This window comes from Nannobrachium achirus (assembly GCF_963921795.1).
Source record: "Nannobrachium achirus genome assembly, chromosome: 10".
Lineage (NCBI taxonomy): Eukaryota > Metazoa > Chordata > Actinopteri > Myctophiformes > Myctophidae > Nannobrachium > Nannobrachium achirus.
Window position 1 is genome coordinate 21,671,416 of NC_137819.1, and position 72,089 is coordinate 21,743,504.

Below are 72,089 nucleotides of genomic sequence, written 5' to 3' on the forward strand. Positions count from 1 at the left end.
ATGATACAGTATATTGTTCAGACCTACTTATTGTAGAGGCTTGTAATGAATTAATAGAAATTAATCGCATGTTTAATTGCATATGCCTATAAATATTTGACCTGAGGAGATTTCTGTTTTCTTTTCTTTTCCTTTTTTCATCAAAACACATTTTGGTATACGAGTGAAACAATGATTGAGTTATTGTCTAAATTTCTAATTCACTGGACCAAGCAAAGCGGTCTGATCGTCTTCGTCTCCCCGTGCACTTGGGTTTGTTGTCTGTTGGTTGGTGCACCGTTATGATCGCTACGCCTGAAACTCCAGTGAGAAGGGTTCTGTGGTACAAAAAGCACGATTAAAATGTGTTAATTTTTTATCACATTCTTTTTCTGTAATTAATTCATAAAAATGTATCAGTTAAAGTCCCAGCCCTAATCTGTACATCTTTGAATCTGTGACTGACTGTATAAATATCTTTTGTATTAGTCCTATCTACATATCTCACCTTTGATAACATACAACCCCAGGCAGCTGTATGGTATTTGGTGTAGCCTATGTACCTTTATCATAGTGTTCTACATGTTTAAAGATACAATATGTACAGATCATATTAGAAAGGCATTAGAAAAGCAGCCAGGATCTTGGTTCAGACCAGTTTGAGTGAAGGAGTCCAACATGGAAGTTAAGCATGGTCTACCTGGTCTCAGTGGTCTGTGTTCTGATTCTCTCAATAAAACCTCCTGCTTGTTGTGAAGCCAGCAGGTCCTGTCACGTTGTGAAAGCATCAGTGAGAGATGTGTGATTTGTAAAACCACAGCAGGCCCAAATGGCTTAGGTGTGAAGGTTGTGACCATATGCAAATGTGTGCCTCAAGTAAGTCTCCTTTGTTTTTGACTATTTGCAACTCGGTAAAACTGTCAAAACCAATTTCGCTGACTCGTGGGGGAGGGTCAAGGTGGTCCGCGTGAGGGGGCCCGGACGCCTTTTGCCCCCCAGCCCCCCCCCCCCCCCCCCCCCCCCCCCCCCCCCCAAAGGTTGTTTTGTGACATAGTTTTGTGTGTCAGTCTTGTATGATGAAACATTGCTTTAGCCCCACAGTGACGATATCGTCTCTGTAGGTTGGACACCTCATACAGTGTGTCCAAGACTGTTACTTTTCAATTCAAAAAGTCAGAGCAGCTTGGCTGCATGGGTCAGTGCAAATGTGCATGTGTATGTGATGAGAGGATGAAGGGAGATCCCTGTTACTGAACAAACACAATAGCAATCATTACTATTAGAAGTGCTTTAACCTTTTTTTGTTTTAACCTTAAAAAAAACTAAATAGAGGACGGACGCTGACAGTAAACAAAAGGACAATCAGCATTCATTGTGAATCAAAGGATATGACACCTCCCGATGGAACAGCTGGCCACAGCTGCTGCATGTCTGCTGTAGGCCTACTTTAGCAGACTGATTAATGTCCAGAATAAAGTTTTACAGTTAGATCATACCGTGTGTAGCATATTAATATTAAAACAAAATACATACATTTGTTTAAACGAAAACCTATTTATCAAGGGGTGAAAGTGAAACAACACAGATTCCCTCCCCCGCGCATCAGCAAAACCGGTTTTACCGAGTTCTCAGGTTCTGGTTGAGCTGTTCAGTTCAGTTGAGTTCAGCTGAGTTTTATTTTCAGTTTCAGGGAGACTGGAGGGGAGACTGGAGGGGGACATGTTTTGTCTACTTCCAGACCTTTACTTGTAACAGAGTGTTTCTATTGTAATATTTATTATTTTACTTCATTTAAGAATGTGAGTACATTTTCCACCGCTGATCGTCTCTGTCAGGGGAAACCTCATATGTGCAAAACTGTGACTTTTCAGGGTACAAATAAAAAAAAATAGCAAGAGCAGCAAGAGCAGCAACTCTGGTTCTGAACCCCAACTGCTCTGCATCCATGCACTGTCTTGATTCAACAAGGTAAAATAAATGCTCATGCAAATGAATAAAGTGAATGGCAAATTGAGTGGCAACGTGAGATTAAAGGGATATAACACTTTCAAAAAACTTTTGGTCATTGTATCGTCTAATCAGGCTTTTATGAACACCCTGAACAGTTTTTAATTTGCTTGATTCAATATTTAGATATTTGATGTAAATGTTACCAGGCCCTCCAGGCCCAGGGCCTCTCCCCACACACACACATTGTAACTTCAAACTCCATTTTAACCATGATAGATTCATTAAAAACACCCATTATTTTTTCTGGTGACTCATACTACCCTCCTAATATGTGAGCAGGCCGTGTTTTTTCAATAACTTTTTTCATTTATTTTTAATAATTATTTTTGGTATTTAATTTATTCCATTTTCCCAAATAATTATTAAAAATACATGAAAACAGTTATTGATAAAACACGGCCTGCTCACATATTAGGAGGGTAATATGAGTCACCAGAAAAAATAATGGGTGTTTTTAATGAATCTATCATGGTTAAAATGGAGTTTGAAGTTACAATGGGTGTGTGTGTGGAGAGGAACCCTTCCACTGTTACAAGTGTTTCCCTGTTGAAAGTGGAATATCCCTTTAACGTTCAATTCAATCAGATAGGATTTTTCTGTTTGGATGTATGGGCTGTTAAAGGAGTAGTTCACCCCCAAAATGACTTTTTTTCTATTGATTACTCAGGCCATGGAGAGTAGAGTTCAATAATATTTTTTGGTTTTTGTCACATTCCTAAGACAACATTTTGATTTGAGTAAATTTACCCCCATTGATTCCGGATGGTGACCCGTTTCGAAACGGGTCACCATCCGGAATCAATGGGGGTAAATTTATTGTTATCACATTTTAGTCTTAGGAATGTGACAAAAAACAAAAAATATTATTGAACTCTACTCTCCATGGCCTGAGTAATAAATAGAAAAAAAGTCATTTTGGGGGTGAACTACTCCTTTAAGGCCAGAAAGTAGTTTTTGTAGGTATGACGATGATGTCACACGTATACCCTGCAGTGGTTCTCAACATGTGGGTCGGGGTCCCCACATTTTTTGTAGGGTCCCCAGATGATTAACTTAATGTGCAACATTCACGGTCAGAAAAGGTTGAGAACCACTGCCTTAGCACTGTTTCAGTGCTAAGGGCTTCTCGAAGTCAAGGACAACCAATGTATTTGGCCGGAGACGCCCATCTGAAAATGTTGGTTGCCAAAAGAGAAGATTTATGTAAAAACATTATGAAAATTATAAAATGATTATAGCAGATGTACAAGCACGCGGCGCAGCACGAAGTTACGTGCTGTGAGCTTGTAGATCCGCTGTTTTTTTAACGTATAAATGGATAAAATGGTTAAAATGATTGTGATTGCTGTATATTAACTCATTTTACTGGGTATGCCCTGTAACCTCCCCAAGGACCCCTGGGGGTCCCCAGACCCCACTTTGAGAACCAATAGCAAACCGGCCTCTGTTTCCTCCAGCTACTGTATAAGCGGAAACATTGTATCAAACATACGTCATCAGGGCATTGATGCCGTATACAGACGTATAGACTATACACGGTACAGTAGGCCTATTTATCCCATCTAAATTGGATAAGGGGTTAATTTGTGTGTGAGACACGCGGTAGGGCCTACGTCGTCGATTGTATAACTTGGATGATGGATAGGCCCCAGGCGGGCACCCTAACCATTCAGCTATGTACCCGTTTATGACATACTGTCCATTATACTTGCACTTTACATGTGGGGGTCCCTGCTTCATTTCTCTCTCAGCTAAGGGGTCCTTGGCCTGAAAGATGTTGAGGCCCCCTGGCCTACAGTGAGTTAGGTCCTACAGTGATGTAGCCTATAAGGTTCTATGAGTAAGATTCCAGTGAAGGTCGTAGGTAAGAATAAGTGAACTATGGGAGTAAATTTAATTACTGCCTAACATGTCCTCATGGTGGCACATTTATGTCCACATGTGCATATGATGCTAATGTTCTAATGTTCATACCTGCAACTATAAACCTCTTAAGCCTCGAGTGTAGTCTTTTTGAGTCATGAAACTACAACGTTACGTCATTCCTCGCGGTGAAGCGCTTTCCACCGCGAGTCCCGACACATCTCTCTGTTTTTACTATTGGACAGATAGGCTCTTCACCCCGTTCACTGATTGGTCGATCTATACCAGTCAGTCACGGTGAAAAGGACTTCACCGTGACTGACTATGATGGCCTTCACTTATTTTCTGACTGAATTTGCGGTGGATAGCTCTTCACCGCAGACTCTGATCGAGGCTTTACTGTATCTCCTAACTTTAAGTGTTTTTTTCATAAACCGCCCTATTTGATCACACTTCAGCGTCCACACAAATGCATCAAAAGTGTCTCAGATCTACAAGCTTGGAATACGGTGCAAGGCAACACATTTTGAGCTTGTGGATCTACTACTTTTTCTGCTTTTGAATTTGAATCCTGAAAAGTAACAGTTTCCACCTGTTTCCACGAGACTTTACTGTAGCATTATCTGTGAGACACTTCCGGTTAACAGCAGACATACAAGCTCACCTTGCATCGCTGATGCAACCGTTGTGAGCTTGTAGATCACACTCGGCTGCGGCCACTAGCGGAACAATTCAGAACCGGGCCGGTATGCGAGCCACAATGCTCGCATACCGGCCCGCCCATACCGTCACCCGTCCAAATGTCGACCGTCATGATTAATGCCTTGCTTGCTTGTGCTTCGCTGCCTGTCTCATTTGAAAGTGTCTGTGGTATATTTTAATTGATACAAATTACAAAAGGTTTTGAAAGTGCGCGGTTCCACTGCAGCCATCACTACACGTAAACAACATTGTCTGATTGTCTGTCTGAGAATACTCTTCCTGTTGTCCTTCAAAATAAAGTGTCCCCCTTTACTTGCGTGACATTTTACCCAGAAACATAACAGGAAATAGGTGTAACAGAGGCAGCGCGCCAGAGCATACGAGCGGAGTGGAGCGCGAGCGGTGCGGGTAGCGGAGCGAGCCGTTTTTTAGTTGAGTGTGAGCGAGCGACTTTTATAATGGGTCTGAGCGCCGCATGTTTCCAACAAAACAGTGGCGAGTGGACAGCTCTCCAAGTCTCCATCAAAGCCGAGGCTCACGTTAGCGCAGCCATTTGTGTTGGGAACACACTGGCAAAGGAGAAAGTGTTTCGGACACGATAATAAACTACTTTTTTGACTCTGATTGATGGCCCTGAGCGGAGCGTGGAGCGAGCGCGGAGCGAGAGATGCGAAAATCAAGTTGAGCGCCGGAGCGGCGGGGAGCGGAGCGGCCCGGTGGCCGACCATAGCGACTAGCGAGTGGGACAAGAGCCCTCTGGAACGCGGAACGGCTTTTGTAATCGCTCCACTCCGCGTGTGTGTTCTGCAGCGCGCTACAGAAAGGGGACCCAATTGCGAGGGAGGGGAACGAGGGGGACTCCGACAGATGGTCGGGCAGATTGACAGTCATTTGGACTGAGACTGACGGTAAGTCGGAGGCTGGCGGCCGGGCCTCCGTGGTCCGCGGGCCGGTAAGCGGCCGCGTACCCAGCTTAACCGGACGCTCCGCCCCTGGCTGTGGCGCCGGAAGCTGCCGCACACCACAACATATATATTTACCTGGGTCTGTTAGAGCGCCACCAGGAGGCGGATTTGTGCAAACACATTTTTGGACAGTACTCCTTCAGATTTTATCAAAAACTCTGGCAAATCTCTAAAGTCAATGAACGAAACAGGTCTTTCAGATTTTTCATAATTCTATCTTGATTGACTAAGATTGGCTTCCAAAGTTTGCAAGAGTTATTCCTTTTGAACAAAATGCCTCAAATCATGAACATGAGTGCGATTTCCGTGAAATTATGCACGCACATTCCCACTAGACAGAGGAATGCCACTTAAAAAGAAATCTGCCTCATGGTGACGCTATAACAGGGCGATATGTGTTTTTACCTATAACTTCACCGATCAGTGTAAAATGTTGTATGCACACTCCCTAGAGGCCAAGGAAAAACCTTTGCCCTGAATTTTTCACATCTGACTTGTATAGCGCCACCAGGAGGTCGACTTATGTAAAACACACTTTTGGATATTACTCCTTCAGATTGTATCCAAAAATCACGCAAATCGCTACACATGCAGTATCTATAGTCATGTGATCAAGACTGGTCTGTCCGATATTTCATATTCCTTCCTAATTTGCTAAGACCTTTTGTCAGCCTTCTGATTGGTCCCTGAGACTCCCTGACTGGCCAACCAGAAAAAAAACCATTCACTTTTTGCTATCGGGGTGGAGTTTGTGCAGTGGAGAATGTTGCTTCAGGCTTTCAACAACGGTCCGCTCTGCGGAGCACGGCGTTCGTGCAGTACGGCCGCGCGAGGTGATAGCGATTTCGCTCATTATAATGAATAAGCTTCAACAAACTAGTTCACATGGACCTTATCAATGTAACTAAGAGTTTCGATTGGGTACATATATTTTAAATGGGCAGAATTACGAAAGCCAGCCTATTATGTGAGGAGAACTATAGGCTGGCTTTCATTTTCCTACCCAAAATGCACTGCGCTTTCTCTTTCTATTTATGTCCTCTATCTGATCCAGAGGATTAAACTAATTAAAACATATATTTTCGGGGGAAAACTACTGTTTTGCTATGTAATTACTGTACTTTTTTCTTCCCTTTTTATTAATATCACGTAGATGTGTTTTTTTTGGTACTTTATATAGCTGTAATGAGGCTATGAAAAAAAAATCCCATCCACTTCCACTATAAAAGAATCTGCAATGGTGATTCTGTCCCACTGGGATTAAACAAATTAAAACATATATTTTCGGGGGAAACCCCCTGTTTTGCAATGTAACTACTGTACCTTTGTCTTCCCTTTTTATTAATATCACCTATAGATGTTTTTCCTTTGGTACTTTAAATTGCAATAATGAGGCAATGAAAATACCCTCTCCCCCCATTCACTGCCACTAGAAAAACAATCTGCCCAGGGTCATCTGTACCACCATAGTAACAGGGCAGAATGGGGCGGGATTTGCAAATGAGAGAATTGGCTTCCAAAGTTTGCAGGATTGGTCCGTTTTGAACAAAATGCCTCAAATCATGAACGCAGGGTGCAATTTCTGAGAAAATGTGCACACATATTCCCACTAGGTTGAGGAATAAATGCCATCCTTTTCACATTGGCCTGTTATAGCGCCACCAGCAGGTCGACTTTTGCAACACACATTTCTGGAACAGAATGCCTCAAATCATGAATGCAGCGTCAGATTACAGTGAAAGGCCAAAGAAGACATGCCACCCTTTTCACATTGGAGTATTATAGCGCCACCAGGAGGCCACAATAACATACCTGACCTGGCGGAGACCTGTGCTTGGAAGAGCACTGCTTCTAGTTTGACCTATTTCTATCCTGTAAGTGTTCTCTCATACACTATCTTCTCCCTTCTCACAAAAAAAAAAAAAAAAAAAAAAAAAAAGAATCCACACAAAATAATGACTCTGATTCTGACTGTGTTTTGTACAAGTTGTATTGATAATTCAGAGCAGCTTGGCTGGATCAGTGCAAATGTGCATGTGTGTGTGTGTGTGTGTGTGTGTGTGTGTGTGTGTGTGTGTGTGTGTGTGTGTGTGTGTGTGTGTGTGTGTGTGTGTGTGTGTGTGAGTGCACGCGCGCGTGCGTGCGTGCGTGCGTGCGTGCGTGCGTGCGTGTGTGATGAGTGGATGAAAGGAGACCCCTGTCGCTGAACAAACACAATAGCAATGATTACTATCAGAATATAGTGCTTTAACCTTTTTGTTTTAACCAAAAAGATACCACGTACCCTACCTTTAATAACATGGCCGTAATAGAGACACCAGGGTGAAAGTGATTAAAAACAACACAGATTCTCAGAGCCAGTCAAGGTTCTGGTTGAGCTGTCAGTGTTTGTGTGATATTCTCAAAAAAAAGCGTATCAAATATTCTATTCATCCAGTCAGCCGATCTGTCCCTGTCAGGGAGACAGGCGGGGACATGTTTGTTTTCATACAGCCTACAGACGTATAGATGGTACAGTTTATCCCACAGGGGCAAATCAGTTGCCAATGGCATTTACAGTTAACCCAAGGAAGCCTTGCACACATACTGTAAGTGGCTATGTACGGAATAACTAAAGTGGATATGAGGCTAATTTGTGTGTGAGACACGCGGTAGGTCCTACGTCAATTGTATAACTTGATGGTATTTTACATCGGCAACACATGAACCCCTTAGAAATGTATATGACATACCATCCAATATACTTGCACTTTACATCTGTCTCTCAGCTAAGGGGTCCTTGACAAGAAAGATGTTGAGGCCCCCTGGCCTACAGTGAGTTAGTTCCTACAGTGATGTAGCCTATAAGGTTCTATGAGTAAGATTCCAGTGAAGGTCATAGGTAAGAATAACTATAACATAGCCTATCATAACATATGAACATGAATGATACATATCATACATGATATAATAGAATAACGCTATAACATCATGACTCACCAGAAGCCAGGTTCAGCAACAACACTCCTGTTACACACACAAACAGTAGCATTCTGAACACAGACATACACAAACACACACACAGCAGTACTGACTCTGAGTGGGAGAACAAGTCTTTGTGTGTGTACAGTATGTGTGTGTGTGTGTGTGTGTGTGTGTGTGTGTGTGTGTGTGTGTGTGTGTGTGTGTGTGTGTGTGTGTGTGTGTGTGTGTGTGTGTACAGTATGTATGTGTGTGTGTGTGGCTGTGGTGAGACGGGGGCGTGGCTTCCCTTCTGATAAAACTGAAACTAAATTCTTTCTAGACAAATCCCAACCTGCAGACAGATAGAGCGTAAACATAACTCCTACTGTATGAAGGACAAACACACCCAGGATGCATCCATGCATGTATGGATCACACACACACACGCATGCACGCGCGCACACGCACGCACGCGCGCACACGCACGCACCCATGCACGCACGCACGCACGCACGCACGCACGCACGCACGCACGCACGCACGCACGCACGCACGCACGCAATAAAGCCCCTTTTCGACTGCAGCTTTAACACCACACTACACAATACTACACGTGACATCACACCACACCGCACCACATAAAAATATCTTCATTTTCCATTACACAAGAGTACCCGGTAATCAGGAATAAATAGAGCTTTGTTTTTCTCTAGTAAATACCTGTCCATATATCTATTCATCAGTATATGAATTAAGTCCAAAACTATTAACTTATTGAAGTTAATATTTGGGTTTATTCCAGAGACCTTACAAGAGTCATTAATGCAATGCTCAGAGTGAGGTTCCATGTATATTCTTCTGATGTTCAAACAGCGATACAGAGTTTTATATACATAGCATGGAGTCATCACGTCCACCGCTAGCCTAGGATGGGATTATTGTGACCAAAGAAATTGCGATTTACGATATTATCGTGATAATCAAAATATCCCCAACATCCGTTATCCTGGGGTAAATAGGCCTAGCAGATCTACAAGATCTACAGATCTATTACACTTATTCCAGTACACTTATTTCCCTATGACACTATTACTCTATTACACTATTACACTATTACACTATTACACTGTAAGTTATTACGCTATTACACTTATTGCCCTATTACACTTATTGACCTATTATACTGTTGGCCACTAGAGGGTGCTGATAGCTTGACAGACAACTAGTGTGACAGACAAGTGTGAAAATTGATGCATGTTTTTATAGTAAATTGCTCCCTGACAGTCGCAACCACTTAAAACCCAGAACCGTTTGTTGTTTGTCGGCCAAGGAGTGTGTGTGCAAAGTTTGGCATGGATGGGGCAACGGTGGCGGAGATATCAGTATGGAAAAAGTGTGACGTGACGTGTGATGGACAGACGGACAGACAGACAGACAGATTGACTGACGGTGGAGGTTTTGATAGTAACTGCGACCTGACGGTCGCAAAAACGTAAGATAATTTCTTGTGTTGAGTAATAACAAATCAGGCCTTTTTGGATTACAGATTTTTACAGTTGCAAATATTTTGTTTATTAGAGACACATGAATAAACCTAATCTGAATATTTACATTCATCCACTAAACATACACTTGATTTTTCCCCTATATTTAGTTGACCATATTCACATGGCCTACACTAAATATTCACAGGAAATAGTATCTGCAAGCTCAATGCGAAAATGTAGATCTGCTATTTCCGACAAAATTTATGTTTTCCCAGAATAGGGAAGGGTTAGCCTCTATCAGAGTCCAGGGTGAAGAGCTATTCACTTCACCGTGTTGTAGTTTCCTAGCTATCACCTAGGCTTTGTTACAGTATGTATTTTTAAGTGATAGCTAGAAAACTACACCGCGGTGAAATGAATAGCTCTTCACCCTGGACTCTGATAGAGCCTTTAGTGGTTGAGGTTTGGTTCTAATTAAGGAGTCAGGTACACACTGTACAACTGTATAATTGACTTATGTGTATGTGTGTGTGTGTGTAATAGAACACCTTTAACCACTTTTGTTGTTCTGCACAAAAACATTATACCAATATGAAAGTATGAATTAGTTGCATGCTAATTTTATTATTTTATTCCATGTCGCTACGCTCTCCATATGCCTCTGATCTTTTGTGTTTGACTGTGGTGTCTGTGAATCCAGGAGGAGGGGACTTCATATCCCACAAAATAGTTACTATAGCCAATCTACAAGCTCACAACATGTTGCGATGTGATGCATTGTGAGCTATTCCTGCTGTAAGACACTGTGGTACAAGGAAGTATGATATTGGTGTTTAAACGGTAGTGGGTCAGCCCTCTCTCACTCTCTCTTCTCCTGTTTTAGTTAGAGACCAGAGGCAGATTGTTCTTTAGATTAGAACAAGGCTGTTAGTTCATCCACACACACGATCTACTACAACTTACATTTTTATAATTAAATAAATATACTGTACACATGTAGGCCTGTCTATAGTTATACGGTAGAGTTGTGACAACTATTGATCATTTTTGTCATCAATAATTAATGTAACTATAATATTACAATTATGTTGTTGTTATTTGTTTAGTTTCTTTAGAATGAACAAATAGTCCGGCTGCCAGCTTAGCATTTATGCTAAGTTGGTATCAAAGGTATGATATTTGGTATATAGTTTTTTTTATTGGCCTAAAATGTTGTCTATATATATACGTTCATGAAACCACCTGCTGACGGCCTGTCAGCATTGAGCAATTTTTTATATAGGGGGTAAAAGTCTGGGCCCATCACTTACTATACACTATACTATAAAGGAAAAAATAATACCCCCAAAAAGTCTGCTTTAAGTAGCATGTGAGGGGTCAAACTAGGGGTTTATAATGATTCTGAATCCATTGCAAGCATTTGTTTTTATGAAAAACCTTCCTTGGGCTTAAAAAGCCCCACACGAAATTGTGAAAAGTGATGATTCATCACTAAACCATATTTTTGTTTGTATGTTTTTAGGCAAAGGAATGTTTTTCATGCCAAACCGATGCTTGCAATGGATTCAGAATAATTATAAACCCCTTGTTTGACCCCTCAGGCCCTCACATGCTACTTAAAGCAGATTTTTGGGGGTATTTCTTTCCTTTTATAGTATAGTGTATAGTAAATGAATGGGCCCCACACTTTCACCCCCATAAAAGAAATTGCTCAATGCTGATAGGCGGTCAGCAGGTGGATTCATGACTGTATGTATATAGACAATATTTTAGGCCAATAAAAAAAACTATATACCACATTCCATACCCCTCCTCAGCCATGACAAAACTGTCAAAAGTGATGACTCATCACAAAATCATATTTTTGTGCGGCTGTTTTTAGGCCAAGGAATGTTTTTCATGCCAAATCAATACTTGCAATGGATTCAGAATCATTATAAACCCCTAGTTTGACCCCTCACATGCTACTTCAAGCAGATTTTTGGGGGGTATTTTTTTCCTTTATTGTATAGTGTATAGTAAGTGAATGGGACAAACTTTTACCCCCTATAAAAGAAATTGCTCAATGCTGACAGGCCGTCAGCAGGTGGTTTCATGAACGTATATATATAGACAACATTTTAGGCCAATAGAAAAAACTATATACCAAATATCATACCTTTGATACCAACTTAGCATAAATGCTAAGCTGGCAGCCAGACTAAAAATGTAATAATCCGGTTCACAGCAGCCCAGTTGGATTTCACGGTCCATCAGGAGATTGATCAAAGTCACTAGGGGAGCAATCTCTGTCCACACCAACATCGTGTTTTCTACGTCCATCTGCTACTCAGATAATGACTCATTTTTATAACAGGTAGCTTTAAAATAATATGAACACATCGGATTATTATAAACGGTGCAATGGGTGCATTTATATGGTGCCGTTATCCAAGGTGCTTTACATTCACCCATTCACACACCGATGGATATTTCATGGGAAGATGTGACTTGTGGCCTATATTTTTATTGTAAACAATGATAAAGAAATCGCTGGCTTATTGTCTCCAAACATATATAGTTAGCCACTTGCATGCAAATCAAATCCAGTAAAATGATAGTGAGTGTTAAAATGAAAACACTCATCTTTTATTTGTTCTAAACACTGTCCAAAATATGAACCCTTGTTGAAAAAGAGTTGTCCTTTAACAAAATCTTATTGTACTGTAAACTGTGTAAGATACAGTAATCACAATTCAGTTTGAATATACAGTAGGACTCCATTCGGTTTGTGTTCTGCTATTGTGAGAACATTGTGTAAATCTGAAAATACCTAGTCATGTTCCCATTCATAGTCATAATTCATGAAAAGACAAACAAATTCATGATTAGAAAACGTATAGGCCTACGTCAAATACAGAAATATAACTCATCATCATTTACAGACTGTTTATAGAGGAATAAATAACACAAATCTGCTAGGCGCTCGGTTGGTGCCGTGGTAAACTGCCTGCCCACCCACCACCTCAGAGGTTGTGGGTTTGACTCCACCTTGACGCATCCAACTTTGTAGAGCGTCTAGTGCACGAACCCAATAGGCTCATGTTTGGGGGAGGATGGACTGGGGTGGCATCAGGGAGTGACAGGTGACTCAACATCCTCCTGGTTGGTACAACCGGCTCAACCGGGGAAACTCCGCCCTGTCATGTGAAAAGAAGCAACTTGGATGCATAGAAGGAAGCAAGAGGTCAGTCCCTTGTCTCCCCATGCAGGTTGACAGAGGGAGTGTAGCGCCCAGGATTACAAGATAGTTGACACTGGGTTACAAATAAATTATGTCAAGAAAATGAAACAATAGTTTTGAACCTGATTTATGTCCCCTAAATACAAGCAAATTAGGCATTATTTGTGCATATAATGCCTACTTTGCATATTAAACATAATTTCAGAAAACTTGTAATATAAGAATGGTTAATGTTTTCATGTGTTTGTTATATTTTTCAACAAAGTACAAACAAAAAAAATCACACCCGTGTGAACTGAGCGGTGGTCGTGGGGGGGGGGGCCTGTGTGTGTGGGGTGGGTGTGTGTGTGTGTGTGTGTGTGTGTGTGTGTGTGTGTGTGTGTGTGTGTGTGTGTGTGTGTGTGTGATTTTGTGCTTAAGTGCACATGCCGGGAGGCCAGTGAGGAGAGAGTTACAGAAGTCAAGTTTTGTTATGACTGATGTCTGGATGAGGAGCTGGGCTGACTCCTGTGTGAGGCGCACACCACAGACTCGCGACTGAACAAAACTCCTCTGTGCGACACAGTGTTTGATACGTTTCGTCAGAAATGTACAAAGAAAAGGTTACTTCTCAGATGATACTGCTGTATATCAAGGGTGGACAGGAGGAGAACAGGGGGCCTGGTTGAGGCCTGGTTGGCAGTGGTTTTAATAATATCCACCTCAGTCCTCAGATGAACACTTCCAAAGCCAGAGAGATGCTAGAAGTACGGGTCTCCCCTGCCGTCATTCTCTATCAGTGGTGGAAAAAGTACTCTCATTTGTTTGTGAGTACCAGTAAGACGCCTAAGGGCGAAAAGCGACCTCGCCCTTTCTTATTGATGGCATAAAAGGGATTCTAATGTATGGGCATTCCCAGATATGGGCTTAATATTGATGGGCATAAACGTGATTCTATTATTTTGGTTGTCCTGACATGGCATCATCTGGGAATCAGATGTAGAGCTCGGATCCATATATGGAGATCTAGGTGATGATCCAGTCATCTCCATGTATGGATATCCAGGGTTTGATCTTTGATGAGGTGATGTCACAACAATGTGATGTCACAATGTCAACAATGTGATGTCCCAAAAATGTGATGTCACAACAGCTATAGACTAATAGACATCGAGGTGTTATTTCTCACTCACTCACTCACTCACTCACTCACTCACTCACTCACTCACTCACTCACTCACTCAGTTACTGTAATTGCGAACTACGGTTGCAACCAATACTGCAATGTAGAAATACTGTTACAAGTAAAAGTCCCGAATTCAACATTCATTTGAGTAAAATTTACAAAAGTATTTGCATCAAAATATACTTAAAATACCAAAAGTTAAAATACTCATTATGTTGAAGTTTCCAAAAGATCTTTTGAAAATCTACAATCTCACAATGCATTGCAATAATCTAAATCTACAAAGTAACTAGTAACAAAAGTTTTCAAATAATTGCAGTGGATTAAAAATACCAGTAAGACTCCCTAATCGGGAGATAAGCACCGTTAGGTCGCATGTAATCGGCCTGATGGTGGCGCTAAATGGGACAGATCCATGGTGATGACATGACTCTAGACATACTGTGTAGCGCTTTGAGTGATTTTAGGGAAAAATCTGTAGGAGCAGTGTCCAAAAAAGTGTTTGAAAAAATCGGCCTGATGGTGGCGCTAAATGCAGGACATTGTTGTCAGCACACTGAAAGTTAGAATAAACACATCAGGAATGCATCCGTGCATGCATGGATCACATACACACACACACACGCACGCACACACGCACGCACAATAAAGCCCCTTTTCGACTGCAGCTCCACACCACACCGCACCACATAAAAATATATTTTTTTCCATCACGCAAAAGTACACAAAAGTACCCGTTAAGAAACAAATGACCCTTTTAACTGTGATTATGATACACTATAAATTATTATAATATATTTCTATTATAATTATAATACATTATAATAGAATATAACAGAATAGAATCTATTATAATCAGTATTACAACTATATCCGGGTGGTCAGTGACCACATTTTGAATTCCGGACTTTTACTTGTAACAGAGTGTTTTTACTTCATTTAGTACTTTTTCCACCACTGATCGTCTTTGTCGGGCGGAAACCTTGTGTAAAGCAAATTAAAAAATAGCAAAAGTATCAGATCTACAAGCTCAAAACACGTCGATTCGTGCAGCGTCTTGAGCTTGCAGATCTGCTATTGATGCTTGACGCTGCACTACTCTGTAGTATGATCAAGTAGGGCCTTCATTTACAAAAACAAGTTATAATATGGAGAGGTAACGGTAGGCTTTAGGTGGCTAACCAGCTGGTCAAATGTAAAACTAGCTTTTGTCTGAGTTCTGGTTCTGAACCCCAACTGCTCTGCATCCACTGTCTTGATTCAACACAGCCCACCAAGATAACCTTGGTTCTAGCATCACGATAAGAATTAGGGTTCTTGGAATCATGGTGCCTCAACCTGTGGGTTTGGTCCCCACATTATTTTGTGGGGTCCTCAGATGATTAACTTAATATGCAACATTGTTTTCTCTCTCAACAGTAAACAAACCAACATAAAGTAGAGCACATTTATATAGTGAACGTTTAAGGATGTTTTAATACCTCTAAAATGACAAATTAAACATTGTCCATTTTTCAAATATTAGAGGCAGAAAATGTGAAAATATAGCAGATCTACATGCTCACAACGCCTCGCAACGCGAACACAGATTACAGTGAAAGGCCGAAGAAGACATGCCACTCTTTTCACATTCGACTATTATAACGCCACCAGGAGGCCACAATAACATACCTGACCTGGTGGAGACCTGTGCTCGGAAGAGCACTGCTTCTAGTTTGATCTGTTTCTATCCTGTAGTGTTCTCTCATACACTATCTTCTCAAAAACAACAAAATTACGTGCACAAAATAATGACTCTGATTCTGACTGTGTTTTGTACAAGTTGTATAGATAAGTCAGAGCAGCTTGGCTGGATCAGTGCAAATGTGTGTGATGAGAGGATGCGAAGGGAGACCCCTGTTACTGAACAAACACAATAGCGATGATTACTTTCAGAATATAGTGCTTTAACCTTTTTGTTTTAAAACATTATACCCTAACCCTACCGTTAATGACATGGCCGTAATAGAGACGCCAGGGTGAAAGTTATTAAAACAACACAGATTCTCAGAGCCAGTCAAGGTTCTGGTTCTGGTTGAGCTGTCAGTGTTTGTGTGTTATTCTCAAAAAAGCGTATCAAATATTCTGTTCATCCAGTCAGTGGATCTGTCCCTGTCAGGGAGACAGGCGGGGACATGTTTGTTTTCATACAGCCTACAGATGGATAGACGGTACAGTATTTATCCCGCAGGGCAAATCAGTTGCCAATTACAGTTTCCGCAAGGAAGCCTTGCACACATATTTAAAAGTGTCTGTGTACGGAATAACTAAAGTGGATATGAGGCTAATTTGTGTGTGATACACGCGGTAGGGCCTTTGTCAATAACTTAGATGATGGATGCTATTTTACCTCAGGTTCCCTGCTTCATCTCTCTCTGTAGGCCCCCTGGCCTACAGTGAGTTAGGTCTTACAGTGATGTAGCCAATAGGGTCCCTTCACTTTTCAGGGTTGGCCGGAACTATCAAACCGGATAGTTCGGGCTTTTAGTCCAACTCGTAGCAACTGACAAGACTACACTAGGCTACTCTAGCATTTTAATAGGGATCGGGGAAACAAACCTGGTGATGCGAGGTTAACAGTGATGTAGCTTGTAGCCTATAAGGTTCTATGTGTAAGATTCCAGTGAAGGTTGTAGGTAAGAATAAGTGAACTATGGGAGTGGATTTAATTACCACCCAACATGGCCTCATGTTGGCAAGTGTACTGTATGTCCACATGTGCATATGCTAATGTTCTAATGTTCATAGTCATACCTGCAACTATAAAACCTCTTACTGTATCTCCATACTGTATTCTTTTTGTGTTTTTGTAAAACGCCCTATTCCCCTCTCCTCTCCTCTCCTCTCCTCTCCTCTCCTCTCCTCTCCTCTCCTCTCCTCTCAAATGACATAGCACCAACAACATGAAGCCACACTATAACATAGCCTATGATAACATATGAACATGATACATATCATACATGATATAATAGAATAACGCTATAACGTCATGACTCACCACCAGAGGCCAGGTTCAGCAACAACACCCCTGTTAAACACACAAACAGTAGCATTCTGAACACAGACATTCACAAACACACACACAGCAGTACTGACTCTGAGTGGGAGAACAAGTCTTTGTGTGTGTACAGTATGTATGTGTGTGTGTGTGTGTGTGTGTGTGTGTGTGTGTGTGTGTGTGTGTGTGTGTGTGTGTGTGTGTGTGTGTGTGTGTGTGTGTGTGTGGTGAGACAGAGGGGGGCGTGGCTTCCCTTCTGATAAAACTGAAACTAAATTCTTTCTAGACAAATCCCAACCTGCAGACAGATAGAGCGTAAACATAACTCCTACTGTATGCAGGACAAACACACCCAGGATGCATCCATGCATGTATGGATCACACACACACACGCACACACACACACACACACACGCGCACACACGCACACGCACGCACGCACGCACACACACACACACACACACACACACACACACACACACACACACACACACACACACACACACACACGCACGCGCGCACACACGCACACACGCACAATAAAGCCCCTTTTCGACTGCAGCTTTAGCACCACACTACACAATACTACACGTGACATCACACCACACCGCACCACATAAAAATATCTTCATTTTCCATTACACAAGAGTACCCGGTAATCAGGAATAAATAGAGCTTTGTTTTTCTCTAGTAAATACCTGTCCATATATCTATTCATCAGTATATGAATTAAGTCCAACACTATTAACTTATTGAAGTTAATATTTGGGTTTATTCCAGAGACCTTACAAGAGTCATAAATGCAATGCTCAGAGTGAGGTTCCATGTATTCTTCTGATGTTCAAACAGCGATACAGAGTTTGGAGTCATCACGTCCACCGCTAGCCTAGGATGGGATTATTGTGACCAAAGAAATTGCGATTTACGATATTATCGTGATAGTCAAAATATCCCCAACATCCGTTATCCTGGGGTAAATAGGCCTAGCAGATCTACAAGATCTACAAGATCTACAGATCTATTACACTTATTCCAGTACACTTATTTCCCTATGACACTATTACTCTATTACACTATTACACTATTACACTGTAAGTTATTACGCTATTACACTTATTGCCCTATTACACTTATTGACCTATTATACTGTTGGCCACTAGAGGGTGCTGATAGCTTGACAGACAACTAGTGTGACAGACAAGTGTGAAAATTGATGCATGTTTTTATAGTAAATTGCTCCCTGACAGTCGCAACCACTTAAAACCCAGAACCGTTTGTTGTTTGTCAGCCAATGAGTGTGTGTGCAAAGTTTGGCATGGATGGGGCAACGGTGGCGGAGATATCAGTATGGAAAAAGTGTGACGTGACGTGACGTGTGATGGACAGACGGACAGACAGACAGACTGACTGACGGTGGAGGTTTTGATAGTAACTGTGACCTGACGGTCGCAAATAGTTAATTTCTTGTGTTGAGTAATAACAAATCAGGCCTTTTTGGATTACAGATTTTTACAGTTGCAAAGATTTTGTTTATTAGAGACACACATGAATAAACTTAATCTGAATATTTACAATCATCCACTTAAACCATACACTTGATTTTGCCCCTATATTTAGTTGACCATATTCACATGGGCTACACTAAATATCTTCACAGGAAATAGTATCTGCAAGCTCAATGCGAAAATGTAGATCTGCTATTTCTGGCAAATGTTTTCCCAGAATAGGGATGTTTAGTGGTTGAGGTTTGGTTCTAAAGCAGGAGTCAGGTACATACTGTACAACTGTATAATTGGCTTATACTTATGTGTGTAATAGAACACTTTAGCCACTTTTGTTGTTCTGCACAGTAAAACATTATACCGATATGAAAGTATGAATTAGTTGCATGCTAATTTTATTATTTTCTTCCATGTCGCTATGCACATGTGCCTCTGATCTTTTGTGTTTGACTGTGGTGTCTGTGAATCCAGGAGGAGGGGACTTCACATCCCACAAAATAGTTACTATAGCCAATCTACAAGCTCACAACATATTGCGATGTGATGCATTGTGAGCTATTCCTGCTGTAAGACACTGTGGTACAAGGAAGTATGATATTGGTGTTTAAACGGTAGTGGGTCAGCCCTCTCTCACTCTCTCTTCTCCTGTTTTAGTTAGAGACCAGAGGCAGATTGTTCTTTAGATTAGAACAAGGCTGTTAGTTCATCCACACACACAATCTACTACAAATTACATTTTTATAATTAAATAAATATACTGTACACATGTAGGCCTGTCTATAGTTATACGGTAGAGTTGTGACAACTATTGATAATTTTTGTCATCAATAATTAATGTGAAAAATTATAACTATAATATTACAATTATGTTGTTGTTGTTGTTTGTTTAGTTTCTTTAGAATGAACAAAATGTATTAATCCGGTTCACAGCAGCCCAGTTGGATTTCACGGTCCATCAGGAGATTGATCAAAGTCACTAGGGGAGCAATCTCTGTCCACACCAACATCGTGTTTTCTACGTCCATCTGCTACTCAGATAATGACTCATTTTTATAACAGGTAGCTTTAAAATAATATGAACACATCGGATTATTATAAACGGTGCAATGGGTGCATTTATATGGTGCCGTTATCCAAGGTGTTTTTCATAGATTGTGCTTTACATTCACCCATTCACACACCGATGGATATTTCATGGGAAGATGTGACTTGTGGCCTATATTTTTATTGTAAACAATGATAAAGAAATCGCTGGCTTATTGTCTCTAAACATATATAGCCTAGTTAGCCACTTGCATGCATGCCCCATGCAAATCAAATCCAGTAAAATGATTATTTGTTCTAAACACTGTCCAAAATATCAACCCTTTGTAGTATCCTGACAATGGTTTAGTCCAGACGCAGGCTAGTGACGTCAGAGATACATATGCGCGCCAGGGTGTATTGTTTGTATTGCAACCCAAGTCCTGAAGTAAAGACTGAACGCTCAACATATTGCCATTGTGTGGACATTACATTATTCTTGTAAGCACTAAGAGTGACATCAAGGCAAGAATACTACATGGTGTCAGAACTTTAAGTTTGATTTACTACATCGACCGACGACGACGGAAGATATGGAGACCTCCGGTGTACCAATGCCAAGGATGGACTGGGACTCGTCCAACTTGCCCGACGCATGGAGGAAGTTTCGCCAGCATGTGGAACTAATGTTTTCGGGACCCCTGAATGCTAAAGAAGAGGTGGAAAAGTGTAGCTACCTACTCCTGTGGATAGGAGAGAAGGGCAGAGACATCTTCAATACATGGACTCTGTCAGAAGACGAGAGGAAGGTACTGAAGACTTACTACGACAAGTTTGAAGCATATGTTATTCCCAAAGCCAACCACATTTTTGCACGTTATAAATTCCACGAAAGGATGCAAGGCGAATGTAAGAGTTTTGATCAGTTTGTAACAGAGCTAAGGCTGCTGGTGAAGGACTGTGATTATGACAGGATGATGAAAAGTGAAGATATGGTCAGGGATAGAATCATATTTGCCACTAACTCACCAAGAGTGAGAGAGAAACTCTTATGTCACGGTCCAGAACTAACGTTGGAGAAGGCGATTGACATAGCAAGATCGCATGAAGTGTCACAACAACAGCTAAAATCAATGGATAGTGCAACTGCGTGTGGAGCTACAGCTAACCAGTCTGTCCACGCAGTTAGCAGGAGACCATTTAGACCGGACCAAGCACGCTATGGTCGTAAAAATGTAAACAAAGCTGACGTGATGCCTGAGGAATGTGGAGCATGCGGGAGAGAGCACAGCCGTGCTGAGGAATGTCCAGCTAAGGGACGTCAATGTAACAACTGTAACAAATACAACCATTTTGCTAAGATGTGCAGGACACCTACACAACGACAGACAAGGCCCCAGACAAAGAGGATGCATGCCATCTCAGACACTGGTGAGCAGCAAAGTGAGGATGAACTGTACATTGACACTATTACAAAACAGCATGCTGACACAGACAAAGAACAAGCCTTTGCAGAGCTGCAAATAGGAAAAAAGGGGCACAAGCTAAAATTTAAAATTGACACAGGTGCCCAGGCTAACGTAATACCAGCCAACACATTCCATGAGCTATTTGGAAATATAGTACTAGGCCCACAAGCCAGCAAGTTGTCAGGCTATGGTGGGCATATGCTTAATGTTAAAGGGGCCTGCAAGTTAACATGCAAATACAAAGAGAAGACTGTCATGCTTGACTTTGATGTAATTGATGCCAACGCCCCCCCTGTGCTGGGCATGAGAGCATGTTTAGACTTGAATATAGTCAAAATAATCCATACGGTCGATGCACAGCCCGAACCACGCATGAGCATTATGGATGAGTTTGCAGATGTGTTTAAAGGCATTGGACTGTTTCCTGGAGAGTGTAGCATCCACCTCAAACCAGAAGCAACACCAGTGGTGTGCCCGCCTCGCCGCATACCATTCGCCTTACGCAGCCGACTCAAGGATGAGCTGGACGAAATGGAGAGGACAAGCATAATCCAGAAGGTCACTGAGCCAACAGATTGGGTTAATGCGCTGGTGGTCGTAGAAAAGCCAAAAACGGGAAAGCTTAGAATTTGTTTAGATCCCCGCCCCCTGAATAAAGCCATCCAGAGACCCTACTATCCTCTCCCTACTCTAGAGGACATTACCCCCAGACTAGCAGGTGCACAGTATTTCAGTGTACTAGATGCCAGGTCTGGATACTGGGCAATAAAACTCAACCGTGAGTCGTCCATTCTAACCACTTTCAACACCGTCTATGGCAGATACAGGTTCAAGAGACTCCCATTTGGGATCGTGTCTGCACAAGATGAGTTCCAGAGACGGATGGATGAGGCCTATGAGGGGCTTCCAGGTGTCGCCGCCATCGTGGATGACATCATAGTGTATGGTTGCACGAAGGAGGAGCATGATGCCAATCTGCGTGCCATGCTAGAGAGGACCAGACAGCGAGGAATAAAGCTGAACAAGGACAAGAGCACCATCTGTGTGACAGAGGTGAACTACTTTGGACACACACTGACACGAGAGGGGATCAGACCTGACCCCAACAAGGTTAAGGCGATCAATGACATGGCCGCGCCACAGAGCAAAGCAGAGCTAGAGACAATATTGGGCATGGTGACGTACCTGTCCAAGTTTGCCCCCAGACTCTCTGAGGCAACGGCCCCACAACGGCATCCTAACACAAGAGCCAGGTCCAGTACTGGCCTACTTTGACCACACCAAGGATGTGACCTTGCAGGTCGATGCATCCAAATATGGATTAGGAGCAGTGCTGCTACAACAGGAAAGGCCAGTGGCATACGCATCCAGAGCACTGAATGAGACTGAAGTCAATTATGCTCAGATCGAAAAGGAGCTATACGCCGTGCTCTTTGGATGCAAACGATTCCACCAATACCTGTACGGACGTCAGGTGACCGTCGAGTCAGATCACAAGCCCCTGGAGTCAATCATGCGCAAACCCCTTGCAGCCGCACCGCCTAGGCTCCAACGCATGATTCTTCAGTTGCAAAGATACAACATTAACATTGTTCACAAGCCCGGAAAGCAGATTCCAGTAGCGGACACACTATCTAGGAAGCCGCTAGAGTGTGGTCATGACTCGCTGAGTGAGGGCATGGACTCACAGATACACACAGTGATGAGCAGTGCTCCTGTGAGTGACCGAAAGATGGAGGAGATTAGAACTGCTACAGCCAAAGATGAGCAGCTCTCAGCCTTAAAAAGAATTATCCAATCAGGGTGGCCAGAAACAAGGAAAGAATGTTCCCCTGCCATCACTGAATATTGGAACCACCGGGATGAACTAACAGAGACAAATGGCATTCTGCTAAAAGGAGAAAAAATCATTGTGCCACACTCACTCAGAGCCGACATGCTTTCACGCATTCACACAGGCCACTTCGGCATGGAGAAATGTAAGCAGCGGGCAAGAGATGTTTTATTCTGGCCAGGGATGTGCAAACAAATAGAGACACTTGTTGGATCTTGCAGCATCTGCCTCGAACGACGCGACTCCATCCCCAAAGAGCCAATGCTGTCACACCCCATTCCAGAGCAACCTTGGCAAGTGATAGCCACTGATCTATTCAAATGGAACAATACTGATTACAACCAGAACTTGTCTGTCACAGTGCTGTTCAAGACAGGAGAGAACTGTGCCAAGAACGACAGAAACAGTACTACGACAGGAACACCAGACCACAACCTGCACTGCCTGTGGGAGCCGCAGTCCACTTCCAGCAACCGACAGGGGCATGGAAACCTGCCACAGTAGCTGGACCAGCAGGGACACAGCGATCCTACAACATCGTCACAGATGAAGGCCACACGCTCCGACGCAATCGGCGCCACCTCCTACAGACCACCGAAGGAGGTACAGGTCACGAAGTTGCAACAGAAGGCCAACAGGTGGAGCCTCAGACCACTGAGACTTTACAGCAGACTTTTGCAAGTTCCCCTACAGTGCCACCACAGGGCACTACTACTAGGTCAGGCCGCTTGGTTAAACCAAGGGACATTCTAGACCTGTGACCTGTGAAAAAAAAGAGAGAGAGAGAGAGAAACTGAGTTTGTTATTTTGCTTTGATATTTTGATTATTACTCCACTGTGAATTGAGTGATTGTTATCTGACATTAATATTTTGACTACTGTTTCAGAGATGTTGGTTGAGCTGTTAAGGGACGTTGCAGAGTTCATTAATTAAGATGCGCTTACTTAATTTTGTTGTTGACCTAACCAATTTGTTTCCCCAGTGATACAGAGTACATGCATGATGAATGGGACTGAAAAGAAAAGACTGTTAAGTTACACTATGGCTTGTATGACACTTTATTTTCAGCCAACAGCTATACAGGTCATGACATGTCTTATTCCTTTAAAAGAAGGGGGATGTAGTATCCTGACAATGGTTTAGTCCAGACGCAGGCTAGTGACGTCAGAGATACATATGCGCGCCAGGGTGTATTGTTTGTATTGCAACCCAAGTCCTGAAGTAAAGACTGAACGCTCAACATATTGCCATTGTGTGGACATTACATTATTCTTGTAAGCACTAAGAGTGACATCAAGGCAAGAATACTACACCCTTGTTGAAAAAGAGACTCTAAAGAGTTGTCCTTTAACAAAATCTTATTGTACTGTAAACAGTGTAAGATACAATCACAATTCAGTTTGAATATATACAGTAGGACTCCATTCGGTTTGTGTTCTGCTATTGCAGTTTACAGTTTACAGTTTAGGCATTTAGCAGACGCTTTTAATCCAAAGCGACTTACAATAAGCAGATAACATCACAATAATAAACAAGATAATATGTCAAAAACATCAACAATATAACAAATGCAAATGGATATCTATCTAGAAAAAAGCACAGTATAATCAAAGTTCTAAAAGCCTAAAGACAAAAAACTAATGCTAACTAGCTTCATGTATGGTCACTGACTTTTCTGTAGTGCTAAGGGTTTAGGTGGAGTCTGAAAAGGTGAGTCTTCAGTCCACGGCGAAAGCTAGCGAGTGAGTCCGTTGTTCTATTGTGAGAACGTTGTGTAAATCTGAAAACACATTGGAGGATATGAAGTAGAATAGATTTGATACCTAGTCATGTTCCCAGTCATAATTCATGAAAAGACAAACAAATTCATGATTAGAAAACTTATACTTCAAATACAGAAATATAACTCATCATCATTTACAGACTGTTTATAGAGGAATAAATAACAAAGATCTGCTAGGCGCTCGGTTGGCGCCGTGGTAAAGTGCCTGCCCACCTCAGAGGTTGTGGGTTTGACTCCACCGTGGCGCATCCAGCTTTGTAGAGCGTCTAGTGCACGAACCCAATAGGCTCATGTTTGGGGGAGGATGGACTGGGGTGGCATCAGGGAGTGACAGGTGACTCAACATCCTCCTGGTTGGTACAACCGGCTCAACCGGGGAAACTCCGCCCTGTCATGTGAAAAGAAGCAACTTGGATGCATAGCAAGGAAGTTATTTAAGAAGGAAGGGAAACACGTGACCACATGGGCATTCGTATGGAGCTCAGCATGGGTGCCAGAACTCGCACCGGAAGTACGATAAAATACATGTCAGTGAAGCGACCGCAGTTTTCCCAGTGACCCTGAGCGCAAAGGTGGGGGCCGATGGGCAATAGGCTTCCCACACTCCCGCGCCCCCACCATTGCGCTCAGGGCCGTTGGGAAAACCATGGTCGCGTCAGTGAATGGAGCCGGCTTGATCAGCTCATGAACAAACCTGGAACAAAAACTATTTATTAACTACTGAGACCTTTGTCATCTAATCTGTTCAGGAATATAAAAGAAGACATACCAAAGGTATTTTTACAATCACTTGCTTTTCGATGTGCACAGTACATAATGAAATAATAATAATAACTGTAAATAATAATCGTTTCTGTCCCCGAAGTATCGCGAGATTTGGTTCCCAGACAGGAAACGGTGGATAGTCTCGCGATACTTGGCTCGTTTAGAAACATACTTTTTGCTCTTTAGATAGGCCTACTGCTATAAAATGACACAGTGCACACATCGAAAATCCACACAGCACAAAAAAATGTGTAACATGCCTTCTTTTATTTTCCTGAGCTGAGTATGTTATAAAGGTCTCAATTGTTCAGAAATAGTATTTATTCATGAGCTGCTCCCAGCCGTCCCAGGGCTGCCTTGTGCATTCTGCCGAACTTCCGGCTGCAGTTTGGCACCCATGCTGAGCTCCATACGCATGCCCATGTGGTCACGTGTTTCCCTTCCTTCTTAAATAACTTCCTTGATGCATACAAGGAAGATCAAAGAAGGAACGGACACCAACGTCATTTTCGTCATTTCAGGCTCCATGGGACGCCGCCATGACACTTTGGCCACCCAAAATTAACATTAGCGTCTATGAGCACTTCGTCACTTCCGCCACCCAAAAGTGGCCACCCGGCGTGCCAACTTCCGGGTGTTGTCTGTTCCTTGTAGATATTCCTTGGATGCATAGAAGGAAGCAAGAGGTCAGTCCCTTGTCTCCCCATGCAGGTTGACAGAGGGAGTGTAGCGCCCAGGATTACAAGATAGTTGACACTGGGTTACAAATAAATTATGTCAAGAAAATGAAACAATAGTTTTGAACCTGATTTCAATGTCAAGCATAAGCATGAACAACGCTATGTAACAACATAATAACGTCCCACGCGTTAATATCACTCTGGTTTCTATTTCCTGCTCCGCTCTTAGATCCGGTCCAGAGCCCGCCTAACTGTATCCGGTCATTTCCACGCACACACCCACGCTCAGTCCTCTTTATTTCCGTATCCGTTCAAAACCGGATATGCAAACTGCAAAGTGAAAGATTCATCTCCCACAGTGCGCCTCAAACTGTCCAATGGGCCGAGGGCTCGTGACCGCGACCAGCCAATCACAGCACAGAGGGCGGGAGATGCTGGTTAGAGAACTCCCACAATCCACTTCGTTCGGTCCTCAGAAGTATCAAGATGGCGTCGAGGGCACCAGGTAACACATCTCCCCTTCTGTCTGTTTATGTGTTTACTGTGTATCTGAACAGCTATAAGGCTTATAAACACATCACGTATTCGTTTATTATTCATATTCATGTTTTTCTTTATCATTATAGTGTTCGTTGATGTTAATAACGTTATGTGACGTGTGTGAGGGGTCACTCTTCTCCCATGTTGTATGTCCTCTAACTATCCGTGCTAACGTGGCTAGGCTAACGTTACGAAAATAGCAGATCTGTAAGCACACAACGCGTCGCATCCTTGACGCGTTGTGAGCTTGTAGATCTGCTATTTCCATGCAAGTGAGACCGACGTACGACGAAGCTTTCTGACAGTCAGCTGGGTCTTTTTAGACTGTTTACATGATGGGGGGGACTACTATTATTATATTATTTACTGTCTGGTTTGATTATATCTGGTATTATATTGTTTGACACCATAGTCCTTAGTTTTTTATTTAGCTAAGCATTATGCATTTATTATAACATGAATGTAGTGTTATCTGATGCAGTGGCTTGTTTTAGTTGTCAATATTTGACATACAAATGATTGTGGTTAATGATGATTGCACTTTTGGCATTGAATAGGAACATACTGTATAAATAATAAATGCATTAAATGCTGATTTAAACCATTCTGATGTGTATGCAATAAAAGAAAAGAAAAGGAAAAACGTGATCATCTAAGATAATTGTGCTAGTCCTACTATCACAAGTATTACTATCTACACATCCACACAAGATATAAACATCAAAGCAGAAGCTGCATTGTGCTTTCACAGGGGTTGACACTAAGGTCTCAGAGGCCTTGGTGTCAATCAGGCAAGTCTAGGACATGTTCTACCTGCCCAAAGGTCATGCCCACTTGGCCGAAAAGCTAATTCTCCATTGAATAACTGTTTAATTCAACACTTCAAAATGTCATACTTTACCTCAGTACGTATGCCAAATACCCTACATATAGCTATGACTATGGGTTCACACGTTATTTTATATATTTCTCTCTGGTCCACAGACCATCGTTCACGTTCAGGTGTTTAGACTGATATCTCGTGTTGTGTTTATAGACGGTTGCGCCCCCTCTCAAATGCACACTTGCCCAGGTGGGCAAGCTGAAAGCAATCTCCACCTGCCCGGAAATGTTACTTACCTGCCAAGGTGGGCAACCCTTACTGTCAACGCCTGCTTTCAATGGGGTGTCTGTGAAACACTTGTAATGACAGAGGAGGCAAAGTTGGTGTTGAATCGGATCTCACTGCCGCTGCCCTCAGACCAGGGACCCCTGTCTGTCCAGACCAGTCTTTTTATTACATAAAAGCATGGTCGCAATGATTTTAGGATTATCACATTCAACCCTAAATTCATCTGTTGAAATTTTCTAATGAGCAGAAATGGCGCATCTTCTACAAGATCACGTTTCACATTGAGGTTAAGTGTTGGCTTTCAGATCAGTTATTTCAGCGTGTTTTATTTTTCTTTCTTTCTCCCCCGCTTGGTATAAAATGTTTCTATTTGTCATATCTTCCATGTACAGTTTGGGATTACAATACAAACCCCAAAAGGCATTTTTTTATTTATGTTTCAGTGGTAAAAAAACATCAATGAAAACCCAGAAATGCCAAAGTGTTGATCACAACGTGTTGATGTAGATCGGCTAGTTGATCTATTATAAAATGTATTTAAAAATAGTAAAACATAACTAATAAGTTTAGGGCTAAAAGTGTAAGGCGACGCCCAAGATAAGGCCTAAAATGTCCTCCGAAGATAGCTGATCTACATTGCTTGTAGATCGTATATTCTCACTGAATGTTCACCCACGCAATAGGAACATTAGGCTTCATGACATGTGGTTAAATCATACTTTGTAATGACGCTGCCGTTTGCCCACAGTCTTGCATGTCAGTAATTGTTGCCCGTGTGTTTTTCTCGTCTCTTCACAGTGGCGACGGGGAGGCTCCTGGTTGGCTTCCGAAAATGGTACTATAACCTGTGTGGCTTCAACAAGATCGGTAAGAACAACGTAACATGCAAACAATCGGGAGCGCAGTGAGCATCAGAGAGATGCCTCTTAACAGATGATTGCGATAGAAAGATAGCTATTAAAAACACATCATTCCAGTCGTGTATTTAAAAAACAAAAAACAAGAGAACCCGATTTATCACATGTAATTTAAACAAACAATCATCAAATCAATACAGCACATTCTCAGCATTTCTACATAGTACTGTATGTGCATCTGCCGGGTGATTATAGGACAATATTTGAACGGAACCATCTAAATCTCATTGTTCTGATGTGAGGAGATGATTGCATCATAATATACCGGTAGGCAACCTTAGGCACAGGTGCCAACATGGGAGGCACAGGGGAGGGTGATCACTGGCACACTGGCAGAAGAGTGAGAGAGAGGATTTTTATTTTAAAATCAAACATTGTTTTAAACGTGGTCAGTTAAATTAAGTCACTCAATTCGCAGCAAATGACATCCTGCACATAATTCTACATTCATTAAAATGATCATTATATAACGGTGTGCCTGCCAATCAAAATATGTCCAGATTACTATGTTGACATGGCACACTGACTGTCTAGAAAATAAAAACATGGCACTTCATTTCAAAAAGGTTGCTGACCCCTGCTGTAGAATAAAGGCTCATTCATACTCCAAGGTGAGGCGAGTAGCTACTCGCCTTGTGTCGGTCAGTAAAAACAGAGATGTGTCAGGGTCAGAGGTGAGTTACTACCCACCGTGGTGGGTGACATAATGTTGTAGTTTTCTGACTTTAGAAAACTACACCGCAGTGAGTTTCAACTCACCTAAACTGGAGTATGAATGAACCTTAAGGGGGAGCAGGGTGTACATTTTGGATTAATGAGGTTTGGAATATCCGGGTTTTACTGAATAATAACAACAAACGGACACACATCGTTTGCATGAACAAAAATGTCATGGGAAAGAATCTGGCATGTGTTAACATCACTGCTTCTCTAGTATTTTCATGTCAAGGGCCCCTAAATGTTTATTTATTTGACCAAGATTTGTGTTAAAACGTCTCAAAATGATTTACGTTTTTTCCAATAATGTTTCAAAAATACAGCCGATATACAATCTCACAATGTGTCCTGATTGTGTGTGTGTGTGTGTGTGTGTGTGTGTGTGTGTGTGTGTTAAGGTTTGATGCGTGACGACACCATCCACGAGGACGACAACGTGAAGGAGGCGTTGCGGAGGCTTCCAGAGGACGTCTACAACGACAGGATGTTCCGCCTCAAGAGAGCCCTGGACCTCAGCATGAAGATGCAGGTCCTGCCAAAAGACCAGTGGACGCAGTATGAGGAGGTAAGACCTCCATGGGAGGACTTCTGGACAGTTAGTATGAGGAGGTAAGACCTCCATGGGAGGACTTCATGACAGTTAGTATGAGGAGGTAAGACCTCCATGGGAGGACTTCTGGACAGTTAGTATGAGGAGGTAAGACCTCCATGGGAGGACTTCTGGACAGTTAGTATGAGGAGGTAAGACCTCCATGGGAGGACTTCTGGACAGTTAGTATGAGGAGGTAAGACCTCCATGGGAGGACTTCTGGACAGTTAGTATGTGGACAGTTAGTATGAGGAGGTAAGACCTCCATGGGAGGACTTCTGGACAGTTAGGGCTGACACCATTAGGACATTTGCTTGACGATTGTCACTCAAATAATTGTCATTGATTGTGTGTCTGTCGGTAAACATTGGAACCTAATGAAAATTACATTTCTGTTTGGCTTTTAGGCTTCGTAAACTAAAATTGCGTGGAGACATGGCAAATAACGTACATATTGGCAATAGAAATCCATAATGCAATAAGCGACAAATAATTTTCTTCCTATGCTTAAAGGAGTAGTTCACCCCCAAAATGACTTTTTTTCTATTGATTACTCATGCCATGGAGAGTAGAGTTCAATAATATTTTTTGGTTTTTGTCACATTCCTAAGACAAAAATTTGATTAGAGTAAATGTACCCCCATTGTTTCGAAACGGGTCCCCATCCGGAACGAATGGGGGTAAATTTATTGTTATCACATTTTTTTCTTAGGAATACGACAAAAAACTAAAAATATTATTGAACTCTAGTCTCCATGGCGTGACTAATCAATAGAAAAAAAGTCATTTTGGGGGTGAACTACTCCTTTAAAGGTGAAACCCTAGGCTGTTTTTACGTTTGGATTGTCGGATGTTCTTTGAGTGACGCTATGTTTGGTTTTTGTTTGTTTTTTTTCGTCATAGAGCAACATATGGTGAAGTATCGTAATTGCGCCATAGATCTTGTACAAACTGAAAACGGGGCCACATAATATTCTAAACCTTCCGCGTTTCTCCCAATAATCACATTCTTTCAGACACACATCCAAATTTCTGCCGAGCCAAACAAGTAATCGTTGATCCCCTTCCCCTATATACTAGGACACGACATACAGTATGTATATCTATAAGGCAGGCAGGGCTTTGAGGTTATGCTTTCTGTGAGGTTAGGCATTGTGTTTGTGAGATTAGGTTTAGGCATAGTGAAGTTAAGTTAAAGTGAAGTTAAATGTTAGCCTTTAGATCAAACCGAAACACCCGGAACAAAGGGAGTCCCTAACCTGGACATGACTATCTTCAGGAAGGAAAAGAAGTGTTCTATGCCTGGCGTGATTCATTGATGCACCTGGGAGGAAAACTGGAGACGGACGTTCAATTGAATGTATTAAAGTCAAAGAGAGCAGAGACGTATAACACATTGTATTCTGATCTCTTATTTTGCAATGTTGTGTTATTGGTGTAACTAAAGAGCACAGAGAAAGTTTCTGGCTGGGCAGTATGGGCCATCATCGGGAGAATAGTTTTTTACTGGGTGTCAATGATTGACAGTCTCTTGATAACAGCCCATATTACTGCACTGCCTCTATGCTCTTTTTAGATACAGTGCCCCAACAAACCTATAGAGTTAGGGCTGTCACAATTATTACATAATCGTCTAATCGTGATTATTTGACATCGCAATTATTTTGTCATAATCGTCATAATCGTGAATGTTGAAAAATGACAGAAATAGTGAAAATAGCAGATCTACAAGCTCAAAATGCGACGCGTTGTGAGCTTGTAGATCGGCTATTTCCACTATCAATGTTATTTTTTAAGTAGTAAGTTGTCAAATATGTCAGTAATGTATTTGTATATTTAGGTTATGTGTCGTATCTACCATATGCAACTTCAAAGCCTAAAAGCCAAACAGAAATGTAATTATCAACGACAAATACACAATTAAATCGTTAATCGCCAATTATTTGAGTGACAATTAATCGTCATGTAAAATTTCATATCGTGACAGCCTTATATAGAGTGCACATCAAAAAACAAAGACAGCATTTTCCTGAACCGACAAAGGTCACAGTCATTGAGTAATAGTGTTTATCCATGGACCTCCAGTTTGCCTCTCAGTGTTACGAATCCTTTCCTAGATGTCCTTACCTTCTTTACTTAACCTTGAACCTGTTCAGGAAAACAAACTTGTTTCATGCAAGCCGTGCAGCTTACCACAACTAGGGCCCATTAGATCAGGGATTTTCAAAGTGGGTGACGGGGCACCTTGGGGTGCCGCGAGTTAATTTGATAGTATTTGGAATTTATTTGGACACTTAAAAAACATTTAGTAGTACAAAGTTATTTTCAGTCAGTTCTAACCAAATGGCTATTATCTCAATGTTTTCCTCACAACATAATTTCTAAAATATTCAATAAATACAGGGTGCTGGGAGTGAAAATTATGAATATACTATAGGGGTGCTTCGGATGAAAACAATATTTATAGGGGTGCCCTGAGCCAAAAAGGTTTGGGAACCCCTGCATTATAGTCCAGGAAAAAAATGGGGATTTTTGGCTGAACGTGGATTCACCTGTTAAAGTTTTTTTCTCAACTGATTCTTGTAGCTTGGGGTCACCTCTTAAGGATTCAAGAGGATGACCAGTGATATCCATTGAGCATTTTTTATTATTAACCCCTTAATGCCTGAAACATGGGCTCCCATTGACTTTCTATACAGGAGGAAAATACCCAGAAAAAGATTATTTTTCGGGGTATTTAAGGAGAATCTGAGGGGTCTAACTAGGGGTTTGTCATGATGCTGAATCCATTGCAGGCATTTGTTTTGCACAAAAAACATTCCGTGGGCTAGAAATAGCCTCAGAAAACAATACACGTATGGGTGAGTATTCATGTTAGTCGGAGGCCTTAGGGTTTTTTTTCTCGTGCTAATCAGTATAAAAGTGCAACATTTTGCACAGATGTAGCTCAGGGCTTGCTCTAATGATTTAGCTAGGGCACCCGAGTCTGCGACATTCGGGGTCGCCACAGCGGCCAAATCAAGTTGGGATCCCATCGACTTTAGAGATGAAAAGTGATGAGTCATCACTTTTCAGAGTTTTGTGGGTGTTGTGGTGACCCCGAAGGTCGCCGACCTAGCTAAATCATTAGAGCATGCCCTGAGCTACATCTGTGCAAAACTTTGCACTTTTAGACTGATTAGCACGAGAAAAAAAACCCTAAGGCCTCCGACTAACATGAATACTCACCCATACGTGTATTGTTTTCTGAGGCTATTTCTAGCCCACGGAATGTTTTTTGTGCAAAACAAATGCCTGCAATGGATTCAGTATCATGACAAACCCCTAGTTAGACCCCTCAGATTCTCCTTAAATACCCCGAAAAATAATCTTTTTCTGGGTATTTTCCTCCTGTATAGAAAGTCAATGGGAGCCCATGTTTCAGGCATTAAGGGGTTAATAATAAAAAATGCTCAATGGATATCACTGGTCATCCTCTTGAATCCTTAAGAGGTGACCCCAAGCTACAAGAATCAGTTGAGAAAAAAACTTTAACAGGTGAATCCACGTTCACCCCCATTTTTCCCGGACTATAGATGAACGAGCAGAAAAGGTTTTGAACAATGGGCTGGACTCAAGCGCTTGTGCACAGGGTTGTGAACAGATTTTAAATGCTACTGCTCATGTAAGACATGGCGTGGAAAGGGCCCAAACTCTAAACACGGAGGTTTCCGGTTACCACTATATTATAACTGGTTTTGTTTCATTCCACCTTAATCCTTGTGAGTTTATCAGCTGGCCTAACTTTGTGAGTGGACAGACTAATCTGAATGGACATATTGATTCAGAATAGGTCAGTTAATTCTGAACAAGACCTTTACATTTTAAACACGTATGCCCATACGTTGTGGTCCGATGGTGTTGCACAGTGAAAATGGTTGATCTGCAAACTCACAATGCACTGCAATGTGTTGTGCAAAATAATACAATATTAATGTTCTGAAATCTAGAAAATAGAAGATCTTCAACTTATCCCAATGAGACACGCTGTGAGCTACTGAGCTTGCACATTTACTATTTTGAGAATTTTAGCTCGACACTATTGTACAAAGAAGTAAACCGTATGGCAGTTGAAAAAAAGAAGAAAAAAAAGACAACATTTGTTTCCTCCGGAAAAATAATTTAAAGAATAATCGCTACGAAAATGAATTAATTGTTTCAGCCCTAGCAAAACTTGATGTAGCAGAATGTTTGCTTTTATTGGCGTATAGAGCATCGCAGTGGAAGTGGTTTACTGGTGCCATTTAAAAATCACCATTCATTTTCCCCATAGACTTTTGCATTTTTTTTTATCACAATTATGTTAAGCCTAGAACCAAGCCATCCAGGATGGCAGTGAATCATGACCATAAAACCTTTGATCCTATGTGAAAACATATTTTAATATTAAATTATTTGATATAGCGATTTTCAAAATGTTCTTTTCATAGAAACAAAGGTTGTATGGTCATGATTCACTGCCATCCTGGATGGCTTGGTTCTAGGCTTGACATAATTGTTATAAATATTTTTGTAAAAGTCTATGGGGGAAATGAATGACGATTTTTAAGTGGCACCAGTAAACCACTTCCACTGCGATGCTCTATACCAGTGTTTCTCAACCTTTTTTCTGCATGGGCGCAAGAATGTCCCAAGAATCCATGGGCACACCAACATAATACGCTGGTGTAAATATCGTCACTGCCGTGGAAAAAACCTTGTATCTCCATGTTTCAAATTTGTACGTTTCTTCGCAAAGTAAAGCCCTGCTTCATCATACAAGGCTGTCGCACAACAGTAGTGTAAACAGCAGATCTACAAGCACACAATGCCTCGCACCCGTGAGGTGTTGTGTGCTTGTAGATTGGCTGTTTTCACTAGTTTAAATCATTTTTAAAATGATAAATACAATACTGGCTTTCAAGCAGTTTCAAGGGGCACGCTTGACCCTTCTCAGGGGCACACCGAAGGTCCCCTGGCACAGTGGTTGATAAACACTGCTCTATACTCATGTTGTCCTTGTTGCCTTCCCCAGGACATCCATTACCTGACGCCTTACCTGGACGAGGTCGTCCGGGAGAGGAAGGAGGAGGCAGAGTGGGCCAAGAAATGAAACAAGTTGCTTATGGTTTAGTTTTTGTCCTTTTAGTCTGGTGTACCACTTTCCTCTGTTGTAATATAATATTAAATAAATTGTAACCTATTGCACTGTGTGCTCATTAAAGACATGTAATTTTTTTTGGATCGGTAACAATTTCCAGGCTTTCATTTTTCAGTTTTTACCATTTGTCTAGAACAGGGGTCTTCAACAGGGGGTCCGGGACCCCTAGGGGGTCCTCAGAGTTACTACAGGTGGTCCTCCAAATCTTGTGAGTTTTTTTTTTCTTTTTTATATTAACCACTTGAACCCTAACGTCCATATTCGGAGAACTTTAGCCAAAAATAGCATGTCTACAAGGCAAGCTCTCAACGCCTCACTGCGCAAGGCGTTGTGAGCTTGTAGATCGGCTATTTTCGGCAAAGAGGTTTGGTGTAGAGGCAGATTAAGTACAGAGTGAAAGGTCAAGTTTATTAAGTATTAACGGTTCAAGTGGTTAAATATCTGAAAACACAAATTGACATGCATTCAAAATACACTGATGATTGTGCTGTCAAACAATGAAACTATGGAATCTATGAACAGTTTGTGGGGGTCCCTGCTTCATCTCTCTCTCAACTTAGGGGTTGTTGGCCTGAAAATGTTGAAGACCCCTGCTTTAGTCCTTTTGAACAGTGGTCTTTAACAGGGGGTCCTCAGAGGTACTACAGAAATCTCTGTGATATAGGATTATAGTTTGTTTACATTTTTTAACCACTTGAACCCAGCTACTGTGAGGGGATAATCAGACGAGAATTGCAGATCTAAAAGCTCACAAGGCGTAGAACATTGAGTTGTGAGCTTGTAGATCTGCTTGGAAGAGGGATTTTGTTGTAGAGGAAATGGTAGACCAAGACTGAGCCAAAGGTCAGATTTACGAAGTATGAGAGTTAAGTGGTTAGATGTCTGAAAATAGACATTGACGTGTAACAAACATGTTAATAATAGAAAAGAGCATGTGTAAGCGAACAAAAACAAATGACAGGATACTGTATAACCTGTAATGGTGCTATCAAATTTTGAAAAAATATTGAAAGCTTGAAAAGTTTTAATCTGCGACACAATATGCAGTGTGGGTCCCTGCTTCATCTATCAGCTAAGGGGTCCTTGGCCTGAATAATAATAGTCTGCGTTTTCGCTGGTGTATTTTTAATGAGTAATGGGTGGGGACTGGGGGTTTATGGGAAATATAATGTGGGGATCTTAAAAGTATTTACACAATGACGTATGATAAATAATTAGTAATCCCATATAATGACACCAGTAAAGATAAATAATATCACACCTATAACACTTTCCTGTAATGCAGCTTTCTTTAACCAGGAAAATACACTTTTACGATATTACAATATCCAAAACCCCAGATATTATCTAACGTCATATCACAATTAAGTAGTTTATATTTTGTCCAGAGACCCAGTTTGCATTATGCACTACAGAAGATTATAACTGTCCTATTTTTCCTTTTTTACAAAGCCATATGGTTGTGACTGAGACATAAATTCATTTGACTTCTATTAAAGCTGCACTATGTAACTTTCCTCTTCTACCCCGGATTTGAACCTGTGCAAGTGATGATATTTTGACCATTGAGCTAATAAATGCCTGCTTGGTCGGAATAAATTGAATCTTGTGACCTTCAGGTAAAAGTTTGTGTCAGATCCTGTGTCTAAGGCCTCGGCTACACAAATCTGCAGCTTTCTGAATCTGGACCTTTCTTTGTGCGATTGGGGCTTGTTTTCGGCCGCTAAACCGGATAAACAGGTGAAGATTTACAAAAATGTCCGATTCTCAGTGGATCTGTGTAGGCATGGATTTATTTAGACCTAAATATTTTTGCGGTGTGGACCTAGATATTTTTCTATGCAGAAATACGAAAATCTGACTTTAGAAAAATATCCAGATTCGTGTAGCCTAAGCCAAATTCCTGACTCACATTTCCTCCCGTCATCTGTCCTACAGCATGGCGGTGTTCCGGTGAAATCAGTGACCTGCCGAAATTAGTAACAATCGTGTGTAGGCATCACAGAACATCAGCGTCCGGACGTAAATCATTGTGGTTTGTTTATTAGCAGAGTTCAACCTAGCGGTATTTAGGCCACGTATTTAAAGACCACCGTGTAAGTTATGACGGACGTTCACAAGGTGGTCATATGTTTCGTCACCAATTTCATCATAACAACTGAGACATGACATGATATGGGTTCCCAGATTGGGTGAGATGTGACCTTTGACACAACCTAAATGTCTCTGTAGAAGAGCAGGGAGACAAAAACAACCACCCCAAAAGTTATATTGTATTAACATACTCTACCAATCAGATTGGACAAAATATGTTTTTATTCATAAAAAAAGGTTACATAGATACACTTTAAGTTCATTTTGTCTGATGAACAAAGGTGTTCATTTCATCAGACAAAGCTAAAGGAGAACCAGAACCCTGTGCTCAGGCCTGAACCCTACAGTTGTATCTTTGTTCAATTTGCATGCTGGCAAATCAGATTTTTCTTAATACGATCTTCATGACTGACCCTGTTGCTTGCAAGCAGTCAGAGTGAAGTTGTGACACGATCGGCAAGCCCACGATAGGGTCGCATTGTGAGCTCGTAGATCGGCTGTTTGTGGCGAGTGACGCGGTCAAACAATGAAGTATAAATCAGACTTCAGTGTCTTGAGTGTCCAGTCCACGCTGAGAACATCTTTAGAAATCACATTCGAACAGTAATTCAAACCACCTAGCAATGTGGTTTAAATCGTTTTAAGGCTTTCATTTATGGCTTGCCTTTAAGCCATTAAAACCAGGAAAGCATCTGTCATTTTAGTTTTTTGCGTCGGCAATTCAAAAATAGCAGATGCACGAGCTCACAGCTCTGCTATTTCTGAAAATGTTTTAATGAGAGTGAGTGAGAGCTACTGATTTAGTGGGCAAAATACCACCCCCAATAAACTTAGACAGGTGCACCGTGATTTTTTTCCCCTTAAAACATGATCGTCATTATGATTATACTTGGAGGAAGAGCTTTAAAAAAAAAAGTGTCCAGAAAGTGTTAAAATTATGTTTTTATGTGGCCACACACACCTGTTCATTAAATATACCTGGTTTTCAGGTGGTGTGATAACCCAACTGAAGTTAGCCACTCCCACAGTGTTGCTGTATGGTAAAAAGGGGAGGGGAGGAGTTTATGATCATATGTCATCAAAGCGTTGTATTTCATTTGGGCCTTTCGACTCAGAGGCTTTTAGGAAGAAACCAAAAATAGACAGGGAAGGCATATTTGCATATTACAACCACACCTGCTGGTCTATAAGACAAACAACAAAAAAAGTATAAAACTATGGCACCACCTCTTTTTTTTTAAATGGTCTCTCTTTCGGTTCACTTTGTCTGACTTTGGGACCTCCTGTTGTCTACGTCCTCCACGGTCTTGATGAAGCTCCCCATGATGCCGTTGAAGGCCCTCAGCATGTACACGCCCAGCTCGTTGCTGGTCTCGTTGATGTCGGCGTCGTAGGCGCCCCCCAGCGGCGTGCACACCTCCACGCTGCGCCCGGCGCCCGCTAGGATGCCCGCCACCTCGGCCTGCACCCTCTGGAACGCCTCGCCGTCGTACAGCAGCAGGGCAGAGTCCTCCGCCGGGTACTCCATGCCCTCGGGGTAACAGTCGAACGGCACCGGCATCTCCACATACCTACCGGTGATGGAAAAGAAATACTTACATTTTTTATTGAAGTAAAAGTATTAATATTGCTAATGTTGAAATGCTCTGTTACAAGTAGAAGTCTGGAAGTTTACTTGATTAAAAGTGCAAGAGTATTTGGTATCAATATATACTTAATACTGCCAAAAGTGCTCATTCTGCAGAATTTCAAATGTACAAAAATCTATTGAAAATAGCAGTTCTACAAGCAGATCGGCTATTTTAAGTGGTTAATGGTTTACGTGATTAATGTATGTAATGTTTAACCACTAATAATAAAAATCTACAAAGTAACTAATTTTTTCACAAAGGTAGTGGATTAAAAGTACAATATTTGGATCTGAGATGTAGGCTAGTGGAGTAGAAGTAAAAGTATTGGCAATTGGAGTTAAGGTCTGTCCATAGCCAACTGTCTCCTACCACCAGACTTTTCGTCGGAGAGAATGCTTTTCAGAAATTGCGCACACCCTAGGTGGGGTTGGCAAAAGGGCCTTTCTGTGTGGAGTTTGCATGTTCTCCCCGTGTCTCCTAGGGTAGATACCCTCACAAAAACATGCAGTAATCCTGGTCTCTATAATGCCTCCCCCTGGCCAGCCGGGGCACCTGATGGAGGGGAATGGAACTGGTTGGAATAACGTGTTCCTTCCACGCGCTACGTCCAACCGGGGAAGCTCCCCCTGTCAGGTGACAAGAAGCGGCCTGCTCACTCCTCATGCACTGAAGGAAGCATGAGCTCAGTTCGGGGCCCTACCCAGGTTGGCAGAGGGAGAGCAGAGCCCAGGATTACAGCTTAGGCAATTGGCACCGGGTGAAAAAATGGGTTACAAAAATCGTGGGGATAAAAATTTAGAAAAAAAAAAAAGAAATTGCGAGTGACGTCATGTTGTAGTCGAACCGGACCTTTCTGACGAAACGTTCTGTGGTCGGAGACAGTATGGACAGCCCTTCACTCTAGTAAAGTACAAATAACTGCACTTAAGTACAGTACTTTAATAGTAACTAGCCCTTACCCGTTCAAAGATATGAGCTCTGAAATGATGTGCACTGTGCACACAGTATATGAGGGATGGAAAGTAACTTTAACTGGTGCTTGCATGCTAATATGTAGGAGCATCAATGTAAGAAATACCCGTTCCATTTAACGGCTACAGAGATACTGTGTACCGATCTGCATGATTTTTGGACAACATCTGTAACAGGGCCAGAACCCCCCCCCCCGCCCGCCCGCCTGCCTGCACACCCCCCCCCCCCCCCCCCCTCTGTGTGTGTGTGTGTGTGTGTGTGTGTGTGTGTGTGTGTGTGTGTGTGTGTGTGTGTGTGTGTGTGTGTGTGTGTGTGTGTGTGTGTGTGTGTGATTGTGCATGGCCTGAACAACAGCGCCCCTCCCTTAACATGTGTGGTCACAAAAGGTACTGTAGGCTAAATAGATATAGATACACCATAAAAATGCTAATATACAGCATACGATTTGTGAAAGTGACAAACGGGCTTCACAGTTATGTCAGGTGTGTTCATATGGTAATGGTGATGCGATTTCAGAGCAATTGCTCCAGCCACTGAGGAGAAACGCGGTTTCAGACACTCACTCAGACAGACATCTCCAAAATTATAGTATAGATTGTACTTAAGAGCTTTCCCACCACGGCGTACCTCAGCTCGGGGAAGGCGGCGGTGGCGAGCATGGTGAAGACCTGCCGCAGCGCCGCCGAGCTCAGCGGGTTCCCCAGCAGCTTGAGCTGCCGCAGGGCCCGGCAGGGCGCCAGCGCGCGCAGCAGGTCGTCCACCTGCTCGTCCCCGACGCCGCACTCCTCCAGGACCAGGCAGGCCAGCGTGGCCGAGGAGTGGCTCAGCAGCTTGCGGAAGGTGTTGGGGAAGGAGGCGAAGACGTCGTGGCCGCTCATGTCCAGGTGCGTGAGGGACTCGCTGTGGAGGCTGTTGGCCAGGTAGGCCATGTCCACCTGGTTCAGGCCGCAGTTGGCCACTTCCAGGCAGCGCAGCGGCGTGTTGAGCGGACTGGAGGGACAAGAGACGGGAAAGAATGTGGGGATCAGCTTTTAGAGCAAGGGTCTTCAACAGGGGGTCCGGGACCCCTAGGGGGGTCCTCAGAGTTACTACAGGGGGTTCCTCCAAATCTTTGTGTGATAGAAACTTTTTTTTTCTCCTTTTTTACATTAACCACTTAAACCCTAGTGTCCATATTCTAAGAACTTTAGCCAAAAATAGCCGATCTACAAGCTCACAACGCCTCGCAGCAGATCGGCTATTTTTGGCAAAGAGGTTTGGTGTAGAGGGGAAAAAAGAGCAGACAACGTACAGAGAAAGGTCAAGTTGATTAAGTTTTGACAGTTCACGTGGTTATCTGAAAAGTGAAAACACAAAATGACATGAGTCCAAAATACACTGATGATTGTGCTGTCAAACAATGAAACTATATGGAATCTATTAAAGGTTGTGGGGATCCCTGCTTCATCTCTCTCTCAGCAAAGGGGTCCTTGGACTGAAAACATTGAAGACCCCTGCCTTAGAGTAGTGGGTTTCAACCCTTTTATCAAGGTCCATTTATCCGGTATTCGAGCCACTGACCACCAATTGATGAGATTTTGCCATCTCAGAACCAAAACTTTGAATGATTTGCTGCTATTGCTGGATATGTATGTTGTCCACAATTCCATGCTGTATTGATTGATTGACAAACTGATAAAAATAACAACTCTTTTATCTTCTCTTATTGTGTAAACTTAACAATTATTGAAAACTTACGGGTCCATTTGGTTTCATTTTACACTCTCAACAGTTACAGATCTATAAGGGTCCATTTGGTTACCAACTCTCCATCATATAACTCAACTTCAAACTGTTAGACTCGTTGAAAACATGTTTTTGCTGGTGACTGATATTGTCCCTGTATAATATTTTAATAATAAAATAGATTATTTTGAAAATGTTTGCTTATAACGACATGCCCAAAACAGGGAACAGGTCAGTGTGTGTATGGTTGCAGACAAGACAACACGTGTAAGGTGTGTGTCACATGTCATGATATGGATTTGAGATGCATTCTGCACGGCGCCCGCTGGCCTACTGGTCCAGGCGCATAAACTTAGGCATTGCCACATAGGTATTGATGCCTGCCGGCATCGCCGGGTAGATTCCCTACCAGGGCAACCTTTGCCACAGGTCTTTCCCCGTCTCTCCCCCTATTTCCTGTCAGTCTACTGTCCTATCAATAAAGGCTTGTATGCCAACAAATCTTAAAAAAAGAGATGCATTCTGCGCTGATCAACAATTAAATTAATCTTTAAAAAAGAGTTCCTGAGAGGTGGAGAAAATATGCATAAAATAACTGTATTTGAGGTTAAATGTGAATGCTGGGGGTGGCAATTGCCATCCCCTCGGACCAGGGACGTGCAGAGAGTGTAGAGATGCAGGGACTGAAATTTATGAAAGAGCCTTTTGGTGAAAATATCGAAAATAGCAGACCTCCAAGTCCAAGCTCACAACCCGTCGCGAACTGAACTAAGCATTATCAAGTGAACACTGGAGATGTGGCGTACGGCATGGATTTCTACACAGTGAGGGCAATTCTTTCAACATAAGATGCTGTATTCAAGTTCAGGAGAGTTTGGACAAGGCAATTCTCTTGAATGCTGCCTTCAGGTATGGCATGGAAAGAAGGCATTTGCATTTCTTTCACCATGTGTCTATGTGTGCACTTGCCTGCCTCGGACCCCAAATGACACCCCGCTGAATGTGGTAATGTGAGATACATGGGGAGCAGCAGGTTGACCTGGGACACAACCTACTTTCTTAGAAGGCTTTCAAGGCTTATTTAAGACACTAGGGGCCCTGTTGTTATCCATGCCTTACCCCATATCCCTAAACCTCTATGCCATTTTTGAATATTTTGAAGGATTCTTTTTTTTTTTTAATATATATTTCTAGCTGATCTTCAAGCTCAAAAAGTGTCAATGTAGACCGGCTATTTGAAGTATTTTAAAATGTTTTTCAAAATAGTAACAAAAGGCAAAGAAGTTTAGGATAGGGGGTAAGGCATGGACAAAAATATAGCTGAGTAAGTGATCACATCTAGCTCGCACCACAACACATATACATTGTATACTTCAAGTAGGCTACATATTTATGATCTGTATTCTGTTTTCTCACTCAACAGTAAACAAACCAAACAAAAGTGTATAGCGGGTATCTGCACATTTCTAAAGTGACAATTTAAGGACTTTTTAATACCTCTAAAATGACAAATTAAACATTAGAGACAGAAATTGTTGCGGCGAGGCGTTGTGAGCATGTAGATCTGCTATTTTCACAATAGAACCGTGTTATACAAAATGTAATGCCTCAACTCTTAGTGCTCGTCAGTGTGGGGTGGGGTCCCCAGTTAAAATATGATTATTTTGGGGGTGGCGGCCTGAAAAGGTTGATAACCACTGCCCTAGGGGACACGGGGAGAACATGCAAACTCTCTCTCTCTCTGACCAAAGCAGTCTGCGCAGGTGTCCGGTGAGTGTGGAGAACCCCATGTAGAGCTCGGTCAGGTTCCTGAGGCGCGCCAGCAGCTCCCCGATGGTGGCCAGCAGGTCCTCCTCGTCCGCGCCCAGCCGCCGCACGTCCAGCGCCCCCGCGGGCAGCGTCAGGGACTGCAGCTTGGGCATCTCCACCCTGGACAGCAGCACCTCCAGGTGAGGAGCCTCCAACGGGACGTTGTGCACCATCTCCAGCTGCACCAGGGACAGGGGCGTTATGGGTTAACTAGCAGTGGTTCTCAAACTTTACAATTTCAAGGTCTTCCCTTAAAGGACAACTTTGTTTTTTCATATTTTAGATTGTAATTAGAGAAAAGAAAAGATGAGTGTTAAAATGATTTCATTTACTCCTTTCTATTGTTTTAGCGATTTTGATTACTTTGATTTCAGTGGTTGGGGGCATGCGTGCTAGTGGCTAAATGTCTTTAGAGACACAATAAGCCCATTCCAAAGATGCACCACAATCTTTCATGGGCAGATGTGACTTATGGGGGCTAGTAGTGTTTATTGTGGCTTATTGTGTCTAAAAAGACATATTTAGCCACTTGCACGCATGCCCCCAACCACTGAAATCAAGGTAATTAAAATCGCTAAAACTATAGAAAGAGGTAAATGAACAATCTAAAATATGAACCCTTGTTGTAAAATAAACTAAGTTGTTCTTTAACTCTGACAGTATACACCCATTATGGTCCATTTGGTTCCATTTGTTTACTGTCAGAGTTACAGAATTATAAGGGTCAATTTAGACCCCCCTAAAGCAGAGGTCTTCAACAGGGGGTCCACTCCTCAGAGTTACTACAGGGGGGCCGCCAAATATTTGTGTGATCATGTTTGATCACTTGAACCCTAGCATCCCTATTCTTAGTGGAACATTAGCCAAAAAACAGCAGATCTACAAGCTCACAACGCCTCTGGCTGCGAGGCGTTGTGAGCTTGTAGATCAGCTATTTTTTGGCACAGAGGTTTGGTGTAGAGGGAAAAGAAGAGCAGACTAGTAGGTATTGACAGTTCAAAAGTGGTTAAATATATGAAAATACACTTTAATCCAACCTAGTGAACCTACACAGATGATAGTGCTGTCAAGTCTAAACTGTTTAAGAAATAATCCTTGTACAACACAATTTTAAACGATATGTAGTGCTTCATCTCTCTCAGAGCTAAGGGGTCCTTGGCCTGAAAACGTTGAAGATCCCTGCCCCAAAGGAACCTAGAGAGTCCCTGGAATCTAACTGACTCCTCCCATCTTCTGTTGAATTCGACGAAGGCAGGATGAGTCTGGTTTACGAGGCTACCTGGAATCCACTTTGAGAACCACTGAACTATAGCTAAACAAAATGACTACAACTAGTTCTAGTTAAACCCATTAAACCTGAGGCAGATTCTACGAAATACTGTCTAAAATCAGTTCTTAAACCTTCTTGTGCCAAGGAGGGTTTTTTCAAAAGTTCAAAAATAGCAGGTGTACGAGCTCAAAGAGAACTACTTCTAAATCTTAAAGGGATATTTCACTTTAAAGCAAAACCTTTGGTCATTTATCGTCTACTCAGGCTTTTGGGAGCACCCGGGACAGTTTTTTTATATGTTTCTTGATTCAGTATTTAGATATTTGATATTCATTTTATCAGACACGTCCCCTTCCTATATATACAAACCCATTGTAACTTCAAACTTTTAACCATCAAAAACACCAAAATTTGGTTCTGGTGACTCATATCTGCCCTCATAATATGTGAGAAGGCTGTGTTTTTTGTATTACTTTTTTCATATATTTGTAATATTTTTTGGGGGAAATGCAAAAAATTAAATACAATAAAAGGTTTTATAAAATAAATGAAAAAAGTTATTAAAAAAAACACGGCATTCTCACATAATGGGTTTTTGTATAGGAAAGGGAGTGTCTGTTAAAATGAATATCAAATATCTAAATCCTGAAACGAGCAACGGGGTGCTCCCAAAAGCCTGAGTAGACCATAAAATCTTGTCTTTTAAAGTGAAATATCATTAAAATAAAGACATTTAGAGCCTACTTTTTCCACCACTGCCTAAAAACAAACTAGAAACCCCACTTTAAAAAATGAATCTAAACTAAACAGAAATAGAGGGTATGCGCGTGACATCACTGTTGCTGGAAGTTATGTGGGAACGCAGGCCTCTGAGTGGCAAAAAACTAATTTCTGCCATTGACAGCCCATACATCCAAACAGAAAAGTCCTTTCTGATTGTATTAAACAAAGTTAAACTCACCAACATTGCAGCTGTACTGAAAGCTTGAATTATCCTCTTTCTATCTGCAAAGTTTTTGTTTCATAAAAATCCACCAGAGGCATGTTATGAGCTATGTTCTGTCAAGACATTCTGTGCAGGGGATTATTTTTACAAGTGTCAGAGTTTGGAAGCGTTCGTTTTCAACAACCCAACATCCTGCTGCCTCCTGCATTTAGTGCATTATGTGCAATTTAGAAACAGGTGGTATGCAGGACCGTTGAGTGATTTGCAACTAGCACTTCCAAACTCCAATGCTCCATGCTGCTCAATGTTTTGCCACTCAGTCTAGATTAGGGGGGCAGGTCCCAGTGGACATGCATACCCTCTATTGAAAAAAACAAAAAGAAGAAACAAACTAAGTATAATAACCTTGGTGAGGGACTCCTCCGGCTCGGTCAAGCGCAGGACGTAGAACAGCTGTTTGAGCGCCAGGGAGTCCCCGCGGAAGCCCACGAAGCGCAGCTTGAGCGGGCAGTGGCGCAGCAGCATGAGGGCCTGCACCACCGGGTCGTAGTTGCGCGCCGTCACGAAGCCGTTGAGACGCACGTCCACCGATGTCTGGAAGGCCCACGAGGTGATGTCAGCGGCCTGCGGGGAACATTTATAGGGCTCTCCTGTCACAATTATTATGTGAATCCCAATTAACTATACATATACATACATACATACATACATACATAGTATTACATACATACAAACATACATACATACATACATACACATACATAAAACAAAACTTATTTATTTACCTTTTTATTATTAAAAGGTTAAAGGAGCTATAGTCAACTTTTTCATTGTAGGGCCGACACTTTGTTTACATCCTAGTCTATAGACTAAATGTAAACAAAGCCAAATGACCAAAATTATTATTTTATCATTATTTTACGCTTTTTGTGGTCATTTTTGAATAGAAACACATATATGAAGCTTATTTTTTTTATAAAATATTTTATAATACTCTATAATTACTCTGATAGTAATTATAGAGTGTTGGCAATCAGGAGAGAGTATCCATTAATTTTTTTGTGTTTCAGTTGAAAATTAATGTTCAAGTAAAACACTATGATGGTGACCACAGTCCTGTGTACCTGCATGGCCACCATGGTGTCGTAGCACATCTGTGTGAGCAGCAGGGTCCTTCCCCAGCGGCCCAGCGTGGCTCCACACGGACAGGCCTGGTGCTCTGTGTCCTTCAGGCCCGTCAGGTCCACCACGCCCAGCTTCTTGGCGTACGTGTTGGCGGGGCTCAGCACGTAGTCCTTCAACGGGAAACACACACGTTTCCCGTTTAGATGGGTTGCATCTTAGAGGCAAACCTTTCCAGTGAGAAAATGACTACCAAGGTAATCAAAAATGTCAACCAACTAATTTGTTTCTTGCAGACGGTTGCCCCGCTGATCAATAACAAAACACGGAAGCCTCTAGGAGAAGCACTTATTCTGCCCTCATTGACTACGGAGTCCGCGTATGGTAATGCCATGCCCCAATTGCCTCAAAGTCAAAGCTGTCCAAACAGCCCAGAACAAAATGATTAGGGTCCTGCTTGGCCTTCCTTTTCGGGCCCACCTGGCATAGAGCCCTGCGGGACTCTGGTCAACTAACTATATAGGGTTTAAGTGGTTGAGTGGTTAACTCTGTGTTTTGCAATCCACTCAAAACTTTGACTTCTACTTCTTTATTGATTATAAAACCTAAAATAAAATGGCATTCATTGTCTCATTCGTTATCAAAAGGATGAACTCAAATTTCCATTGCGGTCCTTTCATATATATATATACAGTATATGTGCAAATTGTACTGTGTTGACAGTTACTAAGTAACTTCCGGGTTCAGTAACTCGTCACTTACCTTCAAACCAGTCAGGACGGCCTCCAGGCAGAGGCGGCAGGTGCGGGCGGTGAGGTCCAGGGGGCAGTCGGCCGTGCTGCCCAGCAGCCGCTGCATGTTGATCTCCGGCAGAGGCCAGGTGCGCACCAGGGCGCGCAGCAGCTCCGTCTCCTCGCGCAGGTAGCAGGCCTTGAAGAGCAGCGGGTAGAGGTTGAACGAGACGCAGCAGAGGTTCTCCACGGCGGTGGGGCCGCTTTGGCTGAAACCCTCCGCCGCGAGGAACCTTAGAGACAGCATGGTTCCACGTGAGAACGGCCGCTTCCGATGTTCAGTCCAGAGGCCCCGCGTGTCCACCAAGGCGTTGCTCCACAGCTGAGGGCGCTCACCTAAAAGAACAGCTAAATGCTTCCAAACGCTCAAGTTGAAAATATTTCAGCTCTCTGCAGAGAGCAGACAAAAAGCAACGCTCATGCAGTTCAAAATAGACTTTCAGAGCCCTGTCACACTACTGGCATTATCCAAAAAGTCTGCCGCTCCAATTGTAAACAGGTTCTCGAGGTTGTCAGCTGATGGGTTCTTATTGTTAGCTAATGGTAGTCAGCCACGTAAGCGCCATGTTTTGGCCCTCCTGGTCTTTGTTGACTTCCTCTGTTGCTGTCCTGGTCGCGGTGCAGAGATTGTGGGGGCTGTGTGTGTGTGTGTTGTTTGACTGCGGCTTGACAGGAATGAGGCACAGGCTCTGGTGGCCGGCGCTGCTAGCCAAGCCAGGAGGGTATTTTTAGAAGCAGCTGTCTCATGTCCTTAGCGTGACTCAGACAAGGTGTCGACTTTTGTCACCTTCAGCCAAAGCTTGAGCATGAACCCATCCCACCCCCCATTGAAATGACCTCTTTTTGGGGGCTACTGTCAGGGACGTGCTGGCCATTGGGAAAAGCGGGACAACTCCCAAACAGCCGGTTCATTCCCGGCCATTAGGAAAAAAATTAAAATAAAATGTCTGCCTTCGTTCCATTTTGGGGGCTGGGCTGCCAACAAAGTAAATCGTCACTGTCGGGCATAAACCTCGTATCTCCAAGTTTCAAATTTGTACATTTTTTCGCAAAGCAAAGCCCTGCTTCATCAGACAAGGCTGTCGCACAAAAGTAGTGAAAACAGCAGATCTACAAGCACACAACGCCGTTGTATGCTTGTATACAGTTTAAATCATTTTTAAAATGGTTTTGGACATACAAGGTTTCCACCCGACAATGACGAAATATAACTCATGTAATTGGCCCACTGGCTGAGGGCCTCTACAAGTTACAACTCTTTTTCCCGGGCTGAATCAGGGGCCCAGCATGTCCCTGGCTACTGTAAACAAACACACCAGTAGAGAGAATAACAACACTTACACACACCAGTGATGGAATGTTTTACTTAAGCCTATGGTGAGGCCTTTAGGAGGGCCAGTCAGGAATCAGGGTCCCACTACTCCTGAATTAAATGTCTGGTACTGGGAGTCTGGTGCCAAAACACAGGTCCTGGACCTGGTGAGAGCAGGAGTGGACCTGGTGAGACGTAGGAGGGGCCCGGCCAGGAGTCCACCCACAGAGCCTGGTCCTTCCACGCTCCCTTTGATACAAGTAAAAGTCCAGAATTAAAAATTCACTTGAGTAATAATATAAAAGTATTGGTATCAAGATGTACTGAAATTACAAAAAGCAGAAATACTCATTGTGCGTAAAGTCCCATTTTCCAAGTTCAAAGTGTATAAACAAAAATAAAATATCAGATCTACAAGCTCACAATCCATCGCACCGTGGCACATTGTGAGCTGTGTGAGCAGCTGTAGAAGTAAAGGTATTGAATATTGTGAATACTCCACTAAAGTTAAAATAGAGAAAAAGTTAATAAATACATTATGCGAGTGACAGTGTGATACCAGAGAACAGACGGCTTGTAGTAGTATCCACCGACCGAATGCAAAACATTGTCAGTGGTCGCCTTTGACGACATGCCCAGTGGTTAGGACAAATTATTCTGAAATCTAGACTAAATATACAGTATATATAACAATAATACTAAGAATAATTGCATTTTATATAGCCTACTGTATAAGGGGGTTGTGCAGGATTGTAGGATGTGGGTACATACATATAATTACTTGACATATGCCTTTTCAATTGATGAAAGGATTGAGACGACATGCCAAGTTGAATAGCGGCGAGTCAGTGCATGCGTGTGTGTGTGTGTGTGTGTGTGTGTGCGTGCGTGCGTGTGTGTAAGTGTGTGTGTGTAATTGAGTTACAGTTACAAAGAGGTGCTATTCCTGTCTGGAATGGGGCCACGGTTATTACAGTTGAGCAGACCTGATTTTCAGAACAGGTCTTTGTTGCTAGCTTTCAGTGCAAAGCATGGTCAAATACAAATGAAGACATATTTTTAAGTTTACGATAGTATTGCAACAACTGAGGCAAAACACACGTGGAAGCTTGTAGATCTGCTATAGTGTCTCTTCCTATAGACATTTGTGAAATTCTGTGCTAAATCTTCTCTACTGAAAGATCTCTTGTTGGAGTCCCCACAACATATTTTGAAATGGGGCTCCACCCATTTAGAACGGGTACACATTATTGTGTATCATTATTTTATCTTATCTAACCTGGATAGGCAGAACAGCCTACTCATGAGTCCATATTTTCATTTACAAACAATGCACTGGATGGAGGTGTCTTTTAAAATGGCTTTGATGTCACTTTCTTAGGGGTCACTTCTAAGGCAGGTGGCTTTTTTATTTTTACATCTACTACATCTGCCTCAAGTGAAAGAAGAAAAAAAAACAGATATCCTGTGTTTTTATGACTTCAGGTCTATTTATACGCTGGCAAAAATTGCAGATCTGGATATGAGGTTTCCACTCACTCGACAGCAATGATATTATATTATTAGTTACCCTTTCTGTTACTACTTACTCTATACTCATTCTCTAGCCTTAAAGGAGGCCTACAGACCAAAATAATACCCCCCCTGAATGAGAATGTTTCCCCAGACCTTCTTACCTGGTTAGGTTGATTTGCTTAAAGTGGTAACTTCTTTTTAGTGAAAAGTAACTTTGTCCAATCAGCATGGTAGAGTAGAGTGTGTTTAGCAGCAGTGTGCCAACGGGCCGGTATTCCGACACTAAAACTAACCCTAACTCTACCCCCAACCCTAACCTCAGTATCCTTACCTCAGTAACTAACCTGCCGACGCTAGTCGGAACAGCGGCCCGTCGGGATAGTGAGCGGACCCCGACATGTAGATTGTGTCAAATGTCATGTTGTCTCACCTAGACACAGGGGGGACTGCCCCATAGGTCGAACTCCCGTTGGGTCGAACAGCGTCGGTAGGTTAGATAAATCACCCGCGAGCGTCGGCAGGTTAGATAATCACCCGCGACAGGTTAGGTTTAGGGTTAGTGTTAGGCATAGTTTTACTGAGGTTAGGATTAGGGTTTGGGTTAGAGTTTGGTGGTCGATCCAAAGGGTGTTCGACCTAATGACATGTTACCCACACAGGATCTGATACGAATGGTCTGACCTGATCAGAGATTCAAGATTCAATTTATCCCAGCAGGCAGACACTGTTAGCTCTGTTAGGTAAACATTTCAGCCATCCATATACTCTGTATACTTGGCCAGTGTTAATTGAAGTCTGTGAATAAAGTCTAATATGTTCACGTTGTTTCAGAAAATCATAGCAGATAACACAATTGATGGAAAAGTGTTCTATGTTTAATACCAAATACAAAAATGACAACCCAATCAATGCTGTGTATGCCATCATATATTCAAAATGTAATTCATACGCCATCACATGGCAGTGTCACTTGGTGAATACAGCTGATATACAAGCTATGCGACGCATTTCAATAGTTTGTAGATCAATTCTATTCGGCACGAGACACTGTCATACCACGGATTACAAATGAAGGCTTTTAACATGCTTAAAATTGTGTCTATTGTGTTTGTGTATAAAAGCTGCAATCTGGCATTGATTTCAAGGAATAAAACATTGTTAACCGATATGTATGTACATATGCCAATACGATAAAACTAGCACACCTGTAGTGACGAGTAGTACTGACCAAAGCTCATGAGCGCAATATCTCCCCTGGAGATATATTGTCTTGAAAAGGGATTTTATCTTGAAGGAGTGGTAGTGGTACAGAAGGTAGGAGGAAGTTTGAATATCCCACACAGGAGACCCCCAGGGCCCAAATCCCAGATTGCAGCTTTAAATGACTAGTTTTCCCAAGCGATACACCTGCTGAATTTTAGACCGTCAACTTGACCGTCAAGTGTATATTACACTTAAAAAACACTTAAACCCTATATACATTCATTGACCGGGGTCCCACAGGGCTCTGTACTAGGTCCGATAGCATTTCCCTCAACACCAAATCTCTCGGGCAAAAATAGCAAATTTACAAGCTACATTTTTACCCCGGAATAGGGACGCTAGGGTTACAGTATGTACAAAATGTCTGTTTGCAACTCAACAAAGTCCAGAATCCCGGGGTCTCGTTAAGTGGTCCCTGCAGGTGATTCTTTGATGGTGATGGCGGGCGTAGGGCCGATGTGCGTCCACACGTAGCCTTTCTCTGGCCGGATGGAGAGCGTCGGGAACGGAGAGCTCCGGGACTTGAAGTACTCGGACGGGGCGTGGCACACAAACTCCAGGTACTCCATCTTTCTGGGGAGATCCTCCTCTGGGCCTAGACATGGAAAATTAATGGTGAAATGGTGCATTCTTATAGCGCCTTTACCAATCAATAAATACGTCAATAAATTGCAACAAGCTCAAACGCTTTTTTGAGTTACTGTATCCTTTTAGTTGACCAGTGAATTGTATTGTCACGACAGGACAAGACAAGACGATGAGTGTGAATCGAACTTGCGTCCTCACGGATCGCAAGTCAAAAATAATTATTACTAAAAAGCTTCCTGCTTAATTCAATTCATATGTGGAAATACTGAAAGGTTTGTTTTTATTAGACATGATCAATATTAAAAAGTTAAGATTCAAACTCGGGTCCTCACAGATCGCACATCGATAAATAATAATGACTAAATAACTAAAGTTCAGAGCCAAGAGGAAGACACGCTGGCCACTATTGAATCCAAATAACTGAAATCAGTCGTGGCAACTGAGACACATAATCCACGAGTCACAGGCTACAGAAAAAGCACCACATTAGTGGTGCTCCCTGCTATTCCTTACCAACAATATAAGTGCCGGGGTCAAAGCCGTCCTTGGGGCTGGCCTGGGTGGGCAGCAGCCAGGTCAGAGCGGCACTCTTCTCACAGTACTGGTCCTGGACGAAGCCTCGGATCTGAGCGTAGTACGACTTTCCATCGTCCTCGTCCGTCACCTTGATCACATCGCCTATCTGATAATACACACCCTGCGGGGTACGGCATGACAGCAAAACACAAACAAAAAAGATAAATTATACACACGCAACATGCTGGTCCGGGGGACCCACAGTGGTATTTTAAGAGTTACGGTTCTGTACCGCTTTAGTTTAGTTCAGCTTTACGTTCGATCCACTTTGAACAATGACCAATGAGACACTATAATGCGTTCTTTTTTGCCAGACCGAAAAGCGGGTAGCTTATCAGAGCCTATTCTTTGTGCATTTTGTTATTTAACAAAAGAGAAACATTTTTGGATCCGTAGCCTAATGTGTATCAAACAGGGCTGTCCTTAAAATTAAATCACTACACCAACTGATATAATACGCTACATCATATCCTAACACAATACATCATATACAAATACTACTGTTGGCTTCAAGATGTCCTGGTCTTTAGCGGTACAGTAGTGCAGAACATAATGCTGTACAGAGAATGATGTCCTTGTGAATCTTGTGGGAAAAGTGGAGATATTTGACTAAATACAAGTTTTCTGTCAGAACATTCAAAGGGATTTGACAAGAGCTGTCCAAAAGTCACAGCACCCATCAATGGGTGAGTACACACAAAGCACTAGAAGTTAGAATGCTGCAGAGATGAATCCCTCGATGTATGGATTATCAGCCATTGTAGGGCTAGAGCAGAACCATAAGGTGTCATGTGGGACCCAGACAGCATCATAAACACTATACCTTGTAAAAAACGGATTCCGCCGTGATGATCGTGGAGACAGATTCCGGTGCTTTGATTGGCTGAAAGAGAGATCACATGAATAAACAGTCATTTTGTGTTTTTTATTAAAACATAAACCTTTAGTTAATAGGAAAACAATTGTGTTGAGTGGGTTATAGTGTCCAGTGACTCACATTTTTCAGTTTAAATATGTGCCTTCTGCCTTTTCCCTTGGTGGACACCTTCTTCTCAGAGGCGGGCGCTTTGTTCCTTGTGCTCCTCAGGCGGGCGGATCTCCTGTGGATCTCCTGTTTGGACTGTGGACAACAGCAGCAGTAGATTAGTCTTAATTTAAATCAGTGGTTCCCAAACCTTTTGGCTCAAGACCCAAAAGAGAAATTAGACATTTGAAAATAGCAGTTCTACAAGCTGTTTATTTATGCAATACTTTTGAAAAATGATGGAATTGCTTTTGAAGCTTTTTTTCTTCTCTTTTTTTGTAACCTTTTATTTAATCTTTAGATTTATTTTAATGTAGAAAACAAAAAAACAGGATATGAACTTGCGGCCCATAAAGATTTGTCAATGAAATAGTGTTTTAATACAATCAGATCGGACTGTTCTGTCTTACGCAAGGAGCTTAAGAGTTTGGGAACGGGGAGGCTCGGGAAGGGGAGAGCCATGCAAACCAGCACAGTGGCTCGCGGGGAGTAGTTGAAGTTGATTGACACAGGCACCTGTCAATCATTCTGACCTCATGAATTATTATTTGTTTTAGGGGCTGTACTTAGGGCTGTGATTGTGTTATAATACACAAACACAGAAATCTTCACTTTTTTTAGCATCTAGTGTTAGCATATTATCACTACAGATATGCTCTAAAAGTGTGAAAAACGTATTTTTTCACTGCATCTTTAAGTTCATGGAGTGTGTACCGCCGCCGTTTCGACCAACCTGCTTCCCCCCTCCTCCTCCTCCCCCTCCGTTGTTCTGCAGGGTGACGGAGGCGGCGGTCTGTCCCGCGGACCCCCCGCCCGTCTTCCCCGTGCAGTTGTTGCACAGGATCTCCCCCTGGGCTCCCTTCTTCCACATGGACGAGGAGGTGGTCTTGCAGACCGCACAGCACGGCTTCAAACCCAGTGGCATGGCGCTTCAACACGCGTCGCTCCCGGTGAGGATTACACTACCTGTTAAAACAATCCAGCGTGACTTATCATAGAATGCAGGGAAGACAGTGCAAACTAGAAGCAGTGCTCTTCCGAGCACAGGTCTCCACCAGGCCACACAAATCGGCCTGTTATAGCGCCACCATGAGGCTGATTTAAAAAATGTGGGGCAGAGGTTCTGAATTAGCATCCAGGGAGTGTGTGTGCTCAGTTTGGCAGCGATCGGGCCAACGGCGCCGGAGATTAGCTGGTAACAACCAGGCCACACAAATCGGCCTGTTATAGCGCCACCATGAGGCTGATTTGAAAAATGTGGGGCAGAGGTTCTAGATTGGCATCCAGGGAGTGTGTGTGCTCAGTTTGGCAGCGATCGGGCCAACGGTGACTGAGATTAGCTGTTCACAAACTGCGAGGACGCACGCACGGACGCACGGACGGACGGAGGGGAAAACATACTCTCCCTCAGCCTTCGGCTGGTGGAGACAATAGACTAGTTTGCAAATCCCGCCCCATTCTGCCCTGTTACTATGATGGGACATTTTCCCTGGGCAGATTGTTTTTTTAGTGGCAGTGAATGGGATTTTTTTATGTTTTCATAGCCTCATTACAGCTATATAAAGTACCAAAGGAAAAACATCTAGGTGATATTAATAAAAAGGGAAGACAAAGGTACAGTAGTTACATTGCAAAACAGGGGGTTTTCCCGAAAATATATGTTTTAATGTGTTTAATCCCAGTGGGACAGAATCACTATTGCAGATTCTTTTATAGTGGAAGTGGATGGGATTTTTTTTGGTTCATAGCCTCATTACAGCTATATAAAGTACCAAAAAAAACACATCTACGTGATATTAATAAAAAGGGAAGAAAAGGGTACAGTAATTACATAGCAAAACAGTAGTTTCCCCCCGAAAATATATGTTTTAATTAGTTTAATCCTCTGGATCAGAGAGAGAATAGAAATAGCAATAGAAAGCGCATTGAATCTTGGGTAGGAAGAGGAGAACTATAATCTGTTCTCCTCACATACACGTAATTCTGCCCATTTAAAATATATGTACCCAATCGTAACTAGTTAGACCATTCATAAGCCAAGGTCCATGTGAACTAGTTTGTTGAAGCTTATTCATTATGATGAGCGAGATCGCCCCCTACTGCCGCGGCCGTACCAGGCGATTGCCGTGCTCCGCACTGCGGACAGTTTTTGAAAGGCTGAAGCAACATTCTCCACTGCACAAACTCCACCCCCGATAGCAAAAAGTGAATGTTTTTTCTGGTTGGCCAGTCAGGGAGTCTCAGGGACCAATCAGAAGGCTGACAAAAGGTCTATTACAACATCGATGTAACAATCTGTACATTGAAATGTTAGGATAGCTGTTCATTGGGGTTTGATTGATTGATTGAAGAATATATTGGAAGGTTGCATAGGAAAAAGTACAGTTTCATGACAGTACAAATCACTGGTACAAGGTCAACTAAAAGGAGATCCTAGTAGGCTTTTCGGGCTTATTTACACAGGAACCACTTTATCATGTATCTCATGTAATGAGATACATAAGTTTGAGTTTAAAATAGGTCCAGAAAATGGATGAAGAATACACAAAATGAACAAACTTTTTTTAGGGAATTCCTATTGCAAACGTCTAATACATGTTCCAATCAATCAATCAATCAATCAATCAATCAATCAATCAGTCAAACAATCCTCAACATGCTAGTTGTGTGACCACCAGGGGTCCTTGAGCTGGTTCCAACCAGGAGGTTCCCAAATATACTATTGGTAGTTAGGAGGATGACCACATAGTCCGGGAAAAATGGGGGTGAACGTGGATTCGCCTGTAAAAGTTTTTTTCTCAACTGATTCTTGTAGCTTGGGGTCACCTCTTAAGGATTCAAGAGGATGACCAGTGATATCCATTGAGCATTTTTTATTATTAACCCCTTAATGCCTGAAACATGGGCTCCCATTGACTTTCTATACAGGAGGAAAATACCCAGAAAAAGATTATTTTTCGGGGTATTTAAGGAGGATCTGAGGGGTCTAACTAGGGGTTTGTCATGATGCTGAATCCATTGCAGGCATTTGTTTTGCACAAAAAACATTCCGTGGGCTAGAAATAGCCTCAGAAAACAATACACGTATGGGTGAGTATTCATGTTAGTCGGAGGCCTTAGGGTTTTTTTTCTCGTGCTAATCAGTCTAAAAGTGCAAAATTTTGCACAGATGTAGCTCAGGGCATGCTCTAATGATTTAGCTAGGTCGGCGACCTTCGGGGTCACCACAACATCCACAAAACTCTGAAAAGTGATGACTCATCACTTTTCATCACTAAAGTCGATGGGAGCCCAACTTGATTTGGCCGCTGTGGCGACCCCGAATGTCGCAGACTCGGGCGCCCTAGCGAAATCATTAGAGCAAGCCCTGAGCTACATCTGTGCAAAATTTTGCACTTTTAGACTGATTAGCACGAGAAAAAAAACCCTAAGGCCTCCGACTAACATGAATACTCACCCATACGTGTATTGTTTTCTGAGGCTATTTCTAGCCCACGGAATGTTTTTTGTGCAAAACAAATGCCTGCAATGGATTCAGCATCATGACAAACCCTTAGTTTGACCCCTCAGATCCTCCTTAAATACCCCGAAAAATAATCTTTTTCTGGGTATTTTCCTCCTGTATAGAAAGTCAATGGGAGCCCATGTTTCAGGCATTAAGGGATTAATAATAAAAAATGCTCAATGGATATCACTGGTCATCCTCTTGAATCCTTAAGCGGTGACCCCAAGCTACAAGAATCAGTTGAGAAAAAAACTTTTACCGACGAAACCACGTTCAGCCAAAAATCACCGTTTTTTCCCGGACTAACATGGATCCTTGCAGCTATGTAATCTGGGGGTACAAATTGAACCAAATGGACCCATGCACTCATGCAGGTCTGTAATTCAAGACAGTGTACAAAAAATGGAACCAGACACATTTACGCACAGTTCAAATAACACTATGGACTTTACAGCATAGATTGGGGTCCCAGAGGCAAAAATGCAATCAAATCCATGGCATATCAAACTTGGGGTCCTTGGAAAAAAGAAGAAAATAAAAACGGTTTTCAGAATCACTGATATAGGAATTTTAGGGACTACAATGGTGTCGCTCTCCAAAAGAAATCTACCTACATGAATAACAAGCTATCATCAACGCTTCGGGACCCACTGGTAGCTTGCAGGATCGCTTCTTTTCAGCGAGCGAGACCAAGAAGTGCACAGATTCAGGTTTAAGACAGTATATTGTTGTTAGATGGTTCATAAAGTCAACATACAAACCGCTGCTGCGTTCTTCTGTTGTTGTTGTTGTTGTCTCTGCGGCGACGGCGCTTCCGGGCTCGTCTTCTTCTGCGGTGATGTGTTGTGGTGCGCCACCCTCGTGTCGGAATGGTACTGTTTCTTGTGCACATAAAAATTGGCAATAAATTATCTTTTAGTGTTTCTCAAACTTTCAAATATAAAGGTCTCCCCTTAACTTAAAAAAATAATAATAAAAATAAAAAAAACGTTGGTCATTTTATCAGCCAATCGTGCTTTTGTGTCCACCCTGGACAGAGTTTAAGTTGCTAGATTCAGTATTTAGATAGATACACACTGGTATTTGCCTATATTTAGCTCTAATGTTATGTACCTATAAGATTTAACATTAAACCCTGAATGGTGTTGAACTGTGAACATAACCTTTCATTATTACAGTTTCTCATTACATCTTCTAAATCCCTGAGAAGTAGGCTACATTCACCTATGGCATTGGGATTTCTGGATTAATTTAAAATCCTATAGCATGCAAATGCATGCATACAGTATATAGACTGTAAAAGGTATAGCTATGCAATTCAATTTCCCTTTTTTCCAATTCAAAAGTTATTTATTGGCATGATGAGAATATATGTTTACTTTGCCAAAGCAAGTGTCAAAATGGCTTACAATAAAAACAATGCAATTATTATGCGAGAATGCTTTGTTGCCAACATTTTAAAAATAAAAAGCCATAAACAGCTTGCGTGCATGGATTTTATGGGCAGTTTCAAGTTCCCCTTTGTTCCAATAGGAGGCGTTTTCAGCATTGAAAACCTGGAATTGTGTTTAGGCTATGTCTCCAAAGACACGCCTCGTTCTTACATTAATATCTTCAGCAAAAAAACGAGCACAATTCAACCCACTTTAAATAGATTCATGAATTAAAAAAAACTGCATAAAAGTGTGCACAACAGGCACTTGCACACATAGACATCAAAGGGGGCTTTTATTCGTCTTTAAAAAGTTCCCTCTCCAGACCATGAATGCAGTTTCTATTTCGAATATGGTGAAAGAAATGCCCTCGTTCGACTATGGTGAAAGAAATGCCCTCTTTCGACTATGGTGAAAGAAATGCCCTTTCCATGCCATACCTGAAGGCAGAATTCAAGAGAATTGCCATCCAAACTCTCCTGAACTGTAGGAAGCATGTAGGAAATCTAGGAAACTAAAAATTATGGGACCCATAAAAATGTGTCTGTGACCCACAAATGGGTCCCGACACCAGTGTTTGGGAACCAGTGCTGTATACTACAGTATTGCAGGTGAAATACCACTTTTGAACCAGCGAGGGGCAGCAGAGCCGCCGATCCGGAAGAGAATTAAGAAGAAGAAGGAGGAGAACCAAAACAATAGAGGTCCGTGAAATGAGCAGAAAGAACGTTTCCGGTCTGGGCGCTAGCAGAAATAAGCCAGGCTCCAGCCTTCAAAATAAAAGTGCAGTAAATAATGTATATTTAAAAGACACAAATGTATTTAAAAGATGAGTATATGATGTATGTCTCTATACTAGTGTACTTCTAATTGTCCTAACACATTTTCCAGGTTCTTTCAGATTGAAATTCGTGGAATGCGAGCTATTAAAGGCCACTTAACAAAATTAATTCCATTCCAATTCAATTCGTTCTACTGTAATCCCATAAAATAGCTATCATAGGCTAGAGCAGGGGTTTATCTGTTTATTTTGACAGGACAGATGCAAAGTATGGTAGGCTACTATATTAATGTAATTAATGAAAATATACCTGTAACAACTCACCATAAAAGTGCTATATAAAAATACTCTGTTGCAAGTAAAAGTCACAGAATTCAAAATATACTTGAGTAAAAGTACAAAAGTATTGGCATTAAAATGTACTTAAAGTATCAAAAGTAAAAGTAGGACTACTCATTGTGCAGAATTCCCATTTCAAGTTTTCAAATGTTTAAATAAATATCTTTTGAAAATAGCAGATCTACAAGCACACAATGCGTTGCATCACAACTCATTGTGAGCCTGTAGATCTGTTATTTTCAAATTAAAATTGAGTACAAAAAGTGCCGTTTTCAGAATCTAATTGGCCCTGGACAGCAGACGTCTATTTGTGTCGGCACTTTGGACACATGCACGCGGGGAGATCTGCTCTGCCACACTGCACTCTCCGCTAAGCGGGAGAGGTGTAAAATCTATTTCTGTTGGCTTTCCAGTGCAGCCACTTGCTCAAAAAAGTTGACATTTTCAGACATTTCCAAACTCTAGTTGGCGCTGGAGAGCAGACGGCTCGCTGCGTCGGCACTTTGAACACACGCACGCGTTCGGGGAGACCTCCTCTATCACACCACACTCTCCGCTAAGCGGGAGAGGTGTAAAATCTATTTCTGTTGATTTTCCAGTGCAGCCACCTGTTCAAAAAAGTGACATTTTCAGACATTTTCAAACTCTAGTTGGCGCTGGAGAGCAGACGGCTCGCTGCGTCGGCACTTTGAACACACGCACGCGTTCGGGGAGACCTCCTCTATCATGCCACACTCTCCGCTAAGCGGGAGAGGTGTAAAATCTATTTCTGTTGGCTTTCCAGTGCACTGCAGCCACCTGCTCAAAAAAGTTGACATTTTCAGACATTTTCAAACTCTAGTTGGCGCTGGAGAGCAGACGGCTCGCTGCGTTTATACAAGCTTCCATTTATACAAGTTTGACATATTTTGGAGAATTCCATGTAATATTTTGAAATTGAACTCTGCCAATTTTCTATCTGGAGATAAAACGACCGCTTTGCCTACCCAGGACGGAGATGCGAGAGATTAGGAAAATCTTTTGTACCGGCTGCCCTTAAGCTGTACAACGAGACACATAACGGACGAATGAAAAGGACTTCCTTCCTAACTTAGACTGACGGAACTATTGCTGTATTGACTTTGACCTCTAAGGACCTTCCAGGGAGAGTGCTCATGTGCGTCTTGCGGTGACACGCTGCCTAGTTTCTTCTGCTCTGAGCTGTTTCTGTTGTTTTTTTCGCACTGTTTTTCGACATTGCACTATTAGGTTGTGTTGGTAGTTTCTGAGTATGTGTCTTGTTTAACAATGACAGTGAGATACTTGTTGCACTAACTAGCATTGACTGCTTTGGTCTTTTTTTGTAAGACACTTTATGTATATATACTTATATTTAATTCGCCCACTCTATTGATGCACCTTCTCTTTTTTGGTACTGTACTGCTCTTGTTTTTACTCTTATCTTTTTTCCTACTTCTCTGTAACTTTGTAAATAACTGTATACTGCTGTGCTACAACTGGACAACTAAATTTCCCCCTTGGGATAATAAAGGTATCTATCTATCTATCTAGTTTTATAGTTTGTAGCCGCCATACGTTACTCCACATGATGTTTGCTCAACTAGTACAGCTTCCCAATATGCCTGCATATATGATGTACCTGAATCCAAAACTCCAGAGGAGTATTCCAAGATAGGACAAACACATGAAAAGAAACATTTGCAAGTCGTTTTAATTTCCATCAATAAATACTCATCTCATTCTCATTCTCATTTCCACTTATTATCCCTACTCACAGCTTTTTGCCTTTGCCAAGTAAAAACGTCACTTTTTGCGAATGGCTGCACTGGAAAGCCAACAGAAATAGATTTTACACCTCTCCCGCTTAGCGGAGAGTGTGGTGTGATAGAGGAGGTCTCCCCGAACGCGTGTGTGTGTTCAAAGTGCCGACGCAGCGAGCCGTCTGCTGTCCAGCGCCAACTAGAGTTTGAAAATGTCTGAAATGTTCAACTTTTTTGAGCAGGTGGCTGCACTGGAAAGCCAACAGAAATAGATTTTACACCTCTCCCGCTTAGCGGAGAGTGTGGTGTGATAGAGGAGGTCTCCCCGAACACGTGCGTGTGTTCAAAGTGCCGACGCAGCGAGCCGTCTGCTCTCCAGTGCCAACTAGAGTCTGAAAATGTCTGAAAATGACACCTTTTGAACGGGTGGCTGCACTGGAAAGCCAACAGAAATAGATTTTACACCTCTCCCGCTTAGCGGAGAGTGTGGTGTGATAGAGGAGGTCTCCCCGAACGCGTGCGTGTGTTCAAAGTGCCGACGCAGCGAGCCGTCTGCTCTCCAGCGCCAACTAGAGTTTGAAAATATCTGAAAATGTCACTTTTGAACGGGTGGCTGCACTGGAAAGCCAACAGAAATAGATTTTACGCCTCTCCTGCTTAGCGGAGAGTGTGGTGTGATAGAGGAGGTCTCCCCGAACGCGTGAGTGTGTTCAAAGTGCCGACGCAGCGAGCCGCCTGCTCTCCAGCGCCAACTAGAGTTTGAAAATGTCTGAAAATGTCACTTTTTTGAGCGGGTGGCTGCACTGGAAAGCCAACAGAAATAGATTTTACACCTCTCCCGCTTAGCGGAGAGTGTGGCGTGATAGAGGAGGTCTCCCCGAACGTGTCCGTGTGTTCAAAGTGCCGACGCAGCGAGCCGTCTGCTGTCCAGCGCCAACTAGAGTTTGAAAATGTCTGAAATGTCAACTTTTTTGAGCAGATGGCTGCACTGGAAAGCCAACAGAAATAGATTTTACACCTCTCCCGCTTAGCGGAGAGTGTGGTGTGATAGAGGAGGTCTCCCCGAACACGTGCGTGTGTTCAAAGTGCCGACGCAGCGAGCCGTCTGCTCTCCAGTGCCAACTAGAGTCTGAAAATGTCTGAAAATGACACCTTTTGAACGGGTGGCTGCACTGGAAAGCCAACAGAAATAGATTTTACACCTCTCCCGCTTAGCGGAGAGTGTGGTGTGATAGAGGAGGTCTCCCCGAACGCGTGCGTGTGTTCAAAGTGCCGACGCAGCGAGCCGTCTGCTCTCCAGCGCCAACTAGAGTTTGAAAATATCTGAAAATGTCACTTTTGAACGGGTGGCTGCACTGGAAAGCCAACAGAAATAGATTTTACGCCTCTCCTGCTTAGCGGAGAGTGTGGTGTGATAGAGGAGGTCTCCCCGAACGCGTGAGTGTGTTCAAAGTGCCGACGCAGCGAGCCGCCTGCTCTCCAGCGCCAACTAGAGTTTGAAAATGTCTGAAAATGTCACTTTTTTGAGCGGGTGGCTGCACTGGAAAGCCAACAGAAATAGATTTTACACCTCTCCCGCTTAGCGGAGAGTGTGGCGTGATAGAGGAGGTCTCCCCGAACGTGTCCGTGTGTTCAAAGTGCCGACGCAGCGAGCCGTCTGCTGTCCAGCGCCAACTAGAGTTTGAAAATGTCTGAAATGTCAACTTTTTTGAGCAGATGGCTGCACTGGAAAGCCAACAGAAATAGATTTTACACCTCTCCCGCTTAGCGGAGAGTGTGGTGTGATAGAGGAGGTCTCCCCGAACACGTGCGTGTGTTCAAAGTGCCGACGCAGCGAGCCGTCTGCTCTCCAGTGCCAACTAGAGTCTGAAAATGTCTGAAAATGACACCTTTTGAACGGGTGGCTGCACTGGAAAGCCAACAGAAATAGATTTTACACCTCTCCCGCTTAGCGGAGAGTGTGGTGTGATAGAGGAGGTCTCCCCGAACGCGTGCGTGTGTTCAAAGTGCCGACGCAGCGAGCCGTCTGCTCTCCAGCGCCAACTAGAGTTTGAAAATATCTGAAAATGTCACTTTTGAACGGGTGGCTGCACTGGAAAGCCAACAGAAATAGATTTTACGCCTCTCCTGCTTAGCGGAGAGTGTGGTGTGATAGAGGAGGTCTCCCCGAACGCGTGAGTGTGTTCAAAGTGCCGACGCAGCGAGCCGCCTGCTCTCCAGCGCCAACTAGAGTTTGAAAATGTCTGAAAATGTCACTTTTTTGAGCGGGTGGCTGCACTGGAAAGCCAACAGAAATAGATTTTACACCTCTCCCGCTTAGCGGAGAGTGTGGCGTGATAGAGGAGGTCTCCCCGAACGTGTCCGTGTGTTCAAAGTGCCGACGCAGCGAGCCGTCTGCTGTCCAGCGCCAACTAGAGTTTGAAAATGTCTGAAATGTCAACTTTTTTGAGCAGATGGCTGCACTGGAAAGCCAACAGAAATAGATTTTACACCTCTCCCGCTTAGCGGAGAGTGTGGTGTGATAGAGGAGGTCTCCCCGAACACGTGCGTGTGTTCAAAGTGCCGACGCAGCGAGCCGTCTGCTCTCCAGTGCCAACTAGAGTCTGAAAATGTCTGAAAATGACACCTTTTGAACGGGTGGCTGCACTGGAAAGCCAACAGAAATAGATTTTACACCTCTCCCGCTTAGCGGAGAGTGTGGTGTGATAGAGGAGGTCTCCCCGAACGCGTGCGTGTGTTCAAAGTGCCGACGCAGCGAGCCGTCTGCTCTCCAGCGCCAACTAGAGTTTGAAAATATCTGAAAATGTCACTTTTTGAACGGGTGGCTGCACTGGAAAGCCAACAGAAATAGATTTTACGCCTCTCCTGCTTAGCGGAGAGTGTGGTGTGATAGAGGAGCCGCCTGCTGTCCAGAGTCAAATTTGTAAAGGCTATGCACTCCAGTGCACAGCATTTATCCATTTATCATGTTTTTATGTTATTAAAATCTTTCTTTTTTACACAGAAACCTAATTTGCATTTTGTAGGTTCGTTTAGATACTTAATCTATATTTTTAACGTCCATATTATGGCAAAAGTTATCCGTTTTCAACGTTTTTCAATGGCTTTAGGGGTACTCTTATTCTGAAGAGATCGGCGCCGGAAGCCTTATTTCTGCTAACGCTATTTCTGCTCATTTCACATAGGCAAACAATAGAAGCGGCGCGTTAGAGCAGCAACACAACAGTGAGCGCTGCGAGTTGTCAAGAAGAAATAATCCAAACACAACCTTGTGGCCGATGAAGATGTCCGAGAAGCACTCCTCCTCCTCCTCCTCCGACAAGGAGCTCTCCTCGCCTCCCTCCACCTCCTCCAGCAGGACCAGCATCTCTCTGCCCATCTCCAGAGTCAGGCTGATCATGAAGAGCTCCCCCGACGTGTCCAACATCAACCAGGAGGCTCTGTTCCTCACCACCAAGGCCACGGTGAGGAGGGTCGATCAGTGGTTGTGGTGGGGTGGGGGGAAGTGCTCAAATGTAAAGTACGCAAAACTACTTGAGTAAAAGAAATGGGGACCGTACCTATGTTCCCCAGGTTCTATGTTCCCCACTTTCTTACCACCTAAACCTACCCCTAACCATAACCATAACCTCACTAAAACTAATGCTGTGAGGTGGGGAACATAGAGCGGGGAACATAGAACATGGGGAACATAGGGTGGACCCCAAGAAATGGACAGACTCTGTCCCTTTGTGTTTGGAATTTGAAGGTCTCCCCTTAATTTTTGACAGGTCCATTTGGTTCCATTTGTACACTTTCTGTCAGGCTAAGGGTCGATCTAGACCCCCATAAAGGAACCTAGAGAGTCCCTGAAATCCACTTTGAGAACCACTGGGGCAGAGTAGGCCTACTCGACCCCAGTACTTGAGTAAGAGTATCTAGAGTAGTACTCCTGGTCAAATTTACTCCACTACAAGTAAAAGTAGCTCAGTCAAAATGTTACTCAAGTAAGAGTGAAAAAAGTACTTGCTTTAAACGCTCAAGAGTACATACTTTTAAATACATAATAAAGTGCAAGTAAAAGTAAGAGTACAGTTCTTATTTTTCACATAAATAAATTACTGTAATTCCTTTCACAATGAAATTATAGGACCTAACTCTTGTTCAGAGAAGCAACTGAAACCACCTGCACTGAATGCGCTGATGTGCTTGCTTGTATTACCTCTACTTTATAAAAACACAAATGACTGAGGAACCAGAACTATACACTCCCTTCTAAAAAAACAAACAAACAATGAAGCTTGCACAAAAACCACTTGCATCCACTTCTTTGCACCTGTAAACCTGTGATGTGACAATAAGGTTGATTCTGACTGTCTTGTCGTTGTTGTTTTAACAGGAGCTGTTTGTCCAGCATCTGGCTATGTCCTCATTTAAGAACGGCTCAGGCACAGAAACCAACACCCTGGCCTACTGTGACCTGGCCACCGCTGCCGAGGAGAACGACACCTTCCAGTTCCTCACAGGTGTGACATTCAGCCAGTGTTGGGTTTGCTCTTTTGAATAAATATGCAGTATATCACTCTCAAACTTTTACATTTCAAGGTTTCCCCTTAAACTCTGACAGTGTACAAATGGAACCATATGGACCCGTTGTACACTGTTATAGTTACAGACTTGTATGGGTCAATTTAGACCCCCTAAAGGAACCCACAAGAATCCACTTTGAGAATCACTGCAGTATATTAATGGCATTTCTGTTTTCGCTTTACTTTACATTGTGTGGAAACAGCCGATCTACGTTTCGAGGTGTTTTGTGAGCTTGCCTGATCTGCTGTGTTTTGGTTTTCCCCAGAATATACTGTAGATGCTGGGGTTTAAATGGTTAATCAATTTTTTTTTAAATGTTTAAGTACCCCCACATTGATATGTATTTGGCTCCGTTATGTGATCATAATTTGTGCCAGCGACCCTCATAAGTGAAAATATGTGTAAAAAAAAAGATTCCACTCTATTCCACAATTTGTCTAGATTTGAAATTTTGTTATTGACATATTTAGGCTTTTTTTTCAATATAAAGTATAGATGTGATTAAAGTTGTTATTTATTTCGATGGTAAATTAACTAATATACCCCCTCTGGAACCTCCCCAAGGAACCCCCGAGTTTGAGAACCAACGCTTTGTTTTCATTGCATTGTCTTCAATCCTTTTCAACTGGCAGACATCCTCCCCAAGAAGATCTTGGCCAGCGAGTACCTGAAGAGCCTGGAGCAGATGCAGGAAGAGGACGCAGACTTCTGAAGAGCACGCCGGCCGCCATCCCGTCACTAAACGCCACATGGGTCCGTCGTCGTGTACCCGGTAGCGAGAAGTGGCGGGTGGAAGAAACCCCACATAGCAGAGGTGGTGGTTCGAGGCTGCGTGAAAATGACCGCGACGCAAACGGCAGGACTCTACCCGGGACAAACTTTCTCCCAAAGCCATTTACATGAACTGGGTCAATTTATGCTTTGAGCGATGAGTGTCGGAACGGCGCATCGCGCTACACGTCTCATCGGTGGACTACGTATATACTTGAGTATAAAGTACAAATTGCAAAGCGTTCAACAAATATTAGAATAGCAGATCTACGTGGACAAGCTCGCAATGTGCTGCTCTGTGACATGTATGCTTGTAGATATGCTATTAATTCATAATTTACTTTTTTCCATGCAGTCAAAATACAATATTTCTTTTTGAAATGTGGGGTAAAATGGATGTGCTTAAAAACAAAACCGAAACAAACAAACAAAAAAAAACAGCAACACTCAAATGTACTTAAGTATAGTAGGCTACTCAAGTGAATGCACTTCGTTCAGAGTTTTGAGCGTCCATACTCGTCTGTGGAAGTGAATGTAGTTTCTCATGTGATAAAGGAACTTACTCTACCTTCCCATCCAGTCAACATCTCATGAAGGCGCCTGTGACCGGTCATTCTGTAACAGAGGTATGCGGCACATTTCTGACGTTTTTGGCGCCACTTTCATCGCGCGGCGTGTCATTTAGCACTTGTCACGCAAAGCATAAATTGACCTTTAGGCGATACCAAGAGGTTCAAAGCAACATCACTGCAATTTGGCATAGTGATATCTACAGTAGCTACCGCCAAATTTTGGAAAGAAACTTCGTCAAAATCTAATTTGACAATATTCTTGACCAAATACCTCTAGCAATATTCTAACGATATTGTGCGGATGATTATTGGTATGTTCACACAATATTTACACAGTGACATATTTGATAAATAATACCAATCAGGAATGCCTCTACATACAATAAGTAAGCGGCTAAAGGCATTAGGAAAATACTAGAACAGCTAGAACAATCATGTAAGTTCCCGAAAATGACATCGCTTTACTGCAATGCAGCCTTTTAAAAGGAAAGGAAAAGAGAACGCCTATGTCACATCACGGTATTTAACAATACCATATCCAAAATGTTGACAATATCTAGATAAAATAAATAGAAACATTCCTAGTATCTTAATAACAACATCAATATAATATAGTCGAAAGTTTGACTTCCCAAAGAAAATAAGTGAGTGTAGGCTACAGTACTGTTTTTACTAGTAAAGCGACACAAAAAAAAAAGTATTTTAGGTGTTTATGCTGAAGCTTTAGGGCATAGTGTGTTTTACTTGCCTGGCTTGTTCGTTCGGAGAGTGGTTTTATTTTGAAGCAGTATGGAGTGTTCCTCCACAGTGGCTTCAGTTCAGCAAAAGCTAGGGTATGGCAAAGATGAGAGTCCTCATGGAAAAGAGGCATTACATTTTGTATAACACTGTTTTATTGTGAAAATAGCATATCTAGCGCGAGGCGTTGTGAGCATGTAGATCAGCTATTTTCACAATGTCTGAAAAAAGCGATTTCTGGGATTTTTACCCAGGTTTCTACGGTTTCTTGGGCTGGATATGGCAGCCTGGAACGGTTGTTCAAGTGCAGCTAAACTTGGCATGTTAGTAAACATGCCACAATTAACAATAATGCATTGCACCTGTGCAGCTGACCTGCGGAACCTGGTAATATACCATTTTGTCAAGATGGGGAGAATACAAGTCAGGAGAATATAATTATAATACCTTGTTAAGGCGATCATTTTGTTAAAATTTGCATTTGTAGTTATTTTACTGTAATTTAACAACATAATAACCAGTACAGACAGACAAAAGACATTCAAGGATTTATATTTAAAAGTAACTTTTATTCTCCCCCCTGGACCCAGGGTATGGCAGCTGCATACCCCTGCCATACCCAGTTGACGCCCCTCTTCCTCCACCTATCAGCCTGGTGGAATGAATCCTTCATGACGCTTTTTTTGAGTGCACTGCCTTAAAGGGATAGTTCACCCCCAAAATGACTTTTGTTCTATCGATTACTCACCCCATTAGTCCATGGGCCATACGAGTTGTCGGTATCAAAAAGGTGGCAAAGGTTACCATGCATTTTTGAAAAGCTCTATATCTGTAGATTATATTTTGATATGATAACCCTTTCTTAGACACAGCTAAATTGGTGTTATCAGTCTCTAGAGTTGGTGTCCCATTAACTTTACATTACAGGGAAACAAAGCTAAAAATTAATCTGCTTTAAGTAGCATAAGAGGGGTCAAACTAGGTGGTTTTCATGATGCTGAATCCATTGCAAGCATCTGTTTTGCACGAAAAACATTCCTGGGGCTAAAACAGCCCCCACAAAAGTGTGAAAAGTGATGACTCATCACTTTTCATCACTAAACCATAGTCTTGTGGGACAGTTTTTAGCCCAAGGAATGTTTTTTGTGCAAAACAGATGCTTGCAATGGATTCAGCATCATGAAAACCCCTAGTTTGACCCCTCATATGCTACTTAAAGCAGATAAATTTTTTGCTTTTTTTTCCTGTAATGTAAAGTTAATGGGACAACAAATCTAGTGGCTGATAACACCAATTTAGCTGTGTCTAAGAAAGGGTTATCATACCAAAATATAATCTACAGATATAGAGCTTTTATAAAATGCATGGTAACCTTTGCCACCTTTTTGATACCGACAACTCGTATGGCCCATGGACTACATGGAGACTTGAATGCATGCATATTTTAGCTTTAGGGTTAAGCCAATACTTTGAGGAGACTCTTTGTGTCTCCATAGGGAACAAAGCAGGCTCTTTGTATCTCCATAGGGAACGACTGCTGCTGATCATCAAATTATTGGCTTAGGAATGCGACAAAAACTAAAACAAATATCCATGAATTCAAGTTTCCCTGTGGTGAATAATCGATAGGGGGAAAAAAAGTTTTTTTTGGGGCGTTGAACTATCCCTTTTAAAAGGAGCACTTCACCCTTCCTTCAACCGTATCTTCACTGGACCTCACTTATGTTATCTTTACTGATTTTCTCACAATTTATCATCTGCTAACATCATCGATGAGTGTTCCAAGCAAATAGAAACTACAGCCTGGCGCTTCCTAGAAAGTTAGCATACCGATCATTTATAAGTTTACAACGTGTTGTGACACGGACACTTGTAGGTCTGGTACTTTCACTGTTTTTGAAATAAGCGCTTGAAGTGTCGTGAAACCGTGGGCTGATTTAAACTTGGTTTCCCATTTCTGGTTTAAAACATGGTAGTTTAGAAGTAGCCTACGCATCGCAGCTGCAAATCGTACACAGCTGTTATTCATTTGATTGCAGCTGTGTTGCTTGCGTCACCGTGTCCTATAAGGCCTGCCTTATTGCAGACCGCCATGTTTTTACCCTGCATGCTGTAGTTTTCTAGACAGTTTCGAACCTGATCTGGAAAACTAACTATAAAACCGGGCTAGGGTTTCATTCTTGGCTGGTGGGTACGCTTTTTGTTGTTGTTTGAAAACCATGTTTTCAAAACCCATGCTCTCATTTAAATGTTTTACCCTGATCATGCTCACACAATATGTGAAAATAACAGGATTTCTCTCTGCTTTAGCTTTTCTTAGTTTTAAAATGCTGTTGTTTGTTGCAGCTAAGCTGCAGTTGACAGTACTACAAGCAAGCAGTTAATGGACTTCAATAGTATTTCTTATTATTTTAACTACTCTTAAGTTACTGTGAGTATCTGCACTGTGTTGGAAGATGCAAACAACCACTGCTCTGAATAGATGTGAATATTTGAAGTTGTAAACAAGTCTGGCTGTTTCACAATAAAGACTTAAAACCTCATCATGCTGTAGTTCACCTATTTTACACCACAAGCATCTAAGATATTACAGCAAGACTTTAACATTGAAGGACTGACCCTCCTTTATCACGATGCTGTTGAAGGAGGTGATATAGTTTTCTCTTTTGTTAAAATGAAGTGTTATGAAGTCATTACTATAGAGCCGTGGTTCCCAAACCTTTTAGCCTGTGACCCAAAACCGAAGTTAGACATTTGCCCGGGACACACACTACTGAAAATAGCAGATCTATAAACCCGCAACGTGTCGCTTTGCACAGTGTTTTGAGCTTGTAGATCGGCTATTTTCACTACTTCTTAAACATTTGTTTTCTAATTTATGGAATTTCTTCGATTTTTTCTTTTTTGGGAATGTTTTTTGAAGATGTTTTCAAATAATAATTTAGAACAAAATGTAGGACCCTAAAAATGAGTCAGTGACCCACAAATGGGTCCTGAATCCCGACCCACTGTTTGGGAACCAGTACTATTCATGGGTTGCATTTGTAGTCCTACACCAGCCATTTTGAGGACCAACACAGGTGTTTTGATTAACGTAGAACATTGGTTCTATGCCAATTAGACAAATTGAACACCTGTGTTGGTCCGGTTTAGGACTACAAATGCAACCCATGAATAGAGTGTTGGTTCTGTAACGGTGCATTGATACCAATTCGATCCAAACAAGTGAAATTGGCAGTGATGAAACATGAAAGAAATTGTCAGACACTTTAAACTGGAACAATATAAAACAGAAGCTATAATATGATATTTATGGGGTTGTCTCTCCTGAAAATGTATGTTCTGTTTACTAAAGAGCTGGAGAGACTGTACTGTTACTGAACAGGCACTCTGGCAATGATTACTATCAGAATATAGATTATAGCTTTAACCTTTTTATTAAAACAAAACTTAACATTTTCAACAACAAAAATCACTTGCAGCACCTTTAACAAGTGCA

General features: G+C 42.3%; 4 protein-coding genes across 5 annotated transcripts; 2 read left to right on the forward strand and 2 right to left on the reverse strand.

The window, feature by feature from the left end:
• The first annotated feature begins 26,908 nt into the window (after positions 1 to 26,908).
• Positions 26,909 to 35,528, forward strand: uqcrb (ubiquinol-cytochrome c reductase binding protein). The gene is made up of 4 exons (XM_080734796.1): positions 26,909 to 26,936; positions 28,881 to 28,949; positions 30,115 to 30,281; positions 35,359 to 35,528. The coding sequence occupies exons 1-4, from the start codon at positions 26,918 to 26,920 to the stop codon at positions 35,434 to 35,436; spliced, it is 333 nt and encodes a 110-aa protein (XP_080590922.1). The 5' UTR covers positions 26,909 to 26,917; the 3' UTR covers positions 35,437 to 35,528.
• A 3,308-nt stretch (positions 35,529 to 38,836) lies between these two features.
• Positions 38,837 to 48,091, reverse strand: lrrc14b (leucine rich repeat containing 14B; the record flags this gene model as incomplete). The annotated part of the gene is made up of 6 exons (XM_080735324.1): positions 38,837 to 39,149; positions 40,809 to 41,171; positions 43,653 to 43,894; positions 46,337 to 46,555; positions 47,056 to 47,226; positions 47,816 to 48,091. The coding sequence occupies 6 exons, from the start codon at positions 48,089 to 48,091 to the stop codon at positions 38,837 to 38,839; spliced, it is 1,584 nt and encodes a 527-aa protein (XP_080591450.1).
• A 3,444-nt stretch (positions 48,092 to 51,535) lies between these two features.
• On the reverse strand, positions 51,536 to 58,419 carry gatad1 (GATA zinc finger domain containing 1). Of its 2 annotated transcripts, none has more exons than XM_080734839.1 (6): positions 58,385 to 58,419; positions 54,856 to 55,088; positions 54,096 to 54,218; positions 53,922 to 53,981; positions 53,036 to 53,219; positions 51,536 to 52,529 (listed from the first exon to the last, which is right to left on the reverse strand). In XM_080734839.1, the coding sequence occupies exons 2-6, from the start codon at positions 55,045 to 55,047 to the stop codon at positions 52,339 to 52,341; spliced, it is 750 nt and encodes a 249-aa protein (XP_080590965.1). In that variant the 5' UTR covers positions 55,048 to 55,088; positions 58,385 to 58,419; the 3' UTR covers positions 51,536 to 52,338. The 2 variants fall into 2 exon arrangements, with proteins under 2 accessions (XP_080590965.1, XP_080590966.1); XM_080734840.1 differs by having other exon boundaries at positions 54,856 to 55,084; positions 58,238 to 58,406.
• Positions 58,420 to 65,145: 6,726 nt separating this feature from the next.
• Positions 65,146 to 71,099, forward strand: chrac1 (chromatin accessibility complex subunit 1). Its single transcript, XM_080734939.1, has 3 exons — positions 65,146 to 65,404; positions 66,319 to 66,445; positions 67,142 to 71,099. The coding sequence occupies exons 1-3, from the start codon at positions 65,219 to 65,221 to the stop codon at positions 67,219 to 67,221; spliced, it is 393 nt and encodes a 130-aa protein (XP_080591065.1). The 5' UTR covers positions 65,146 to 65,218; the 3' UTR covers positions 67,222 to 71,099.
• Positions 71,100 to 72,089: the final 990 nt, after the last annotated feature.

Excerpts from the sequence above, each read along its gene's own strand:
- chrac1 (XM_080734939.1), top strand. The coding sequence starts at position 65,219 with ATGAAGATGTCCGAGAAGCACTCCTCCTCCTCCTCCTCCGACAAGGAG. Across the intron at positions 65,405-66,318 it reads TCCTCACCACCAAGGCCACG|GAGCTGTTTGTCCAGCATCT; the intron begins GTGAGGAGGGTC and ends TTGTTTTAACAG. Across the intron at positions 66,446-67,141 it reads CACCTTCCAGTTCCTCACAG|ACATCCTCCCCAAGAAGATC; the intron begins GTGTGACATTCA and ends TTCAACTGGCAG.
- uqcrb (XM_080734796.1), top strand. Across the intron at positions 28,950-30,114 it reads GTGTGGCTTCAACAAGATCG|GTTTGATGCGTGACGACACC; the intron begins GTAAGAACAACG and ends GTGTGTGTTAAG. Across the intron at positions 30,282-35,358 it reads AGTGGACGCAGTATGAGGAG|GACATCCATTACCTGACGCC; the intron begins GTAAGACCTCCA and ends TGCCTTCCCCAG.
- gatad1 (XM_080734839.1), bottom strand. The coding sequence starts at position 55,047 with ATGCCACTGGGTTTGAAGCCGTGCTGTGCGGTCTGCAAGACCACCTCC. Across the intron at positions 53,982-54,095 it reads ACATATTTAAACTGAAAAAT|CCAATCAAAGCACCGGAATC; the intron begins GTGAGTCACTGG and ends TCTCTCTTTCAG. Across the intron at positions 52,530-53,035 it reads CCCCGGCACTTATATTGTTG|GCCCAGAGGAGGATCTCCCC; the intron begins GTAAGGAATAGC and ends TTCCATGTCTAG.